General features: G+C 45.8%; 1 protein-coding gene across 1 annotated transcript; it reads right to left on the reverse strand.

The window, feature by feature from the left end:
- Nucleotides 1-206: 206 nt before the first annotated feature.
- LAPTM5 (lysosomal protein transmembrane 5) lies at nucleotides 207-26,373 on the reverse strand. Its single transcript, XM_009513836.2, has 8 exons — nucleotides 26,214-26,373; nucleotides 16,705-16,798; nucleotides 7,781-7,857; nucleotides 6,996-7,124; nucleotides 6,347-6,472; nucleotides 5,702-5,797; nucleotides 2,383-2,475; nucleotides 207-828 (listed from the first exon to the last, which is right to left on the reverse strand). The coding sequence occupies exons 1-8, from the start codon at nucleotides 26,298-26,300 to the stop codon at nucleotides 754-756; spliced, it is 777 nt and encodes a 258-aa protein (XP_009512131.1). The 5' UTR covers nucleotides 26,301-26,373; the 3' UTR covers nucleotides 207-753.
- Nucleotides 26,374-71,778: the final 45,405 nt, after the last annotated feature.

Genomic DNA, 71,778 nt, shown 5'->3' on the forward strand with positions numbered 1-71,778 from the left:
GAAGGAACAAGCCAGATTTTCAGATGAAACTGCCAGGTTGGCTGCCAGAAATACCATCTTTGCCTTTTGTGAGCAGCCTAAGGCCTAAGTATCATTTCTGTTAATCTTTTTAGAAAGCAAACTATTGCTTCCTTGCAGCATACTTCCGAAAGCAAGGACAGCATCGTTCAGAAATCAGACAGCAAAGTATTGAAGCAATTAACAGATTTATTTTTTAAAAATTTCTTTATTTTTCTGTCACTTTCAAGTGACACTAAAAGCAAAAATATGCAAACACTCGGGTATAAAATGGCAGAGCAGTACTGTGACAATCCCAGCCTGTTGTATGTTCTGGAGTACACACTATCAATCATCATCATAAACAGACAGGATGAGCGCTACATTATAGTTCATTTCAAATCTTCATTCTTTTGATGATCCCTTTCCCGCAAGGTCCTTATTAAAAGGTGCTGGTTAGCATAGCTTCAGGGTCAGACTATGTCAGCAAAAAGGTTCTGTCCAATTCCCCCCCACTCCACTTCCTAAGGGTCTCAGATGCTGAGTTAGCTGTGAGACAGACGAGAAACAGCATCTTGCTGGCATAAAGCAAGCCTGACAAGGGGTTCAGGCCAGTGCCTACACTTCAAAGTGAGCTGGATTGTAACAAACACGATGCTGCTATAAAGTAAGGACTTCTCAGTGAGGCTGACTATCTGGCAGAAGGGGTAAGAGGCACCAACAGCAATACAGATGTCTTCTCTCCATGAGCAGAGCTTAGATTGCTATGTAGGGCGGTGGGGATTCCTTGGAAGGCAACTCTAAGGCTTCCTCATATGATGGCAGCACAGCCTGAAAGAAAAGATCATCAGTTATGCTCTGGGGGTCACATGAAGGGTTTCAAGTGGATTTGATCTTGGTTGCATTTCTCTACCTAGTTCAAAACAGGGTAAAGTAACCACATGGCCTGTAAGACATAAAGGGCAGGAATCCAGAAGAGTTAGAGATCAGCAGCACTTTATAACCACTTTGCTGCCTGTCCCACCTCCTTCTCCCAAAGCATGGTTGCAATAAAAGGACCAAGGCTCTTCAATGTCCAGAATAAGCCTCATTGCCTAAGCAAAGAAACTAAGCTCAGATCATTGCAGAGGGCCATGATGCATGCACAGCAGGGCTGCACGCTGATGGCATGATGTGCTGGCTTGGGCTGGGACAGAGTTCATTTCCCCACAGTAGCTGGTACGGGGCTGTGTTTGGGATTTGTGCTGGAAACAGCGCTGATAACCCAGGGATGTTTCCGTTCCTGCCGAGCAGGGCTTGCACAGAGCCAAGGCCTTTTCTGCTCCTCACCCCACCCCAGCAGCAAGGGGCTGGGGGGCACAAGGGCTCGGGGGGGACACAGCTGGGACAGTGACCCCAGCCACCCCGGGGCTGTCCCACAGCACACGGCCTCATGCCCAGCACACGGAGCCGGGGAGGAGGAGGAAGGGGGGACGCTGGCAGGGATGGCGTTTCCCTGCCCCAGGCACCGTTAGGCGGGATGGAGCCCTGCTGCCCTGGGGATGGCTGAGCCCCGCCTGCCTGTGGGGAGGGGTGAAGGGACGCCTGGGCTTGCTTTGCTTGTGCACATGGCCTTTGTTTTACTATTAAACTGTCTTTATCTCAATGAGAAAATTGACAGGTTTCCTCACTTTTACCCTTCCAGTTCTGTCCCCCATCCCACTGAGGAGGGGTGAGCGAGCAGCCATGTGGGGCTGAGTTGCCAGCCAGGGTTAAATCATGACCAAGACAAGGCTTATCATATTTGCCACATTCCAACAAAACAAACGCCTACACTTCGCACTCCCTTTACCTCTCATCCATCTTTACAGTACCTCTTAGTTTTGGAAGGTTTTCAATATCTTTCCATTGTGTTAGAGCAGCTCGATGCTACTACTAAAGAAATCATGAGTAATCTAAGAAAGGACATTGATATTCATTATTTAGCAAACTGCTAGATGAAGGGCAATGCACCAAATGTCTCAGACATTGATCCAGCGAAAAGTGAAGACAAACTTAATTTTAAACAAGGGCAGCACTATTAGGCATAGAAACCAAAGTTTAACTGAAATGAAAGCCACATCTCTGGATCAGAGAAAACAAGTGATACATTCCCTTCATGCTTTGCCTGAAGCATGAGTTTCAGGTTCTTTGCAGATACCATTGACTTTGAAAGATTTTATACAAGAGTAAAGGTAAAGGAATATAATAGGATGGGAAACTCATTATTAGTACCGGTTAATACACATTTGAAGGGTTGAGCTCTCTCTCAGACCAACAAAAAAGACAAGAGTAAGGATCATCATGCATCTCATCAGTCTAAACCACACCTTTTCGTGGTGTGAGTCTGAAGCTCTCTTTACTCACATTTTCAACTGCTTGTGGGTCGACTTTCGCCTCCTCTCTCTTGCTGGCTTTAATGTACTTAAAGCAGCTCAGGACACATTTAAACATATAGGCCTGAAAAGGAAAAGGAGGTATGTCATCACATTGCAAGTCAAATCAGCCTGCTATTGTCCTACTCTCTTCTCTGGAGGCAGAAGCTGGGACCATGTGTCCCAGGGCCTTAAATCAGTGTCTCTTGATCCTTCACTAGAAAGGTGACAACTCCATCTGTTTGGAAGAGTACATGGTGTGGGAAGTCATTAGGACTAGTAATACCATTAACTATAAAGCACATGCTTAAAACCTCCAACAGCGCAATGCTACCAGGTAGGAAAGGAAAGCCTGTCTTTCATGTTATTTTTCTGAGCAGGCTACAAAGTTGGGATGTCTCAGAAAAGCGCCTTGGGCATAACATCCACCTCCCAGAGACCCAAGGCTCCCTGGTCAACAAGGACAGACCTGAAAGGCCAGCTCATTCCACAAAATCCTATACTTGCAATAGTCACACTTTTCTGACAAGACTGCCTTGCACCTCGCGGAGTTACAAGATGCAATAAATAGAGCTTTTCTGAGAAAAATGGATCGATTGATGGATTGTGGCACAAGAAAATAAGCAAGGCCTGTGAAACATACCATATTAAATAAATATTTTCCCTACTCTGTGCAGTGAGGCAAAGTCGTGTGCCTCTTATTTTTATTGGCCTAAGACCTACTTTAAAAACAGTTGGCATTTTCAAAGGAACATAGGGAGTTGTATGCCCCGAGAACAAGCCATGTAGCTTAGGATTTCCTAGAACAATGAGGACTGTTTGTCTTGAAACAAAGCCAAGACAAAGAATGAGAACAAGGAATGAAGTATCTGAGTTGAAGGAATCCATCTCTCAAACAAACTTCCAGATATTAGGAGATAAATCCAAACTTTGACCGCCTTTAGGGAATACTGCAAAAACCTTCCCCTCCTTCCAAAAGCCTCTTCGTACAGACAGCAAAAATGCAAGACACGAAAGCCATCATATGAACTGTACAAAAACCCCACTCATCTGCAAATAAAACACCAATAAATTTTAAAAAATGCTACAAAAAACACATTTCTTTGATTTTGATTCTGGAAGAGTTTGCTGCAGTGCCAACCCCGTATCTGCACAGAATTCAATGAAGTTGAGTTCAGACTGCTGCAAGCAATAGCAGGTTCAAGCAGAATACATCAGTACACACAGCTTATGCAAAGGCAGCCAGTGACCTTGGGATCATCCCATTACTGGTAAATCAAAACACTCAAGAGTCACTGTAAGATACCCTTCTCTGCACAGAACTGAAGAGGGAAAACTTCTCTGGCAGCTGTTAACGTAAGTGCATGGGAAAGGCTTGTCCTGGAGGTCAGGAAGCGAGCTATTCAGAAGTAATTATGTTAAACCCTTTATTTCATTTCCCATCAGAAATGTTTTATTCCCCTTGGTTTCTGCATTCTTATCACCATGGTGGCAGAGGGGGATGACTTTATGATGCTGAGGTGAGCTAAAGATTTCTTGTAGATACACAGATCAGCGAGGGAGACTGCCCTGATGGTGCTACATAAGCATCACCCCTTCTTGCACCCTTCCCTTTGAATACGTTGCATCTCCAAGGAACTGTTGCTCAAGGAACTTGAGCAACTGATGATATCGCCACTGGGGCTCTACAAGTAAACATATAACCAGCCACCACACTGGCAGGGAGCTGCGAAGTGCATGGAGCGTCTTCCACGTTGCAAGAGGACGTGCTCTCTGCAGAGGGTGGTGTTGTGTGAAAGAAAGGAGAGAAGCATTACCACCCCCCTAGCATTGCCAGAAATCTTCCCCGCTGAAAGGGTGAGCAAAGTCTTGCAGGTCTCATATGAGGTCACTGGCAGAGGGGCTCAGCAGCGCAGGTGCCCCATCTCTTCTCCATCTGATGGACCACCTTTTAGCTGAATTACGCCACGGTGTGGGATGCAGATAACTATTTGGGGACAGTAATTGCAAGCTGGCAGGCAAACGGCACCAGATACACAGGAAAAGCATTTTAGTGTAAAAGCAATAAATGCTTGCGATGGGTCATTAAGCAAGCCAATTTATGCAGAGATCCTGGGCTAGTCCAACATATTTAGATGCCACCTTGGTGTGGGCATTCAGTGAATTGAAACCAATAGGCCCTAAATTGGCCAAATGGCTTTTTTAGGTCTAAAGTGTTTTGTGCTGTTGCCATGTTCCTCATCAGATCTTTATCACTTGGAAGGAGCTCTCCCATTAAAATGGTTTTTCTACACATGCGAGAGGGAAGGGATTGTCACTGCCTTTAAAGGATGGGGTTCCTAATGACTTGTTTGGGGGACTTTAGTAGCCCAAGAAGTACTTGTGCCCATCTTTTATTGTTATTATTTTTTAAATTATTCTCCTGCAGACCTCAGCACAAGAAGTCATTGCAAGTTAAACAGTCTTGTAGCTAACCCTGTGGAAAATTCAAATCAATCGATTTGCCAGGTCAGTGAGATTTTAGCTGAAGACCCACCCTGCCAGGTGGGTTTCAGGGTTATCCCCAATCCTACTGCACAGTTTATGCAAATATTAAAAGATATGCTAAAGTCATGTCTGCAGTGCAATCATACAAGACACTCCACTCCACACCGGCTTGTCTGGCCACCTGAGAAGAGTGAATAAAAAAATAAGCTTTCCAACTAACAAGCAGCATTTTTCACTGTGACAGAATCTGTTCAAGTACCTGGAAAGATCTGTTTTTTCTGAGCTGGTCTGAAACTCCTCAGTGAAAAACCTGTTCTCTGATCCGTTGAAGCAAGAAGAATAGAAACCACCTCACAGTGGAGTTTTCTGAGATGTAAGCAGGATTTAGCAGCTCATGGGTTTTAATTAAATTTCAGGGTATCAGTGTGCATAGCTCTGTTTATATCAGTGCGGATACAGCAACTTACCCAAGTGGAAGATCTAACCTGCTGCTTAATGATCTAATTTATTTTGGCACACAATAGCAGAAGAGTTTTCTATATTTATTTTCAATCATCCTTCTGGAGATGAATGGGCAGTAATAGTTTCTGGATGTAAGAGAGATTTTGCTTTATAACTCACATCTGCAGAAGCATAAAACCAGTGGTTTGAATATTAGACCTGCCTCAGACACTACGCTGAGACATGGCTCCTATTATGCCCTAGGAGGGACCCACGAGGTTTTCCAATGCCCTAGCAGATTTGAGAGAGAAGTAAAACCAATTCCTCCTACCCCCAGGCAAGAGAGCTTCATTCCAGCCTCACCAGACCCTGCAGCCTTTTACCTTCAGGAGGAGGACAGCAGTGAACGCAATGGTGAAGGTGACCATCACTTTGGCATATTCCTCTGTTGATAACTTCTCCAGGGTTGGAAAAAAGCCCTGTGAAAGGAGGGAGAAGGTCTTGGTCATAAGTGTTTGTTCTCTCTACCAGGGTCACACGAAGTGGTGTGCAAACAGAGGTTCTCAGCCTGCCTCTCAGAGAGGTGGGACCGGCCACCTTCCTTTCATCATCAGAAGGAGCACAGGGCTAGTTTTTCCGCCTACTGTTAACACTCCTTTGGCAGAGATTTTCAGAAGACTATTTAAATGAGAACTGAAAGTATGACTGTTTAATAAAGATGAAAAGTTGATGAATTTTCAATGCATGCAGGCAGGCTCTATCCAAAACATTTTGCTCTGCAGTTTGCATCCGTAAGATTCTTACAAGAAAAAAAGGTGTACTTTTAAGAAACACATGCATAAGCAAGCTGTCAGTCAAGAACACCGTGTTGGTGAGAACATACTGAAAATCCTCTTTTGTCATCAAACAGAGAAGTTCTGGGTATACCGTAGAGATCAGAGAAAGTTTACTCTGTCTTAACAACCAGTGAAAGAAACTTCATAGAGGTTCACAGCACGACAAGTCAGCTGAGCTTGCTCATAACTTACCCCATTCTCTGAAGACACGAAGCTGAGATAGGTGGGGACCTCCATGTAAGAGCTGCAGAGAGTGAGAATGCTCAGGCAGAAATCCAGCAGCTGCAAAGCCAGGAAAGGGATCTTCGAGTGTCCCTGCTGCAAGAAGGGCAGGGAAGAGGAATCTGGTTATGAGTACAAGATTGCATCAATCCTATAGATTTTTCCATGTTTTACACAGGGCCTGTGCTTTGTTCGCATTGACAGCCTAAGCTATTTAATTCACTTATAGTAGCCAAAATGATGAGCAAACCATCCTGTTGGCCTGATTTATACAAGCTCCGCAGACGAGGCCTCTAACTGGAGCAGTGATATTCCTAGCTTCTCCAGCAAACCAACCCTGTCTTGGGCACACCCAGAACAACCTCCCCAAAGCCATGAGACAGAAAATAAAATCAATAGGAAGATTCCCAGAGATGGGAGACTAGGCAACGTCCGAGCTGTGACTGGTGTCCCTTGCACACCCTCCAGTCCCCAAGGGGTGCATCCTGTCTCCAGCCAGTATAGAAACTACCTCGCCGTTAAGAACCGTGCCCCAAGGTAATGATCCTTTATTCTTACATTGCACATTGGTCGGCATCTCAGAGGACAGAGATCACCCTGGAAGCAAGATGTTACCTACCGTGTGGCTAAGGGAGGACACAGAAATGATTGCTGGGACTTGGATGTAGGAACTGAACATCGTTAGGAGGCTGAGGAGAAAGTCCATGACTTGTAGAGCAAGGAATGGGATCAGGAAACGTTCCCTCTTCTGCGAAAGAAAAGCTATGCCAATTATTTCAGTTCTGAATGGGAGAATGAGACCAGCTATCGACACCTGAAAGGACATATATTAAGGTACTCCAAGAATACATACTTTCCTGGAATTTCTCCATCTAATTCCATGTATGATGGTCACAACTGGTTCAGAAACAATGAAGGGCATCACCATTAATTTTTTTCACCCCCTTAGAAAGTTTTTGTGACTTTTCACTATGTGACATTGGCACTAGATCCCTTCAGAGCTGTCATTCAGCTCTCCCCGAAGTTTACCACTACAGAGGAAGCTGGGTTTCCACACCAACGCACGGTCATTTCTTCTCCTGAAGTGGGAAATGAATCCCCAGGGTATTAGGAGAGTTACAGTCCAGGGTCTGACTTGCAAAAGAGCAAGGGAATGAGGCAATAAAACATTTCCAAATCATAACATTTCCTTAACATGAAAGATGGTCTTGATGGAAGCATCACCCAGATTGGGTAAATCTGGCAGTTAGCAGCCTTACAGATGAGACTGCAGACCAGCTGCCTTCCCCCTCTGTAACAGAGCAGAGATATTGATCTGCTTTTTTGATCAGCAGTTTCAGTGAGCATCCTCTAGTCTCTCATCTAATACACCCTAGCTCAGAGAGTTATCTGTGGGGAACGTACCTTCACCACACCAAGGAGGAGGTTGAAGCTGATGGCAAACAGCATGATGATCAACAGGAAACTGGTGATGACATCAGCTAAAAGTAATAAAAGTAATTACAACATTACTAAAAGCCACAGCCTAATGTCCCAATTCAATCCTACCTCTATGGAAGAGTTAAAATGCAATAACCTGTCAGAAAGATTTGTATATGTGGGGGAACAAACGCCACGCAGCTCCAAGGTAGCCCTCTTTTTTTCCCTTTCTACACCCACTTTTTCACCCGTCTTTGAAGCTTCTATTCCTTTAGCCCCTGGGTTGAGCAGGCTGTCAGCTCAGGCATGTCAGAGCCAAAAGCCTTTATTGCCTCGACTGAAACGTTAAATATCCTAAGCTACAATAAGGTAAAATGAAGTAGAAAAAAGGCAGAGTGTTTTTAGCTAATGATTTATAAGTCTGAGTGGGAAATTATTTTGAGACTCAAAGACAGATAAAGCAACCAATAGTGAAACCTGGTGAAATATCTGCAAGACTTGCAAGCAGACAAGAAGCACGAGTTTTAACCACCCACCGCTGGTATGGACCACAGTTTCAGGGTAAAATATCTCACCTCCACTCTCTGTAGCTGTAGATGCAACATACACATTAAAAATAAATGTGAGGAGAACAGCATGAGACAGTCCTACCTACAGGGCTGAAGAGAATCTTTGTCAGCTGTTTTGGGTGCAGGAAGGTGATCTCTTGCATACGCATAGCTTCCTACTGAACAGGTCCCAGGAAGCAATTTTCCCTCTTGGTGTTGCAGCCTGCCCTGATGAGGACTGCCAAAGCCTTGCTCGCACTGTACGCTACACACCTTTGGTTTTCCTAGTAGCCTAGACAGCACCAGGGTAAAGTTGGTAAACTTTACTTTGGTAAAGTTGGTTCGCTTCTTAAAAACAAACAAACAAACAAGGCAGCTCACTCCAAAGACAGAACACGGCTGCTTTCCTCATCTGCCTCTGCAGGATGTGGTCTTTCGCAGTGCCTCCAACTCCCTCTCTGATTTCTTCTTATTTCTTTACCTGAGTTCAAAATAGCAACAGTCTATTTGGGGTCTCCAACTCTCAAGTGCTTGAATAAGGGGTTGAGTTTTATTAGAAAGAGCCAAACTTCTAACTTCTCTGACTTTTTTTTAAAGCAGCTGATCCTTTCCAGAGGACCAGTTTCTCAAACATCAGAAATATTTGATTATTGCTTTGCTATCCCCCTGCCAACTGCCCAGTTTCTTCCATGGCTATTTAATAAATCTAGTGCTGAACTATTTTTCCTGTTACCCCTTTCACTTGTTTTCATAAAGAAATCTAGAAATTGCACTTTATCCAATGGCATCCCCGATACATTCCAGCTGCTCTGAAATCCTTCGCTGCTCCATATCACCTGGTCTTTCCCCATGAAAACGCCCCTCCACCTCCCCCAGTTTTGAGTGTTTGCCTGTAGCTGTGGTACCACATTATATTTATGGCAGGTGGGAGAGTATTTCAGTGCTTGGGCATACACCAAGCATCCTTAACTCCCTTCCTAGCTTTGCTGAGAATAGAATAAAACAATTCACAAAGACCTTGAGGCAGCAAAGCTCTTTTTCAGGCGGATAACACCAGCAGTGCTCTTTACAGCAATTAAATGTTTGCATCGGAGCGGTCATAGCTATATCGTAATTTGGCCAGTTACTGTGTTTGAGGGGGCAAAGGCAGCCAGCCAGCCCGAGTCAGAGGGAGAGCCGCGCTGGAAGAGGGCAGAGCTACCACCCACGTGCCCCCCCGACACATGCCAACTGTCAGGTACTGCACCCAGGCCCCGCTAAGCGATGCGGGTGTGGACAAATGACACTTGAAGAAAGGACCAAAGACAATACTGAGGAGCCTGGGAGCTTTTCCAGGGTGGTGGAGGACCTGCCTGACAGCTGGGTTGAGTGAGGAGCTTGGCAGCAAGGGCAGGTGGCACCGCCAGCAACACTCCTCACATCCTTACTCTGCTAACAGAGAGTGCACTTTCTTTCATTTAAATGCATCGATACAAAAGATATTTTGACTTCCCTTACTTTCTTCCCAGGAATTAACACCACACTTCAGTCTCCTCTAGAAACGATATTTGCTGCTGCCAAAGCTTTAGTCTAAGAAGCAGCTCTGACCAGTACTTCCTTCCCTGAGAAACCTCTTCTTTCTGGGTCTCAAAGGAAAAAACCCTTTAAGGAGGCTGCACCCCTTAAAGAGGCAAAAATAGCTTATCTCAAGAGAGGGAGCAGCACTGCATGAGTTGCTGCACATGGAGGTGTCAGAGCCTCCAGACCTAAGGGAGCGATCAAAAGTATCCAACAAACACCTAACCTACACCAGGAAAAATGAGTGTTGGTGGCACAAACCAAGAAATAGCTTTTACTTATAACCCAATAAAAACACCAAAGGCAGGATCTGTTTGCTACAACGCAATGAGAATTGAAACACAGAAGAGGAAGAAGCCTTAGGAAACAGCAGAGAAAGAAAACCCAAATCCAGCAAACCCCAAACGAGAACAGAGAGCGCGATGGAGAAAGGACGTTACTGCAGAAGAGGCTGCTCGCGGCTTGGCGGCTCGCAGGGGTCGTGGGAAGAGGCTAAGCTTCAAGGCAGAAAATCAAACCCACCTTTCAGAAGCAGGAGAGTAGAGACAAGGCTGTGATCTGGCACACAAAGAGCCAAAGATTAGCACAAGGACAGCATAAACTCGAAACAAAAAAAGAAGACTTCACAAAGAAGACAGGCTCAGCCTTTGTAGGAACAGCCATAAAAGGAGACCATCCCAGTCCCATTAAACCCCAAACTGCCTGGAGCCATTTCCCCTGGTTTTCCTCCCAGAACCAACCATTACAAGTTTGCCCCAGAGAGGATTTATCTCCTCAGCACAGTGTTTCCTCAGATTCAAGACAGCTGTGTTTTTCTGCCTCTTTCTACATGGTCTCATGCTCCAGCTCTCTCGGCAGGTTTGCTAATTAATTGGACAACTGGCCGTTGCTTCTGCAGGCTAATTGCAGGCAGAACCCAGCTGAATTTTCCAAGCAGAACCTAGATCAAAAAAACCCTAAACAAAATAGCAAAGAAACAAAAAGCCCGCAATGCTACAGGCACAAAGGGATGGAAAGAAAAGGAAAACCAAGAGAAAACAACTTTCCACGCACTGTCTGCTTCCTATGTGTTCACAGCAAATAGAGTGTTCCTTTCTGCTGGCAGCAGATCTCTCCGTTCCAGGGGTGTTTTAGAACCAATGGGTTTGATCTCAGTAATCAAAGAATTTACTTAAACAAAATGACTTCTCCCTTTGTGGGAGCACATTTAGCAGATGGGCTAAAGGAGTGACCCCCTTAGATAGTGGTGGCTGCTGGCTCTTAGCCCTGTCTGTGCAAACCCTCCGTGAGATGGGAATGTGCTACATGTTACAGAGAGGCCAAATGCCACCTGCAATACTCTGCAAGGGCTGGCAGAGTGGCGAGTTACCTTCCAGAACCAGCAGTGGATCCCTGGGCATCCCTGGGGTTTGAGGCACTTGCAGCCACAGCAGACCCTAGAGACCAGATTAGTGACTAACAGGCTGTTTCCATGCCCAGCATCTCTTGTCTGAAAATATAAGATGTTAATTTTTAAGTCTCCAGTATTTCCCTTCATGCTTAGTTGGCCTTTGTAGGGTGAATGTTTGTCTCTTTGTACTTAAAAACCCTCCAAAAAGGGCAAAATTTATGAACTGTGAACGAAGCTTGAGCACTTGTGTACTCTCAATCACAGGCATCACTGCACGGTTTTGCGCTGTGTTCCTTCCGCATGTTCATCTGGGTGCGTATCTCAGGAGTAACCTGAGCACAGCACCTTAAATCTACAGCACCTTAAACAGTACCCGAGTGTTCAGAGAATAACAGGGTTTGTCCCTGCAGAAGGTGCATTGGCTCTTTGAGGGCGGTTATTGCAGGGCAAGAGGCAATTGTTATGATGAAGGAAATTCCAGATAAAAGGAAGAAAAACCTTACAATAAGTGATGAAGTCTTGAAGAGGGGTGCAGAGAGGTTGTGGAGTTCTCATTTTGGGGAACCTGCAAACCTCAGTTGGACAAAGCTCTGGGCAAGCTGCCCCAACTTCAGAGTCAACCCTGTTTCAAGAGGAGGTTGTACTGGAAAACTCCAGGGATCCACCTTGCTTTTGCTCTGATTCAATGATTACAAAATCAGGCAGAGAACAAATGTTGCTCCTCGCAAAGCCTGCTTCCTATAGCCCTGGAATATCCTGCCCACAGGAATATTTCAGTTCCACAGCCACCTCCATGCTGGCACTGGCACTTTAATGCTGGCAGAGAGCGTGGTGAGAGCTTGCCCCCTTTCACGGATGCATTTTTCCAAAAGCATACAGGAATAAACAGTAGCAACAAATAAACAAACATGCTCTTTTTTGTGCCTTTTTTTCTACTCAAATTCTCTGAGACTACCTGAGTCTCCCAGAGATCCTGGGGAATTTAGTGAGAAGGAATGTATACGTGCTGTGAAGTAAATGCCATTTTCCTTGGGGAGGTGGTGTAACCAGAACGGGGGCATATGACAGAGCCTCCACAGAGCTGCACTAGATATTTGCAATGCTAACGAGTAGTACTAAAAACCCCACCCACCCAACAGGAAGAGAGAGCATTTATTTGCCAAATGCCTATTTTTTTTTAACGTCACATCAGGGTTTTTGCCCTGAATGTAGCCAGGAGGGATGTTGAATGAGTCCTAATATTTCCCATGAATGCAGAGAAACCCCTTTCTATTTTATGGCCCAATAAACTGGCATGGGAAAAGCAAACAGCACTTATAAAGCTGTGGTTTAACAGTTGCATTCACAGATTGTCAAGGAGGGCAGTGTCTGGTTCGGTGTTGCTGATAAGCTGCAGGGACTTGTTTCTGGACAGCCACATTCAAAGGATGGGCAGGACCAGCAAAGGAAAGACGCCTCCTGGTCCCTTTAGCCAGGTTTGCTTTTCATCAGAGAAGGCGGGAATATTTTCCGCATAGGAAACGGTGTGCATAGGGTATGGCAGACACTGTGCACACAGGTCTCCAGGCATAACTGAGGTATTTTGCTTGGCTCACTGGACAGAAATTGAAACAACTTTTCCAGTGGTACTTTGTCCGAAGCCTCAATTTTTATAGTCATTAATGAAAAATAAGTGTGATTAACACACAGACGGTACACAGGCATGAATTGAAGACATCCTAAAGATCTGACCTATGGCAAGCAGTGGGGTGTAACCTTTTCAAGGTAGAAAACCGTTTATGCTAGCAGCTTAGAACTGGTAAGGAGGTTTTAATTGAAATGTCTTTTGGAGGATTGCTTTTTGGTTTTATTTTTCCAGCAGGAAAAGCCAGTCTGCCAAAGCTCATGTGCTTTCAGGAAGGAAGCGCTGCCAAGAAGACTTTTGCTAGGAAGGCTCCTCAGCTCCAGCATGAGGTTTCTAATAGACTGGAAATGGGGGAGGCTGCATGGGAAATGCACATCCAAATTTCTGCTGTATGTGAGGTAGAGCATAGTGATGTGAACCTAATTCTTCCAAATGGCAACTGAATGGCCCAAATCACCACACAACAAAGTCTGTATCCTGTTCCCTCTGCCTGGCCAAATCAGTCTTGTGTTAATTCTTAATTATTAGTTAAATAGTAAATTTAGACCTACTTTAGGTTAGCCAGCATCCTGGTGTTGACCTCACTAGGGGGTGGGAAAATAATCTTCAAGGCTCCCAAAGACAAAGAAGAAACCGGGTCTTCTTCCCATTTTAATCCAACATTTTCAGCAGGCCTTATATCAATTTCTTGTTCAACTTCCATTGAAAAACAAATTTCAGAGGAGCGCTCTCGGTCCTGTGCTGCCTGTGGCATCATGTAAGCCAAGACTGCAAGGAGTAGCAGGCTGCAAGGGACGGAGCATCCCTCTTCTAAGGGCAGCTGACCCAGTCACCCTTCCCATCACCCTTCCCATCGCCCTGGCAACCACGAACACCTACAACAGTCCCAATTGTCCTTCCCCCTTCTCCTGCCTTCTCCGTCCCTGACCGTACCTGTGGAAGTTGAGTCCCAGCCCTTTTTTAAGGCAGCAAAACATATTGCTGAGAAATCTTGAGGGAGCTCTGGTTCCTTATAAAGAACTCCTATATGTATTTTTCCCTACTGTATCATGTGAAAAGCATTTTCCCATAAAACTTGCGTTGTTTATATTCTTGGGCTATAACTACAACGTTAGCATTAAATATTCTGAGATGTGCTTTAATCTGGCAGGAGCTACAAATAGAGCAGCAGATGCTGAGGGCATCGACAGAACCTCTCCCCAAATTGTTCTCCAACTCCTCCATCTGGGTTTTGAAGTCAAATTGAACTTTTTGCACTGCTTTGCTGCATTGCTTCCCTGCTAGTTTCTGGAAATAGAAGGGTTGCACTGTGCCTGTTCCAGCTATAATCACAAAACACTCACAATCTCCCAAGCAGAGCCCTTTGAAATGCTTGGGAAGAGAAGCCAAGTGGAAGTGCTGGGGTTTTAATTATAAAAATGTTCCTTTTTGTGTAGGAGGCACTGGAAGAGGGGGAGGGGGAAGGCATGTCACTTTGATTGTGTGGGACGAGGGGGAGGTGTTAAAAACGGGCCCAGTTTCGCTCAGAATGGTTCTATTCTTAAAGAAAACCCTCCAGATTTGCAGCAATGCACGTCTTGCTTAGAAAGCGTATAATGGTTTCATATGGAAATTATCTGAAAAATCTGTCTCAATGATTTGTTTCTTTTTCTTTAAAGAATATTTTACTTAGATACTTGTAGATAAGTAAAAATTACTAGCCTTGGATGTTCTTTTTGAAAAAAATAATTAAAAACATTTGTTATTTTTACATAACTGTATCTGTGGGAAAGTATTCTGATCTGCAAATATCATGTTCACTTTTCAGCAGTTCAGATCACTGTATTAGTCAGAACGCATGTGCATACTCTACCATCAGGAAAAAAGAATTCTAACTGTGTCCATGCCCAAGCCAGGTGCATCAAAATAAAACCAACTAAATAAAAAACCAACAAAAAAAAAGACCCCAAACCCCAAAAAGGGAGGAAGAACTTAAGGTCACACTTGCATTATGTTCTTCAGTTTGTATGTGTAAAATTAAAACTAGAAACATATATTACAGAAATGGAAAAGTGGATTCTCCTACCTCTGTCGTGCTGATCCCAGCCGCCTGGGAACAGCCTGGTTTTAGAGCCTGTTCAGCGTGTTGCCTGTTGCCCTAAGGGGAAAGCTCTGCAGAAAGCAGTTTCCAAAGCAGCCATCGTGCAGGTCTACACTGGGTGTGGAGTTGAGCCACAGCTCCAGAGGGACCGTGTGGACCACAGCTAAGCAAAATAGCCTCCAAACCACCCAGAAGGGGCTACTTCGGAAATAAAGCCCAGTGTAAAAGATGGGAAGCAGCAGAGCCTTGCTCAGTGTCCTATTAGCAGGGCTCACCCGCATTTCCATCTTCTGCTCACTCTTGATGCCTTTCCAAACAGCCTTGGTGGATCCCAGTGGTGCCTCCTAAAACCCCTCTTGAAAAATGTGAGCCCATCTGTTTGGAGTAACTTCACCTGGACAGTGACTGTGCCCGTTTTCGGTACCTTCCACTGTGTTTGACTCCTGCCCCCCGGACAAGTGAGTTTGGGATGTGCCGGAATCTTCTGTACTTGACTTATTTTTCCTCCACGTACAGGGGGCCTCTCTGTGCGTGCTTGCAGCGTAGGGAAGGACACAGTGGAAAAGCAGGGAACAGGCAAGTCCTTGCTGCTGTGGGTTGCATTTTTTCCCTGACTATGAACCTTCCCTACAGGGAGAGACAATGCAAGGTGTGGGAGTCTGGTTTCCGTCTTTCTGCACAGAGCAGAGAAGGGTTATCTCAGCTTGTGGTTTTACACCGAAAAGTGACTAAGAAAAGGAAAAAGCACCCTGCGTTTGTTGCTCCTAAAGAGCTTCTTGCAAAATTGACCTGGTTAGGTAATATTTGAGGTTTGGGGAGTTATTTTCTTTTAAATCACACCCCACGTGAGAAATCTGTTAGACCTCTGAAAGCCAAGCTAGATCCTTCCTAGTTCAAGCCAAATGAATTCAATCAACTGTGGTGAATGCGAGGCTTGTAACTCTTTGTGGGATACAAACTAGCCTGGCTGCTTCTTCCAGACAACCAATGTTCTGCAAAAACCACCAGGGGCTGGGAACCTCTGGGGATGGGGGCAAAGGGACGGGGGAAGGGAGGTGGGCTGATGTGGGGCTCTGAAGTGCCTTCAGCTGTGAGGTGGGAGACCCCTGCACCATGACGGATGATTAGAAGAGGGTGGCTCCATGGCATAGAGGGTGGATTATTGGTGGCAACATCAGGTAGCCCACACACCCATGGGGTTTAGTGTGGGGCTGCGATTTCTCCCCACTCTGGGACCCCCAGGTCACTGGCCAGACTAGGTCCTGCTGGTCAGGCACTTCAGTATTTACCTGGAAAATGCCCAGCATGTGAAGGGAGTCAACAGTGTGTCTAAGGTTTAACTGCTCTACAGTTGGTGAAAAGAAAGAGAAGGGGAAACCAGGATTATCAGATTAATGTGAAGTGTATTGCAAAGGGAGTGGGAAGGCAGGAGGAGTTTGGGGGTACCGGAGAGTTTGGGCTGAGGGCCACGTCCACTGAAATAACACCTTTCTACATTGGCCTCCAAAAAGCCAACACAGCCACGGCCTAAACCAAAATCCAAATCTTTAGACCTTAAATTTTGTCTCTGGGTCTGAGCTTTTGGCCCACCTGCTCTAATACCAGTGTCCAATTTTCTTTGATGAAGAAGGAAGAGGCACCAATGCAGGACCTTGGGCTCCCTCTCAACCCCACAGACCTCTGCTGCTTTTCAGCATCCCGGTGACCTACCGATTTTGTAGTAATCCTTGTCCAGGTCTTTGCAAAAGCCTCTCCCGCTCGCCACCTCCAGGGAGTATTCGATCAGCAGCAAAACGCTCATAACCTAGGAGAAAAACAGCAAAAGACACAGTTCAGTGGGATCTGGGCCAAATTCCTATCAACAAATCTATTTCCAGGGAGCATGCAATGGCCACAGTCCTTAATGCAGGATGGGTCTCCAAGTGAGAGTCATGAGGGGTTTAAAATCCTGTAGAAGGAAATATTGAGGCAAAAGTTATCAGCTTATTAATGGTTTTGATTTAAGTGTCTTTTTCTGCCAGCTTCTGAAGAGGATGGAGGAATTATACAGTGAATGAGTTTTGTTTCAACATTTTTTAAATCAGAAAGTCCTGGCCTTACATTTTGAAATTTCATTTTGCTTCAGAATTGAGCTATATGTATGCAACATATATGTAACTATATGTAGTAACAGTATTTTAAAGTCTAAAAAGAAATGCAAAAAGAATAAAGATCTCTCTGTAAGCCTAGATATACTCCTTCATTAACGAATATATAATTTTTCTTCTTTTATTTATTTGAGAAAAATCTCTAAATGTGCTTTTTTCACACTGATTCAAAATTATTTCTTCTCCAGTCCCCACCAAGTTTCTGAGTTGGACTATCAAACCCTGGACTCCATGGTTCATCCCATTCTGAGTTTCGCAAGCTGTGAGACGGAGTGAGGTCTATAGCTGTGGTCTCAGTCCTAGCACTGAACTTCTGTATCCAAACAGTGATCACCTGTAGCAAAGAATCAGTTTCTAACCCCCAGGCTAGGGAGAGCTCCCGCTGCATGTGGGGCACTGGGCAGTCAGGGGCTGCAGAAGGCCTCCATAAGGCTGGAAACCTCACCATGGAGCACCTCAGGCTGCACGTCCAGGGTATTTCAGTCCAAGTGAAACTAGGAAACACGTACCAGACACACCACCACATCCCCTCCTGGGGACAATCCCACCCTGCCAATGTGTACGCCCCAGACAGCACCTGCCAAGGAGACCAAACCTGTTGCAGATCTGAGAACAAGAAGTCCAAGTCCACAACGGAGCATCAGTCACTGCCCACAGTGTTGTCAGAGCAAATAACTCCTCCTGGGGTAAAGGACTACTCCGATGCCATCTATTGCTCCTTCATCACCTTACTGACAGTTTCAGCACCGTATAGTGACATGGCACATTTCTGACTCCACCATGCATCCCATCTTGTTCATCGCTTTCTTCCTTGTCCTCTGATCTCTGCTGTCCTCCCCATGCTTGGTATGTGTTTCATTTCTTCTGCATCTTTAGGCTGTAGCAAGCTGGAGCACAGCATGGTCTGCCGGTCCCGTACCTACAGCTGCACTTTCCAAAAGCAGCATACTGTCTGTTCTGTCATTTTAAAATAGGCTTAACAGCGAGGGTGGCTGTGGAGGAAGCCTGCTGCTACGTTCCCTGAGGAGGCAGGAAACACCCAGCTGCGTCTCACTGTCCGGACAAGCCCTCTGACCTCTCTGCTGCTGTGCAAAGAGCTGCCACTTCTTCACTGCCTGAGCTTTAGCCCTGTCCAGGAGGACCTCTTGCCACAGCCACAGGGGCAACCTGAGAGCAGAGAGCAGGAGTCAGAGCAGGAGGAATGCAGGGACCATCAGGCACTGCGCACTTTTCCCTCGGAGGCGTGGGAACGGAGTCTGCAGGAGAGGAAACCCTGAGGCATGCAAAAAATGTAGAAACCTGTGCAAATGTGACTCTCCGTCTTCACCCCACCGGCACTGGGAGCACCCGTTCTGAAGGCTACCAGGGACAAAAGTACCATCAACAAAAAAGAGGTTGTCACGAAGAGGTGAATGACAGAAGCCATTTTATCTGGACTGCACAACCTCTGTCCGTGAGTCGTCTGAACCCCATGCTGACGCAGGAAGCAAGTGTGTTTCTGCCACCAAGATCAACACACGCTCGGGCACCGTAGAGCTGAAACAGCTTTTCCCCAACAGCTAGAGCAGCCCTTCATTTCAACAACCGCTTGAAGAAGTGATGCGGGCAAGGAGGAACCGGAACTGTTGTGGTCTGCACTCGTGCTTGCAAGCCTCGTGTATGAGAAACAGCACAAAATCAGCAGCTGCAGGGAGATGAGGCAAACCTAACCGTAAGCGAGCAGAAGAAATCATGTTTTTTATCTTTTGCAGAGCAGCGGCTGGAGGTGCCGTAAAAGATCCAAGCAGAGTTCAGGCTGGAGTAACGTCTAGTCAGATGTGCTAGGGCTGACACTGCAAGCCAGCAACACAAAGAGGCATGGAAAGCAAGACTTCGCGTTGCCCTGGAAAGGGGAAGCAAGGCTGGGTGGGACGGCCTGCAGCAGAGACAGGAACGGAATGCAGACTCTCCCACCGGCTCTGCGTTTGCTGCAGGAGACCTAGAAACTACCTTCAAAACTAAATTCATCAGCTTTCTGTGCCACAAGCTGCAAGTGCAGTTTCCAGAAGGGCACATGCCCCAGAGCCCTTTGCTTCTCGAGTGAACGTCTACCAAGCCACACTTGTGCTGCAGTGGGGCCTGGGACCCTGTGTCTCACCACAAGCCTTCCCTCTGAATTTAAAATACTATCTAGAGGCTGAGTGGGAAGAAAGGATGTGTCATGTTTTCTCCTGGCCTGTCTGATATCTGATTGTTCAACAGCTACATGAGACACACTACTTTTTTTCATTTCTTTTTGCCATGCAGTGAATGAACTTTGCAATTTGTTCATGAGGCTGATAGGAAAAGGAGAATTATATAATCTCATTACATGGGGACACAATAAAATTAACATAAATTCAGTTTAATGTCCCATGGAAGCGTTAAACATTGTCAAGGCTGAAATTGCACCGATCTGAAGTTTCTCTACACTCGACAGTCTCCCCTGGTATGTGAAGGATCTCTTAACTAACCACACACGGAGATCACACGCTGACTTCAAGTGGCCTAACTTGTCTGAGAGGTTTCACGTACACGCTCCCGAAGAAACTTTGCTTCCCTTATTGCTCCTGTGGGTCAAAACCCTCAAATGTCAACATGGGAAATACAGGAAGAAATTGCTTTTTCAGGTTTCTGTTAAATGGAGGCCTGAGCAAAAGAGATGACCTGAGCCCGAAACATCAGTTTCATTCCTGAAAGACAAGTGAGTGAATGCAGGACATGAAAACCCAAATGCTCCCATTCCAGGTGGATTTACAGCCAGAGCAGAGCCAGAGCCTAAAGTTCAGTACAAAGAACCACCTCTAACATCAGTCAAAGAGGGGAACAGTAGAGCAAAAGAGTTCCTGGTTTCCCTGCAAGTGTTGAAATGAGCTGCACAACCACACCAACTGCAGTTATATAAAATAAATACACGTCAGATAGAAAACCCAAGTCCTACCTGAAAGATTAAGGAGAAGACTTTTAAAGTGAAATTCAGTTTAAATTTACCATTTATAAGGGCTTTTGCATAGAAAGAACGACCACTGAACTACAACAAGATAAAACAGACAATGATTTGCCTGCCCTTCCCTCGGCTCCCCTTCACACGTGCCGTGTGAGGACCAGGATATCTCTCCATCACCTGACTTTGGGTTTGACATGCTGCTGCCTGGCATGTGACAATCTCATTTATTCCTCCAGAGAATACACATACAAGGTGATGAAGCCTCTACAGTGGCTGCTCACCTCAATTTGAGAAGAAGGTAGGGAAAGATTGACGTGGTGTCTGCCTGGCACCCCTTGCTCTGCCAGGCTGTATGTGTTCTCACTGGATTCACTCTTCGGCTCCAGAAGAAACCAAAAGGTTCCCATTTCAGACAGAGAGGACTGCTCAGACAAACATCCAGTTCCCTTTCTTATTGTTACGTCATGACAGGAGAGAGGCAGGCTTAAAATCAGAAATTTCACCTCCTGGCGCTCAAGTCACAGCTCACTTGGTGTGCCGCAGTCTCCCAGCCCCCTCCGCCGGCCAGCCCTGCTTATTTTATCCCCTACAGCTGCGACTTTTGGAGGACCCCTCATCTAACTGCCGCCTCCGTTTAATAGGAGGGCTTCACCTTTCTCGGTACATGATTTATAACACCAGGAAATGAAGTGGCTGGGCCAAATAGCATAGGACTGAGGTAGAGCCAGTCGTTAAACCAAGGCAGCTAAACTGGGGGTGTCTTGCAAGGCAGAATCTTAACAGCTTGACGTTCCCTGGTGAGTAACGTTGCTGTGGCTGCAGTAGGGTTAAACTGTTGTTAGAGGTTGTGTCATGTGCCTTTTTTTTTTTCTGAAATATGCACAGCTTGACTACTTGCCAAATAATTTATCGTTATGCACATGGCCTTGGTGTGACGGCCGCTCCTTTTGTTTTTGTTTTTTTTTCCACAGCCGGTGTTTCTGCAAGAAGAGCTTTAAGCCATAATGGAGAGGGGTCAGTGGGGACAGTGACATGCGGCTCCAACAGTGCATCGGGGTGCTGCGAAGGTTTCTGACAGCGGTGCGCGCAAGCACCCAGCACTTCGAAGGCAAATAGCACCACATCTAAATGCCGTCCTTTCAGTGTTTCGCCTTTTCTTCCTTTAATTTAAAAACGGTTGTTGTGGCAGGGTAGGATGAAGCGAGGAGTAGTTTTAGCTCCCATTTGCTTTCCTTTCAAAACATTTCAACTCTTTGCTTCCTATTGCCTCCTTCTCCCACTCTTGTTCGTGCAACAGAGATGCTCCAGGAGGATGAGGGAGCAGCACAGGGCCTGCTGTGTTCTCAGGTCAGCCACAGCCCAGCGAAGGTGCAATGAATCGGAGCTCGGTACCAACAAGAGTCGTATCCACCAGAGAGGACTGGACCTGGGGAAGGTCCCAGAGATGAGACTCTGCTCCTTGACTTAAAGAGGTGACAAAGAGAAGAGCTGGGCTGCATCAGAGGCCAGACCAAGCTACAGACATGCTGCTTTCTAAGACCTTCTTTGACTCTAATCAAGGACTAGTAGCAAGTGGATTGCAGGTTTTTGGCCCATGCTGTATGCACAGAAGCCCCTTTCCAGCCTGGTTCTTGTGGCTGATGTCAAATAACTTGAGCTTCTTCATGCCTGGGAGGGGCCGATGAGCAGAAGGACGATCTCCTCCATGCTTTCTTTGAAAGTCACCTACAAGCCACCCCACAACATCACATGAAGCTTTGCTAATCACACAACTCTGTCCCCTCCTTGTTCCCCTTCTTCTTCTTTCCTGTTTGTTTGAGAATGCCCACAATTTATTTCAACTGTCCATGGAGAGATCAGCAGTGAGACAAATCTAATTTATAGGAGACATTGCCACAAAGCCTAAGAGCTTGTGTTTGATGGCATTACTATCACCCAGCATGACTATGATTCATCTCTAGGACCCACGGCAATAATTTGTAGTGATACAAACCAACAGTATTGATGTAGCAAATCATCCAAGTCACTGCTGAGTTATAAATCCCCTTTTCTTTTTCCCTGCCTCTGCCCAGCTGCAGCTACATGATCAAAAAGGTGGAGAAGAGGTAGGGAAAAGGTATTTGCTGTTCTGTGTTATCTCTTAAAGCAGTAAGGCAAGACAACCTTCTCCAAAAATCAAACTGTTTCTCAAGGGGTTCTGTATAAAAGAAACCCACCGTGATGCTACAGTAGGTACAGGCACACTGGGACCCTCAGAGACTCGGGGAGTTACAGACTCTGGTATTGCTCCGACAGTCGCTCTGTCAGGAGCCAAAAGCAGCAGTGTTGAAGAGCTGAGGGCTCAGGCTGCCCCTTCCATCCCCCATGTGCTTTACTGGGTCAAACCTCGCCTTCAAGAGCATCTCTGGCTCCTTAGTCTAAACCCAAGTTGAATGAGGCTAATGCTCCCTGGCACCACATGCCCTGCGTTGATCTTGTACATCATGCTTGTGGGAATCTCACGGTAGTCACTGCCCCTTTCTTGCCATGATGTGTCACAGAGTTTCAGAGGGTGATGCCCAACCCTCCTGACCACCAGCCCCATCCAGCTGGTCACTGTGACAGTGGGTGAGCTGCACAAGAGCTACCATTTAGAGACACAGGGATGCTTCCTACCCAGGCAGGCTTGGCAGCGGGGACTACCAGCGTGGGCAGAAGGAGAGCAGAGCAAGGACCTAGCTGTGGCTCTGCAGGATCCCCTCCAAAACCATGATGAGATCCCATGGTGAGTTCATTTTGCATATGATCTGTCAGGCATGGGATGGAGACAAGTCAGACAAATCAAGAGCTGAAAGGGGACACATGCAGGCGGCTTTGACTGCAGCATGAGAGTTTGGCCCTTATTAAAATATCAGATGGGGTTATTACTGCTAAGTCCTTCCCTGTGAATGTGCTTAAGACATGCTGTGGGTGATGGGCAAGCCTGTTTTAAAAATGGTCTCAGAGTCACATTTATACTCAATGCAGACTTGTCCCACATGAAAGAGGGTCAATGGTAGCTCCAGCACTAGACCCCCGATTGCCCATATGGCCATTCTTAGCTTGCTCCCTGGCTTTGGTTTGAACCACTCCAACCACTTTTCTTCAAGACCAGTCTGCCCCAGAAGGGGCTGACACCAAGCTGGGCAGCATCCCTTGGCTTCAGGACCCAGGATCAGACCTTTACACTCTTTTAATTAGCAATGCAGAAAATCTAAGGTGTTGTGGTTTTTTTTTGTAGCAGATACCTATCCTTTTATTTATACAGGATAAATTATAAGCTACAACTAAGTATACCACACACAATTTCTGATTTGAACCATGTCTCCACTGCTAACAGTCAGGAGATGGATAACATTCACAGCAATAAAAAAGACTGTATGAAACAGCCTCTGCTCATAGAAAGCCCTGTTACACTAGAATTGTCAAACATGGAAAAGAAATGATTGAAAAGGAAACGAGAACAGAACAGAGCTGGAGATTATTAGACACCACAGCTAATGATAATGAAAAATGATAGTTTTCATGTAACCTCAAGCTCAAGAAGCCTCTGACATACTGACTGCAGAGGATGCACAGGGCAGGGATTACTTAGTACCTGTCCTGCTTCCAATCCCTTCTGTAAGCAGCCGCTGCTGGCTGCTGTAGGAGACAGGCTGGGGGGCTGCTGGACTTGGGGCTGGCTCTGGACATCTGTCTTATGAGTTCTGCCTTCACCATTTTGCAAAGAAAAGCAGCCTCTGTCGCCTGCCCTCAGTAGACCTCTGAACCTCTTCTGCAGGCTCCTTCCTGTGAGCACCGCGAAGGTTCACTCCAAGGCCCTCTGCCTTTTGCTGTTCAAAACTCACCTGGTGTCTTCAACAGACCCACAAAACATTTTTGAAACAACGCAGCTTTTATATGGTGTCTCTGGTAATTAAGATTTCCCTGCCAGCCACTAGCACTGAGAGGCGGCGTCTCATTCTCTTCCATCACACTCTGATGTAAATCAGGAATCTCTATTGTTGGTAGTGGCATCGTAGTGAAACGCTTATGAGAAAAATGTGCCTCAGTTCAAAGCGTTTGCTGACTTCCGAGAAACACAAAGGAGGCTTCTTTTTTTTATGATTCACCCTCCCAGCTACGAAAACATAATTCATTTTCCGTACCTGTGTTTCACCACTGCTAACCGATAGCTCATGTCGCACAGCGCGCTTGTAGCTCTCTGGAGAAAATGTGTCGTAGTTCTCTGTCTTGTGTTTCCCACCTTTGCACAGACCTTTCATTTTGCCAGCTCCTCTTCAGATCTTGGCTGCGCTTCCTGCGAGGGTCCTGTTTCTAGGCAGTTCATGACTAGCTCTCTGTGATGGCTTTATGTTTAATTGGTTGTCAGAAATTGCTTGTGCTCTGCTGCAAACTCTCAGCTGTTTCAAACTCTCCTGTATTTCAATTTTTGTGTCTTGGGGTCATGCAAATGCACAAGAAATGCAGCAATCTATTTTTCTTTAAAGCAGTGAGATTATAAGCTTTGAGCTTGTGGCAAAAAGACAAGTAGCCTGACCAGGCTGTAATTTAGATACTCAAAAAGCAGAAGGCAAAAAAGGTTATAAAATTGCACGATCCTTTTAACAAATCTCATAATGTTTTTGAAGTCCCCAAATGATTAATAATGCCACTACAGCACCTGGCTTTCAAGTAATGCCAGGGGAAAGACGTCGGCAGTTACATTGCATGAGGATGCGGTGTAGACCCAAGTTCCTCTGCTCTCCTGCTCTGGGCTGGCACAGGACCATCTGCTGCCCCAAACCAGGGAGGCGCGGAGATGCTGCGCTGTGCCCAAGCGCAGCCACCCGCCTTGCTCACTGCCTCCAGCAGCCGACGGCGCTGCTGCTCCTGGCATGTTTATAAAATCCTTTCATTCACTGGATGCTTTGCCTTTATCTTACTATCCAAAAAAGCAACTAAACCCATCTACAGATTTTTTTTTGCCTTTCACGTCATGAGTCAAATCCTCCACTGATGTATGCAGGAATGGCATCGTGGAAGTCAAAACTGTGAAACCAGCACGTCGGACCCCTGCCCTGGCTTTGTGTGAGTGAAGAGGGGGCTATGGCGCAGCCAGGATTTGTTCAGGCAGCTTGGATAGCTCCTGCTGCCCCAGGAGAGCAGACTGGTGCTGCAGGGGGACCATGGCATGGTCCCACGCACTCCCATGCGTGGAATGGTCGCCCCAGCTGCCATGCCTAGCACATATTCGCAGGCTACAGCTCTCCTCACTCCACTTTTCCTCTGCAAGGAGCGGGTTAAGAGCCCCCGTTAACCGTTATCACCCTGCAGGCTCCGGACCTGTGACCGCGCACACCGAGTGAAACAGATGGGATTATTTTAAGTGCCTCTGCCATGCGAGAAACCACATTCTCAGTGTGACTTAAAGCCACCTGAAAGCACCTCTGAGCAACCAGGCGGCGGGGAAGAAAAGTCCCTCCAGGCTCTGCTGCCTCTGCTCGCTGCCATCTGTGACCACCCCCAGGGAAGTTACGCCAGCTGCCTGGCAGCTAAACACAGCCGCAGATCAAAACGGAAACCAAAACAGTGCATATAGTGTCCAACTGGCCGTAGAAAGAGAAATGAGGCAGAGTTACTCACCCGCCCTTTGCTTCCCTAGGACCTAAATCCCTCCTCCCTCCAGTGACCCATAATTTCAGCACTCCCACAGTTTCCATTGCCACTGTGCTGCCCAGCTTCTAAGCAACAGGTCCAAGTAGCCATGCTGAGCCCTGGCCAAGCCACACACCCCTGCACGGGCAAGAGCTCCTGCATTAAGCTGCAAGGGAAAAACAGGAAGCAGAGTGAGTTTCTATGAGCTCCAACTGGTAAAGGCAGGGAAAAAAATAGTTAAAAAAACCCTCCCAGTAATAAATCTCTTCCTGCAACCTGCGCCCCAAACACCTTCTCCTCTTTTGTCCATCCCTCTTCAATAACTGGGGACACAAAAAAGTCAACAGTCAGGAAACCTTGTGATCTGCAATGATTACACCTTCTGCAAAGCTACACCTCTGCCTCTCTTTTCTTGTCTGCCTCTCCCTGCCCGCCCTTTCCATGTAACTTACCATGTGGAAGATCCCTAGAGCGATTGTTGCTGTCTTGATGTTGAGGAAGCAACATTTGGGGGGCTCAGTGGTCGTTTGGGCGGTCATTTTCTGATCCCTCTGCACAGCTCGGAGTTAGTGATGCACCACCCCACTGAAAAGCGAAGTGAGCAGTGCAGCTCAACTTCCTTCCTGGTCTATAAATGTGTTAAGTCATCTACAAAGTCACATGAGGTCGTTGGTTTCTCAATAATAAAGAAAGCAAAATTGTGTTGCTTTTCTAACAGATCTTTAACTGCTTGCACATCCCAGATGGCAAATGTAAGCACAAACGCTGCTTCGGGCAGGTGGTGTCCAGTGGGTGAGGACACGGGGACAGGAGGGCTCCGAAGCAGGGTGCAGCTCTGTCCTACAAAAATCATCAGAAACAAAAGCGGGGGGCCAGGAATTTCACCTTAGACTTGACCTGCTGTTTTTGCAGTGAGGCATCCAAATTCTTTCATCTGAAACAGCTCGTTCCTTGCCAGCAAAGTCACTATTCCTTGGAAGTGCTCCTGGGAGCCGATACTTGAGCAGCCCTGGCCTCTGGGACCAGAAGGGTGGTGGGAGTCCAAGGGTCAGCGTTGTTGGCTGACAGTTCTGCAGATTTGCTCCTAGTTCCTGGCACAGTTGATGTGATTTATGTTAGTCAGCTCCTGGAAAAGAAAAGCAAGAGACGTGAACCTGGTGACTTAGCCACCATGTAGGATGTCAGACCGTCTACCCATGCTTGAACTCTACTAAAATGTGCTTTTTGCTATATATTTATTACCATTCTCATCAAAACCTTTTTTTTCTTTCCTTCTCTTTTTCCCTTTCCCCCCTCTATGGGGCAAAAAACTCATCCTTTAGTCCTTCTGTGGAGCAGATTGACCTGAGTTTCTGGCTTCCTGGGGAAGGTCTGGAATGCCACAGCAGGGTGGCAGCTCCCCAGCAGGTAAATGCACTGAGTCGGGCACACTCAAACAAGCTCTCAGGGGACTCGCGTACCAGCATGCCTCGTTTCAGCATCCCAGATGTACTCACTGAGTTAATTGTTTCATCCTTCCAGGAGCATTCTTAGCCAGCATAGGTAGCGCAGAGCCCTACGAGTGCTTACACAGAGGGTTTTCTTGATTGTTCTTCTGAAACTAAATGCACAAATTCCACCTCAATGCCAGGAAAGATCTGCTCTGTAGCATTCCAAATCTGTACTGAGTGCTACATGTCCAGCTATGTTTTGGGGGGTGTGCTGGAAAGCTTCAGTCTGGCTAAGTGGATGTTCCCAAATGCCATTGAAGTTCCACAGTGATGTGTTTTTAGAGAAAGCCAGGAGTTTTGGGCAGTGATGGTATGAAATATAAGTAGCTGAATGCCCCTGGAGACAGTGCATCTGAGACAGGGTCAACTTACAACTTAAAACAGATGGTCCATAAAAGATTGGCCATGCTTTTTGTCCAGGGCCTCCCTCCAGAGCCAGGGCTCCGTGCAGCACAAAGACATTTCAGGGCAGGGCAGTGTGAGTGCAGTTGGGTCCCGTCACATATTCCCATGGTTTTTTTTTGGAATGTCACCAAATCTGACAGTTTATTACTTAAGTCCCGAGTTTTGAAGTCACATGGTTCTCTCTTTCTTTTTTTTTTCCCCCTTCTGTGTTTTTCCTTCTTGCATTTGTGGGAAACTGCTTGCAAATAAGAGCTAAGCGCAGCTGAATAGAAGAATAAAAGGGAAAGGATTCCCTTTTTTTTTTTGGCACTGTTTGGTGATTTAGCCAATCTCATAACAAGCTGGGGAAGAAGATGGATTCATATCCTTCACAAACCCGATGACAGCAGTTCAGCTGCTGCCCTGTGGTTGGCAGGAAGCTGAAAGCAGCTTTGGAGTACCCCTGGGGACCAGCCCCGAGCCCGAGCTCACGCTGCCGTGGACAACTTGTGCTCTCCACCATCCACCGGCTTGAGAGAAATGCTCAAACACAAAATGCAAAAAAAAAAAAAGATACTAGAAGGCTGAACGTCCTGGGAGAGGATGGAAGTTAGGTTGGTTTTAAGTGAGCTCTGAGTTACTCCAGCCCAGGGCTGTATGGTCAGTTTGGTGTGTTTTATTTTGGTCCAAGTCCACGGCTTCAACTCCAGTTGAAAATTTCCGTGAAAACCCAGCTAAGCTAAGCTGAGCCCATAGTAATTAGTGCTCACCAAGACTAGTGAGATCTGCTCTCCTTCTACACAGCTTGTCATCCGGGGGCCTCAGCAGGCTCCGCAGAGGCGGGCAGGCATCGTTATCCCTTTTCTAAAGATGGGAAATGGAGAAATGTGTGCAGAAATGCCGCTGTTCATGGCCACATCGCTGGCCAGAAGAGAGCTGGGACGGTAACCAGTGCTTGTGGATTCACAGGCTGCTCAGTTTACGAGGAGAGACTTCACTGCAAGGAAAACATGAAATTTATAGACACTGAAATTACAGTGTTGGCAAAAGATGGCATCACTGTAAGTGATATTTCTGCAACCCACTTAAAACCTGCCTGGCTTCTGAACGGCTCCAGATTTCAAGGATACATTTTTATGCAGAGTAAATTTGAAGTATGTTTGGTCTCACTCCTCCCTGCTATGAGTTTTTACAGATTCTGGCTCTTTTTAGGATAGGAAATAAAGTAATTTCTACAGAGACTAGTTATGGGGCTGCTGTTACAAGAGACCTACTGCAGCTTCCTACCTTCACATGCAAAGGCAAATCCATGGCAGCAGCCGGGAAATGCTCCTTCCAGAGAGTTTCTGTTTATTTACAGAGGTAAAGATTTTGTCATGCATTATCACAGTGCTGAAAGGATTGGGCTGAAGGCCCCAAAATGGGATCTGTTTGTTTTAAAGCCATATCTTTCTATCAAACTTTAAGTATGATGGGAAATATTTTCAAAGCTCTTTAAGCACTGAGGGCGTTTGTCTCCCTTTGCTTCAAGTGTCATTGCAGTAGGGTTGTGTTTTTGGGTTTGGGTTTTTGGGAATTTTTTTTAAACAGAACAGAGGAATAGCCACATCTCCTGGAAACGCTTTGTGGTCTCAGCTCTGCTGATGGGTGTTTATTAACTTTGAGAAACCCAGTGCGCCATCGGCCTTGCCCGCTGTTTTAATTTCCCCAATTCTAGGCGAGATTAGGGCTCGTCCAGGGCTCAGGAGCTTGCTGTCTAGTCTGAACTGTGCACTGACCTCCCCATTACCTGGGACTGGAGACATTTCTGCCACTTTTCTCCTTACCTGTCCTGGGTTATGAGCAGAGCCGAGCCAGATGATGCCCTGCCATCTGCCTCTGCCTTGGAGCCCTCGTCCTGACTACAGCCTCTGCGATATTCATAGCTCTGTGAAAACTTTGCCTTCCTGCAGTCATGACTCCAAAATGCCTAATATTAGTCCCCAAGCCTAAAAATCGTCTTCCCCCAAGAGACACAGCTCTGTCCCACGTGTGTGGCTCCGCAGTGACAGCCTGCACTGAGCAGCACACCGGAGAGCCACCGTCCCTCCAGGGCTCCAGAGGCAGCAGTGCTGAGGCATCAGACGCCCACGGTACCATTTAAATTTGGTCCATAAGGCTACAGCAAAAAAACCCCACCTACTAGAGATACAGTTTATACTGGCAAAATGAGCTCTGTCAACAACGCAACTGCCTCCCCAGTCACCATCACCTGGAAGAGCAAAGCAACTCTTGTGGGGCAGAAACTGCAGCTCTGGAGACGGGGAGAGGCAGGTCTGCTTGAATATTATCTCTGACAGGAGTGGTTTTTCCCCCTCCAGACACAGTGGAGCAATGTTATGAATACACACTTACAGGCAGGTGGGTTTTTTTTTTTATTCCAAGCAGTATTATGAATATAGACTTTACTCCAGTGTTTCAGAGCTCCTGCTTCGTAGCCTCCAACAGGTGGAGAGAGGAAGGAATGGGGGATAAATGATGAACAGTTGCTATAAGTTTTAATGGACCTCAGACTAGGTTTGGACTAGATCCTACCACTTTGGGGTCACTTTTGAACCAAATCAGGTCACTTTTGAACTAAATCACTTGTGACTAATAACTGGTAAAATTCTGACGTCATTGTTGGTTGTCACCATTACGGTTTGTGCTTTCCAGGCTAAAAATTAGGTTGTGTTAGCACATTTTTCAGCATAGCCTCTAAGTACTATTAGAAAACATAATGCAGTTGCAAAGATTCACTGGTGGATCCATAGTACGACATGAACCTGAAATCTCTCCATGAGCCAGGAAAGCACAAAGCCATAGACGTGGACTGAAGGCAGCACAAGCGCCAAGCCCTGTATCTATCAGCACCCCTGGGGCAGCCAGGGCTACCTCAAACCACAATAATGTCTGGAGCATCTTTGGGGAAATAGGGTTAAAAATAATATTTGGTTTCAGAAATTGATCTGTTTAAACATCTTTCATTTACAAATCAGTTGCAAATACAGGCCTTGCTTTACCTTCTCTGCATGAAATACATTTTCTTTGGGGGTTGCCTCCCCTCAGAGCCGTGTTGTGGGCCCAGCCAAACGAAGGTGCAGGAGGATCAAGTATTTCCTGCTAATATGAAAAGCTGGTTCATAATCTGAACCTGACTTTGCTTGAAAAGTGTACTTTCCGTTTGCAACCCCCCCGTCCTTTTAGAGGCAGACAGAGGCTTCCTTGTGTGTTTGAGCATACCATACCCAAACTTAGCTCACAACGTGTAAAAACAAATAGAAAGTGTGGCCCAGGCTGGGCCATTGGCTTCAAATAGCCCTGCGCTGCCTGAATGCCACTGCATATTTGGCTGACAGCGTTATCCTGAGTGGCCCCTTTCAGCGGTCTGCATACCAGCCTCTTCAGACACCCAGACCGTTGCTCAAAGATCAGCGTTGTAGGAAGTCAGTCTGCTCTAAGGAACACAGCCATGCTTTTTTCTTGGCTTTATGGATGTATATTTTATATGCTTTGCAGAGCCTTACCCCTGACTCCTTCCTGGAAGCAGCCCCAGGTGGGACCTCTCATCTGAGGGCTGTTGGTCCTTCAGCTCGATTCACAGCCCGCTGCTGTCAGAAAGCGTCTCCCATCAAGGCACCTCCTTCAGAGAGAGAGCACGAGGCGAGGACGAAATGAGCCACGTGCTGCTCTCCTTTGCACCCACGGCAGCACTGCACTTCCCAGGTTTGGGTGTGCTGCTCTTCGATGAGAGCAGAGTCAAACCGGAGCGTAGGACAGGCACTGTGAATAAATCAGAGCTGCCAAAGTGCCTGCATTGCTCAGAAGGGTATTAACACGGCCGTACGCTCCCTGTCTAAATCTTTATGCCCAATTCAGACATCGTTTCAGGCATGCACTGTTCTGTACAGGACAATTATGGAAGAAGTGAGAGTCCTGAAAGCAAGAGGTTGGGTTAGAAAGACAAAGCTTTTAGCCTAAAAAGCCTGTGCTGACTTCACAGATGAGGAAACAAAGTGCAAGAAAATTAAGAAGCATTTTTGTTCTGTTTTGAGAAACAACCAGCCTACAACAGAGCTGTCTTGTACTTAAGCTTCTTGCACACAAACCTCTAACACCCTCCCTGTAACAGGCTCCCAATTTCCATGCAGCCCTAATCCTGCTTAGTCCTGGGCCCGGCCCGAGCCAGTGGGAAATGTTTCTCCTGTCCTTCCTAATTGGCTTCCCCAAAGCACTGCTTCATGTATTTGCACTTTAGAAGAAGCCAAACAACAATGTGAGAACCTTAATGAGAGAAGTGCTGCAAGCCAGCAGAGCAATAAATCTCCGGCAGGGGCTGGCATTGGGTCTGCTACCGCAGGCTGCTGTTGCAAACCGGTTGGGCTCAGGCATCTGCTGGTGCCAGGAAAAAGGGAGAGTTTGGTTAAGTGGTTGACAAACGGCTTCTGCTTGTAGAGTCTCCTAATTAAATTAAATGCACTTTCCTTTCAAATTTATTTACAAAAGGAGGTTTGTAAAAATGCAGCTAGCAAAGGATGCAACAGGAGCGAGGAGATGTGCCATCACTGAATAGTTGCTGCCTCTTGCCAGATGAAAGCGCTGGGAGCGGCAGGGGAGCACGTCGGGCTTTCTCCAGAACTCAGAGGGTCAGGAAAATTTGCACCTGCTTGTGAGCTGTGACCAGGGCTCTGTGTCACCTGTCGGATCGAGGTGATGGGTGCTTGAAGGCATAAATACTCCACCATCAATGAGTCGTACAAGCCACTGCTTTATGAACATCTCTGCCTGGGTCAGTTCAGCTGAACGCCGCTGCAGCTCTGGTCTTGCAGGGGGGTGTTCCCTGCTCTCCAGGGGCAATTACTTGGGTTCCTCTATTCCCTCTGTAAAGCCTCTTGTCTCTAAACAGCAGTGAAAAGGTGAAACCTTGCATTCGGAAAGAGTCACAGTGTAACATCTGAATTACATCGCCATGATCTAAAAAAATACCTTCAAATATGTTTTTAACAAAGGTGAAAAACAATACCCCGGAGGAGGTTAGCCCATCTATGCTTTTCTACCTACGTCTTATCGAGCAGACTGTGTTTCATCGGGGGTACTTGGCGAGGACGTAGTTGTGCAGGTGAGTCCCGTGGAGATGCGGCTGTGGACGGGGCCACCGCAACAGCAGCGCAGCTGGATGTCGCAGCGCTCCCAGCCTCGCTCCCCCGGTCGGCGAGCCGTGCTGACCCGTCCTCCCCCCAGGTGTCCGGCCTCGCCTGCTTTGTGCAAAGGGTTCAGCTCAGCACCGAAGGTTTTCAACCTGACAGCTTTTTAGATCAGGTGATAGCATTCAGCGAAAGGTATTTGCAAGTGTCGGATATTTTTCGTTTCTGAGTAAGAAAACTAGACCCCCTCTCCATAGTCCTGTGGAGCCAGAAGCTCTCTAAGGGCTCAGAAGAGAAAATGATCATTTTGCTTATTCTGAGTGACAAGAGTAACCCGTTCATTAATGTGACTTTCTTCCATCAGTTCATTATGCTTTATGTCTATGCTGATGTGTGTTTTGCCATTTGTTACTTTTTTTATCGCCATTATGTGACATGCTTTATTCATTGCACCAGGATTTATATCTGCCCTGTTACCTGCTTTATTCTTTCATTACATTTTATATCAGGTTTGTTATGCTTGATGTCCATACAGCCTCCCTCTATATACGCCTTACTATATTTTATACATTACTTTACATGCCTTCTGCTTTACTCAGACATAAAAATAATAATCTTGAGTATATTTAAGTGCTCACAGAGGTAAAAGACTATTGTTTTCATTCAGCTGGATAGAGGAAGCTGCTGTGTTAGCTTTTACTTACAAAGCTATGCAAGAACAAGACCGTCCTTTGGTTTTAAATAAGGCAGCAGTTTCATCTAAATAATCATCCAGCAAGGATAAATTAATAAAACACTACTTCTGCGTAATTGTTATTCATATAAATGATTAATGGAGAGATCCCTCCCACCTTGACCTAGCCTTATAAAATTAAATATGGGATTCAACTCCCCATTAGGATGCTTAAATTTAGGTGTCTACTTGTGTGCCAAGTATCTAAATTGCCAACACATTTTGTGGAGATCTGGCCCAATGGTGGAAGCTGGAAGCTGTTTAGGTCACCTTGGAGCAGATACTCATGAGGGACCAGCTCCATCCCCTTCCTGGCTGTAAGGGCCACATATCCATTGCTCCTCCTAACAGCTTCCACCATCAGCACACAGAGATATCCCCATCTAACACCAAAATGCTGATCCTTAACCTGGAGCTAAGTCAAGGAACCTTGAATGTATTGAGCTCAAGGATCAGGGATCATCAAGTCCAGCTCCTGTCCCTGCACAGGACAGCCCCAAATTCACACCGTGTCTCTGAGGGCCGTGTCCAAGTGCTTCTGGAACATCGCCAGGCTGGTGCCGTGATGCCGTGATACCCTGGGGAGCCTGTTCCAGGGCTCCACCACCCTCTGGGGGAAGAGCCTTTCCCTAATACCCAACCTAACCCTCCCCTGGCACATCTTATCCACCCTAATCCCACCTTAGGTGTCCAGTCTGAGACACATGGGATGATTTCCTCTCCTGAATGTAGAAGCCTGGATGAACAACTTGGACTAGGTACCTTGCTCATAAGAGCCCTTTTGCAACGGCAGCTGGAGGTGTCTCCACATCATTGAGGAAATCATGACTCAGATCGCCTCCAAAACAGAAAGGACAATTGGGGTACACAAGGACTTTGAGGTGTGTCCTACAACGTCTCTGCCTCAGCTCCTGCAGCTTCGGGAGCCTCTGCTTGAGAGGTGGCTGAGACATGGGGAATCCACCTACGTGCAAGAACAAGAACCAGCTATGTGCTGCTGGAACAACGTGTCTCCAGACTCCTGCATCATCGGCACACGTATTTGTGAATGTCAGTTGGACTCCAAAGGACTGAGGGTGCTGATAAGTGCTGGTCCTCTTCCAGCAGGGAGGCCAACGCAGATCAGGTCAGGCCAGGAGAGAGAGGCATACTCCACAAGGGCAGTTCACATCCAGAGCCAAATTCACCTTATTTGAGGGTAAAGTAGAGCCCTGTTCCACAGTTCAGACCTGGACCCTGCCCATTGCAAACCGTGGCCAGTGGGTTGCTGCTTGCCACAACACGAAAACAACGTATTTCTGGAACTTAGTCTCCATATAAAAATCTTATCCCTTTTGCGTTTTCCATCCCCAGGTTTGTTCATAACCTGCCCCTGTGATCACTGTAAGCATCTGCAATTACCTCCCGTTAATGATATTTTTGTTCCTAGGCCTGATTTGCTCAGGAAACAAACAAACAAGCAAACAATGGATTATTTAGCTGCAAAAGGGAACAAGACTGCCTGCTGCTACATTTGAAAACCCCAAAAGATTTATTAGGAGACACCAAAAAAGGTGAGTGTTTTCTGCACAAAGCTTGGCAGAACATACTGTATGAATAACTGAATGACCTTTCAAATATTTACACGTACATCGGAGCCTGTAGGGAGGCTGCTTCTGCTCCTTCACCCACTCTCAAGCTTTCCACCCAAACTGACTTGCAGCAGATAGTGAAATGCTGAATATGTTTTTTTAACACACCAGCCATGGCCAACAACAATAGCCAAGAAATGTAGGAAAACATGGACGATTTGCACAGCAGAGTGAAGCCTCTTCAGCACCGTGAAAGTCAACTGAAGCCTAAACTGGGCTCAGGAGAGCAGAGAGCTTCCAGGAGTCCGCAGAAGGGGTTGTAGGGAAGAAGGGCAAACGTGGACCATAAGGCTCCCGCTGTCTTAATTGGAAAGGAACATTTGCTGTGTTAAACATGAGCATCTTAGTAAAACTGAACTGCTCATACTTCCAGATTGAGGGACCGTTGCCTATAGCAGAATATGCACCTTTGAAAGCCAACAGAAGGGTTAAGGGAAATCCTTGAGACACCGTGAGAAAAGGGGTGAGCCTCGGTCAGGAGCGGGGTGCTGCTGGGACTTGGATGCTGTGCTAGCGCTCCCCTCGAGATAGGTGGCCTGGCCCCAAAACTACCTTGCAGAAAGCAGGATGGGGAGGAGGTGCACACAGCCGTCGCTGAGGCACTGCAAATCCCCGCTCTGTTTGGGAGCGTCACCACTTCAAGGGATTTCCCAATTTTGAGTCCAAATCCAATTTCCTTGGATAAACGCTATGACTAAAATTAAATTACCTCTCAAATGAGCAACCTCACAGGGAATAATTGTGGCATTTTTGGCATTTGGTATTGTTTCTACTATTTAGCCATAAGACCAAGCCTTTGCTTGGCAGGAAAGATGTGCGAGCCATTCCTTCCCCACAGGCATACGTGGAGGTGAGAGGCACCAGGCTATGTCTCAGACCTACGTATTGACCACTCAACCCAAGCTGGTCCTCCCGAAGCACGTTCCTGTGAGTGGGAGAAAGTTGTCATGTCAAAATGCCCCATAGCAGAGGAGGATCTTGGCTGGTGCCAGGCAGGGATCAGCGGGACTGAGAGCCAGACCCTCTCCCGTGTCCCAAGGCATGAAGGAGGGCAGAGGCCACCGTGCTTCGGCACAAGAGATTTAGCAGTACTACAGCTAAAGAGCATGTTTGCACGGTGTAGCTGGTGTCCTCTGTGCAAAGAGCCTTGGGAGATGGAGAGATGGCAGAGAGGGTCAGTGGGGTGGAGGGATTTTATTATGCAGGGAGCGGGGCAGACGAGGAGGAGACCTTGACAATCGGTCCTTGCGCTATTACGACTCTCATCTCCCAGGAAAGAGAAAGAACAGCGTGGTGGCTGTTGTGCAGTTCGCAGAAGCAACACCTGCCTGTTTTTCTCGGAAATCTCTGTGTGAAGGCATCTCTCCAAGGTTGTGAGACCCCTGCTCTGCCTCGCCGGCTCTGGGCATGCCTGACACCGGATCCTGCTAATCCCAGCCTTGCAGGCTGCTCTCAGGTGGATACCCTACAGCAGGTCATGAACCATCTTCTGGGGTACCCAGTGAATCGCAGCTTCTGGGTGATTTTTTCAGCAAAACCCATCTCAGCCCTGCAGCTTGTTCTGTAGCCTCAAAAATGTGCCTCAGATACAGGCAAAGCAGCGTGTGCTGGGCAGTTCAGGGTTGGGGTCGGGCATGTCTGGGTCATGTCTCAGCTGTGCCCTGACCACAGAGATGTCCTTGAGCAAGTTACTGCTCGCCTCAATCTCCCGCCTGCTCCCGGGAGACCGTAAGCTTCACAGAGCAGTTGTGGCTCCAGCACAGCAGTGGCCTCTTGATGTCACCGTAATACAACCGATCAGTTCGTTGGCTCGGATGGCTTTGGATCAGGCTGGGAGCATTTTTAAGAGAGCAGAGAGAAATCTTTCCAGTGTTTTTCACCCATTCCTGAAAGGAAGCATCAATCTTACAGGGTTGCAAATGGTCTTTTCTTGTGACTGTCCTCAGTACCATTGATCTTAAAATATTGCTGCAGTTTGTGTGCATAGATCACACAAACATTCATCTTTTCTGCCAAAATGAGGACAATCCATTTTCTCCATATATGTCCACTGTAACTATAGAGACAGACCCTCTTGTGCAGGTGCTTCGTCTGTAGATTTAGATCAGGAGAAGGACTCTGTGTCCTGGGTACAGAAAGCTGAAGTCTGAGCCAAACTTTTGAACCCCAACACACAGAGGAGGATCAGCTGGAACCCTACACAAACGTATTGAAACTCTGCAGAGTTTTTGAAAAAATCCTCCACCCAGAAATTATAATATAAAAATAGGAACATTTTGGTTTGCCATTTTCAAAATGAAACATTTCACCTTCTCAGGCTGAGAAAACATTTGACCTCGAAATATGTTTCAGTGTTATTTGTGGTAAAAAAACCTGTAGCAACCAAATCAAAATGTTTCACTTGACCAGATTTTGACAGTCTTATTTTTCAAGACACCGCATTTTTGAATACTTTCCTTTCAGGCTGATTTTTTTTCTCCTTCCGAATTTTAGAACTGCCTAAGGACCAAAAATGCAGTTATTCACAGATGTACTGTAATTAGCTAGAGCTTCTCTGTATCTCTTAAGAATCCAATCAATGATTACTCAAGTGAACTACAGAGGCCTTGCAGGAATTTAAGTAGGGTAGAGTCCTTAAGCTGATTTTCTGCATAGAGATTAATTTCATCCTGGTTAGAAACAAATGGAATATATCCTGCTGTCTCTGTCCCCTTGTGACTGTCCTTATTAAGGGTCTAAGCTTAAAATTCTTGGTCAGACCAGGCTCCCACTGAGTTAATGAGGTCTTTGAATGGGATTTTGAATTGCTTTCGAATAGAGTGGTTGGAGCTCTGTGGTTTGCACAAAAAGCCCTTCTTCGTTCTCCTTGCAGAAGACCCTCACCTTGAATTGCACCCATCTGTCATCCTGTAACTCTGACATCAATGTCCCACTGCAAAATCCTGCAAGGAACCTCAGTTTTAGTGAAATGGCTGAAAGTGGCACCTCGCTGGGCTGGAGAGCACTGACTCTGCTGACGAGGTTACACATCAATTAGAAAGATAAAGGCCACCCTGACGCTCATTGCAAGAGGCAAGATGCTTTGCTGCCCACAAAACATTAATTTAAGTGAAATTATCTGACCCGGCAGTTAAGCAATTTTACTCCAATAGGAAGTTTTCCAGTGGAGTCAATAATTCTGTGGGCCTGCTCTTGAGCATTCAGTCGTCATGTCGGTAGCTTCATCCATGACGTTTTAGTGCACTCACCTAAAATAGGAATGTGGATATAGAAGAAAATACAATTTGGTGGCGAATCCTGGGACAGGTCCCGTTCAGACTAACTCCAGCTGGAGCCAGGCAAAGTGGGCATGTCAGCGTGGATACGTATCTCAGCTGAAGAAGAGATGCAGGAACAGAAATAGAAGCAAAACTTCATTGAAACAAACCTTGGGTTAAAAACCCCAACCATAATTATCACAGGGAGTTTCATCACTGTAAGCGGAATGTATAATAATTTTAAAATTTTGATCAAAAGTTCTTTAAAATGTATGAAAGGAGTTTCTGTGATGTCTTCTTAATGTAGTTGTTGAACTATAGGGTTGATTGGATATTTTTTAAGATTTCTGTGAAAGAAAAGAGGAAAAAATAGCTGAAAACATTTAGCAATTACTGAATGATTCTTCTCAAGCAACACAGGCTAAGAACAGAACGAAATACAAAGCAACCACTTCCTCTCCTTTCTATACTCCAAGAAAAATGATCTAAGCAGAGTTTTATATAGCCCAGTAGGAGAAAAGAGCAGAGATCCCATTAAATTCACTGACGACTTCATCTATTTTATATGGATACAGTTTGGATGGCCCAGTGATAGGTCTCAATGGGAAATTTCTACAACACACAAAAAGATACGTTCTTTACATATTCATTTGCTGTTCCCACGGATTTTAAAAGTACTATGTGGGTAGCAGCTACATATGTTTGATAGTAGCTATAGAGGAACCCTATCAGCTGGGAGTTTCTTTTGATCCTGGTAGCTGTCCAAAATGTTACATTTATTTCCAAGCTTTCTTTTATGCCTTTGAAATGTAGCCCAGGAGTCTCAGAAGAATTACGTTCTGGCAGTACGTCCTCTTTCAGGTCCCCTTTGGACCTGAGGAGGGGCCTGGATTTAACTAACACTTGGCATCCCAATCCAGCCTTTATGTCTGTTCCCTGCTGGATACACTCAATGATGTGAAAAGTTTGGCAAACTTCTCTTTAAATTTGGGATAACAGTTATTGTGGGGAAAAAGCTTTTTTCCTCTAAACCAGCTGTGTCATGTATAAATGTGAACTTTTTTTTTTTCATGGTTTGGACTATTAGACATCAGAGAAAACTCTGATGATTCTCCTGCTGCCATCTATGTGTCTGACTGCCTCTATTTTGGGATAGTGCCTCAGGATCCCTGGGCAAGGGCTTTTCTTGTCTGCTTGGATGAACCCTTCGAGATCTGAGCCCATCAGACCATTTGCCTGCTGGCACTGGTTATGCAGTGCAATACCCTGGATGCATATTCATCATAGCGGCATGGGGAACACCTGCTGAAAGCATGTATCATCCTTGCAGATGTGCTACTGTGAATGAATTATGGAGACGGGAAGGGAGTGGACTGTGTGGTCCAGTGGTTGGGGTCATGGAGCCAAATTTTCCCAGCATGAATCAGCAGCGACTCCACCAGCTCTGGCAAGGCGGGTAGGTGTAACCTGCAGCTTTCCTTGGAGAAAAATCCTTATTTACACCTGTATGAGTCAGAGGAGCATCTGCTCTGTGAGCTGCCCCTCTGACAAGTCAAAGAGTCGGTGTGTGAGCATGGGGAATCCTCGACCTCTTTGTACTCAAGGGGCCACCCAGTTAGAATCTGCTCTCCAAAACCCCAAAAAAGGACACTCCTGGAAAGCCCCACTGACACCTCAGAGGGAGGGTTAGAAAACCACATTATATGTATTCAGAGAGAAGCCTTGGCCTCACCCAGGGCAGTGGTTTCCCACCATCACAAGCGCATGAGCAACAGCTCCCATCAAGGAAGACACTACCACCTTTGCTCTCCTTGCTGGCCTTATTACCTTGTGTGCTGGTTTCAGCTGGGGTAGAGTTAATTTTCTTCCTAGTAGCTGGTAGAGTGCTGTGGTTTTAGGATGAGACTGATGCTGACAACACACTGATGTTTCAGTGGTTGCTGAGCAGTCAAGGAGTTTCCAGCTTCTCAGACTGGCCTGTCAGTGAGAAGGCTGGGGGTGCACAAGAAGCTGGGAGGGGGCGCAGCCAGGACAGCTCACCCCAACGGGCCAAGGGGAGGTCCCAGAGCATAGGCCGTCATGCTCAGCCTATAGGCTGGAGGGAACTGGCTGGGTTGTGGCTGCTGCTCAGGGACAGGCTGAGCATCAGTCGGCTGGTGGTGAACCATTGTTTTTCATTTGCATCACTTGTTTTTCTTGGGTTTTATTTCACTCTCTTTTTCGTTATTTTCCTTTTCGTTACACTTCTGTAATTATGATTATTATTTTATTTCAATTATTAAACTGTTCTTGTCTCAACCTACAAGTGTTCTTACTTTTACTCTTCCGATTCTCTCCCCCGTCCCACCAGGGCTGGGGAGGGTGAGCGAGTGGCCGCCTGGGGCCAGATTGTGACACCTTGCTTGCTGCGCATAGCCACGACTTAGGGCTCCGACTCATCTGAAATGTGCTTCTGAGGGGCCAGATTCTGCTTGTTCTTTATTGGTGTCCTTATGGTGCTTTTATTGGTGTTATTCTACCCCTATCGAATCCAGGATTGTGAACGCAAAGCAACTTCACTGAAGTCAATGGTGTAAATCCTCTACTAAGAGAAGTTTTACTCCAGTTTTATGCCAAAATAACTACAAACTCAGTACAAATGAAAGGAAAAATCATTTATATTCCTGGCCAGCTTTTCTTTCCCAGCTTCTGCCCAGAACAATTTCGTATCTATAATGTTTTTTTGCAGCTGTGGGGAATAACAGAGAAACCTACTCCAAGGTAACAATGAAATTAGCTACTCAGCGTTTGATTTTAAAATGAAGAAATTAAAGACTAGCACTCTTTTTTAGAGTAATATAAAGAAATAAGCTGAACTTCCTCCAAAACTAAATTAGCCTGTTAAAAAGTTGGGAAATAAATATAGCCCAGTTGACCATGTAAAGGAAAATGAAACGGGATTTGTTTCCAGCCAGGCTTCCTGGTTGCAGGTAGAATTTTAAAAAGGAAATCCCGAACTAAAGCAGTAAATTTTACTATACCAAATCCTTGACATTTTGCAGAATTGCTGTTTTTTCCCTTTCCTCACTTAGCAGACGTGTTGGGGGAAAAAGAAAAGTTAAAGCAGGTAAGATCACCATGTAGAGAAGTTTTGATGTTTTAGAAGATCTGAAACAGCTTCATTAGGGTTGGAATTAATTATACCTGCAGTGAATGGGATTCACCTGTCCTAACTAGCTCTTAAAATGATCATGACTTTAGTCCTAGCAGTCAGGTAAGCTCTGGGGAAAGGCATGGAAGTGATGGAGGTGTTTCCAGGAGGTGATCTCTCCCAGCAGTATGGAGCCCATTTTTTACCTGTGATGGGGGAAGTGCCATAGGTTAGACCTTGCATCAGATGAAAAAGGTCTGATTCTTACTTTAAAAACCCAACTTTCCTTAGTTTCCTTAGTCATTCATTTTCAACTTTATCTTGCCTCTTTATTAGTGCCACGTTCTAACTGTAGCTCGACTCAGAAATGATCAAAGGCAAGATTAAATGCTTTAGGGAGCGATCCTAAATAGGTTCCCTGCCCTGGGAGTATTGGCTCAAGTTGCTCTATATAGGCAGGTTTTTGGGGTTCCTTTTTCACAAGAAAGTAGTGCCTTTTTTAGTTTGCCCACCTCCGCTTGTTAGCAGTTTTGTGTAGCCTTGAAAAGATACGGCCTTTGTAACTGACAGCCTGCAAATGAGATTTGTGCCTCTTGACTGCGCAAAGCTGGAAACCTCATCACTGCGGCTAGTTTGGACCTCGGTTTGCAGAGAGCACGTCGTGCCGGAGAGCCGAACAAAGGAGACGCAATAAGCCAGGTTCTGTGTGCAGGAAGAAGGGTGGGGTTTTTTATTGTTGTTCTTATAGCATGTTTTTGACTGAAGAAATGGGACTTCATGAAAATCCCTAAATACGAGTGCATGGTTCAGTTCTGGAGCGTAACATATTCCGTTGTTGGCTGGCAGAAAACACAGGCCAGATAAATACCACTTTTTCTCAATGGTCACATGAAAATTATTAGGTCTGTTGGAATAAAAGCAATAAAGAAAGGGCAGGCAGACAAAAGTTCAGTACCTGCTGTATCCTGGAGCACATAAGTATTCTAACAGAGCAAAATCTTTGGTAACTTCTGTTACAGGCTGATTTGACAGCAAGAGGCCCACGGTGGTTGTCGGTGACCTTATCTTGTGAGAACAGCTCTCAGCGTACACCCCTCGAATATGCCCTTTTATCTCCTAAAACTACCCCAATTTACATACTAATTTATTACCTATGCAGTCTTGCATCCCATACGATACACTTAGCGAGACCTCATTCTACCGGTTAAGATTACATTCATATCGCTTCGACCTTGACAGCAGCATTAAGACCAGCTAACGCATCACTTTCAGAATTCACAAATATATAACAAAATGCTTCGTTCATCAAAGCCTCACTTCACTCATGTCTCATAAGGACACTTGATGCTAAAATAGCGTATTATCTCCCCTCCGCACACTCTAAATTTACTAGCTAATATAATACAAGATTAATTGCTTTCATTACTCCACTATATTAATTTTCTTCCATTACAGTAAACATAATATACTTATTTCTATTCTATATACACTGCTATATCTGCTAAGGAATTTAGCAAATGGTTTGGTTAGGTCAATTAAGATTTTCCTTGTTTAATGAGTATTCCTTTGTCACCATTATTTTTAAAAGACTTAATCTAAACTAATACCCTCCTGCAGCCAATGCCGTGATTGCATGGGATGCAATGCTGGGATTTAGGGAGCTTCTTTATAGCGAGTCTGAGAGGTGGGAGATGGAGGAGGCAGTCTGAAGCAAGCAAAGCACAGGCTCTTTTCTGTGTTTTACAGCGTAGCAGAAACCTGGCTGCTTTCAAGGCACCGGATTTTTGTGCGAGGTGTCAGAAGATAATTTGGCTCACCAACTCCAGCTGTGCCAGACACACTTCATTTTCATAACCAGTTGCATCAGGGCACTGAGACGTTTAGAAAGACTGGAGATAGGGTTTGTATGTCTGCGATCGAAAGCGTCTGGGACCAAACTGTGGTTGTATTTACACGATAACCGTACGGATCCAGCCCAGCCTTACGTTGCCGCATATATGAGGCCATCCTGCTGTTTTTGATGGGGTTACATCCCACTTGCACCACTGTGACTCCAGGCAGAGTCTGTCTCCCAAAATCGAGGCCATGGAGGAGGTGTGCAGAGTCTTAACTCAAAAGTTTCTTTAGCTGTGAAGGTAATGAGCCAGCCAGTGGCACGGCGGCTCCTTCCTCACCTTCTGTTCCCTGTCATCTCTCAATCTGTCTTCATCCCTCCTGCTCTTTTACTCATTTTCACATCTCCAACAAGCAAACAGTGAGAATTGCTGTCGTTCCTGTGTGCCGGTGCCAATTTTCAGCTCAGAACTTGGATCCGCGGCACAAGCGGCCACGGCGCCGCTTACAACAAATGCGCCGGACACCATGAACCCGGCAGCCGGAGCCAAAACAAGCCCTCCTCCGGTCTGTGCTTTGCCCCGTTCAGTAAATGTTGCCGAGCTAATTGCACTAGCCTGAAACCACGGGGGGATTCAGGACATGGGAGCTGCGGCAGCAGGAACAGCGCGCCCGGTCACGGGGCAGCAGCGTGCAATGGTAAGTGCTGCAAAGAAACTGCCTGCACCAAACCGCTTGCTGTGCCAGCGCTCGACCCAAAGCCTCCAGCAGTCGATGAAGGAGGGGCACTGAGCAGCGGGTCTGGCGTCTGACTTTGCACATATATTCCCCTGGAGGGACGCTGGGGGTTTGTAGGGCGTCGCAAACAAGCTTTGCAGTGTAAATGAAAATCAAGAGTATCTGGAGTGCTATTTCCATTAACTCTACACACCCCTCCTGCCCGGAGGCACTGCCAAGATGCTGTCCGTGTTACGTGTACCTCAGCCAGGCCCTGGAGACCAGACGCTGTGTGGGTGAGCAAGCTGCCATGTGAGAGTGAGAAGAGATGCTCTTCTTTCGAGATCGAGGAAAGCAAAGATTTACCTAAAAAAAATCAGCCCATGGTCTTGCTTTCTCATTTTGTCTACGTTTAGCTCGAGTTTAGTTCTGTAAGGCTTTGAGCCATCCCGCTGGAGCTTGTCCTGGTAACCCCCTGTACTGGTCTGCAGAGCCTCCCTCCACCCCCCGTGGGCTTGGAAAGGGTGGGCGAGATCTCCAGGAGTCACTGGGGAAGGAAGCAGAGGACGGCTCAGGGTCGGTCTCCTCCCGGCACAGGAGGCCACTGGGAATGAAAAACCAAGAAGAAAGCAGAAGGCATTCGCCTCAGTGTCTCCGGTGTAAATAAGTAATGGGGTTTTTATGTGAGTGAAGTGGGGGATTGAAGGGGTGTGCATGTTCCTGTCTAAGCCACAGTTATAAATAAATGAGCAAGAACTTTGTCAGCTGTCGCACAGAATGGTTGGAAGCTTGGCCTGGGTGTCCCCAGACATCTGATCAGGATTTGTTTATTTATTTAATTGTCCCTAATGGAATACTTAGAAGAAAACAGGAAAATCCGTGAAAATATTAATATACTTGGGGTTGGTTTTTTTTGAGGGGTGGGGGCGGCACAAGATTTATATATCGAGCTTTGAAAATGCCAGCACTATGCGACTGCACACCTCATACTTTCATTCTCTTTACTAGGCATTTTCTTGGACTAAAATTCCTGCAATGCCTCACAATTCTTTTTCCTAAAAGACAGAAGGCCATATATCTTGGGATTTGCATATAGGTGAGTCAAGGAATGTATAAATTCAGCTGCAGAATCCAAGTACTTTCTGTTTGGATGAAAAAACATCAAGCCTTTCCCAGGAAAGCAGAGGATCTGCGAGAAAAAAAATATATATTTAGTTGAAAACCTGCTTTCCTTTCAAAACCGGTTGTGATGGAGCATTTGCAACAAGCTGTAGCCAAGTGTCAGGGTAATGCAAAGGGTAATGTTTCTTTAATTTTTCTTGGCATTTTACATCCTTTCTCTCCCAGAATACTCCTCCTCTTCCTCCTTCTCCTTTTCAATAGACTTATTCCCACTGTTGCTTTTAATCCTATTAAACGTGCACATTTATTGTGGCATAACTGACTGAATTTTACGTGGTATCGTGACACCGGAGCGTTCAGCCGTCGGGCTGAAGCAGGGTCCTTGGCAGCGCTGCCTGCGCTTGTGCAGCCCCGTAACGACTAACCAGCCTTTGTTACCCCATTGTTAAATTCAGCGATCGGTTCGTGCTTTTTTTTCTAGAAATGGAAATATCTTGCAACAGTCTTCGTGCAGGCAGAGCGTCTGTCACTGTCAGCCTACAGCCCTCCTCTTTGGAACTGTAAAAAATCCAAGGTCTGTTTCATACCAGACTAAATGCTGGAATGCCGTAAATCCCCCCGCACGCCTTTTTAAAAGCAGTCTTTTCTTTTTCTTTTGGGCCGCTCCCCGGGGTTGGGAAACATAGACCCCGGCGTTGTGCTGGGGGCCGTTGTGAGACTTCTTCCTCCAAAAGTTGATTCCAACCCCATCCGCTTAAATAAAGACACCCTTATAAGGCATGTTTGTGTGCTGGCTTTCAAGGCTTTTCATTCATTTTTTTTTCCTTCTTTTTTTTTTTTTCTGCCCTGCTAAAGCAATGACTGGATGTTTCTTCTCTAGCAGTGGAAGGGGAGGAAAATGTTTGAGGATGGGAGTGATTCAGAAAACCCTACAGATTATCATTTACTCTGATTCTGCCCCTGTAGCAGAGACCACCCTTATTCAGAAGAACAACGGGGACTTTTGCCCTGGGCCAGGCTGTGATGGTCTCCCTCAAAACCTGATTGATTTCTCAGGTCTCTGGGTGGGTGAGGAGCATCTAGTTCCCTCTAACACCTCTGTTTCCCAACTTCAGGCTTCTGTGCAGAGGTCTTTGCCAGGCATGAGACTTTTATGAGGAGATGAAGGGATCTGGGCAATGGGTGCTGAGGACAGTCTTTTCTCCCCCCCATATTTCTGTGCAAAATCATCCCAGACTCTATTACCGCCAGTGCCCATGGTCAGGGAAACAGCATTTTTCCACCATCAGCCATGCCCTGCCCGATGCGGGCAGTGGATACTATGAGGGGGAGGGGGTGGGACTAGATAGGCCAAACTATGGCAAAAATTACCTCCTCTCCACACCACTTCAAGGCCAGAAAGAGCTGCCAAAGGGAATATCCCAGTAAACCTGTCCCTGTGACCTCTTTTCCCTGGGAGGTGCCTGTTTCCCAGCACCCCTCACCATTCCTGGCCAGGGTGCAGGGGGATGCTACTGGTCCAAGGGGCTCCCAGGACACTCATAAATTACTCCTGCTCCATTTCTACTAAAAGAGAGGGGGAGTCCATGCCTAGAATCAAGCAAGAGCTATTTTCTATTTTTTCTTTTTTTATTCTTTGTGTTGGAATACGTCAAGGCATTGGAATCTTCTAATCCTGGACAAGGGCAGATATTTAAAAAACCCAGTAAAACTTGTCTAAACCACAATTTTGAGAAATACGTGGGCAAAGTCAGGCAGAGCTTTATATATATACATATAAATATACATAAATACACAAGAAAACCTGTGATTCAGAATACTCCATTTAACTAATTTTCATTTTCAGAAACGTCTTCCAAACACAGGGTGAAGCTGGACATCTTTATAATTTTTAAGTGTCCAAGCTAGCTCTTTTTTTTTTTTATTTTTACACATGAAATAAAGGTGAAAACACTGATTAAAACAGACCAATTCTGCCAAAAACTTCAAATCACACTTAACAGGCATTTTCCCAAGGAAACCTTCCCTGGGAAATCCCAGCTCCGCTTTCCTCCCACCCTGATTTCCCCACCTAGAACAGGTAATCTCTACGTGTTTTGTGCCACACACCCGCACATCCTTGGGTATATGTCCGGAGATCAGAGCATTTGTGTGTGTTTCTTCCCTTTACTGTGTCCCCTTTCTCAAGCCCCTATCATAGTCCTATTCAAGATGTTCTTTAAAGATGTTAAATATGTATAAATATAAAAATATATATGTGTGTGTGTTTGTGTGTATGTATATAGATTCCTGCCACAGCCCACAGCAACCACGGCAATTTCCCTACTGGAAAAAATAATACCCATTAAACATTTTCCAAATAACTGTGGCAAGAAGGAGGATTGGTCCATGCTCCCATTTCCCTCCTCAGGGACCAGATTTCATACCCCGCTGAAGCTCCCGCTAGAAAATGTGTTAGGTGGTTTCAGCAGGATCCCAGGCAGATGTTTGTGCATCCCGCAATGCCGTCACATAGAGGTATCTGTGCACGGGGTGACGGCAGGTCAGGAAGGAGATTTGCCACGCGGGGCCATGTCACACCCACTCTGCCCCTGCCTCTGGGTCACCCCCTTGCAGGAGAATGTGGCTTTGGTGCCACTTCCACCCACGGACTGCAACAAAATGGGGCTTTTCCACAAGACACCATGACTTGCACCATCAGAGCCAGTGAGTAAGCTAATTCCCAAAGGAGGATGGATCTAGAGCTCTCATTTATGAAATAACCAAAGGCATAATTTTTTCCTCAAGTTAGATGACAAGAGATTTTTTAAAAAAAAAAATTCACTTAACTGTAAGGTGAAAACAAGTCATGCGTTTCAGGTTGAGATCACCTCCACAATGACTCATCTCACTCAGGTGTTATCAGAATGAAGCGCACTATTCATCTTGAAACAAAAGATTTTACATCGGTTTCCAGCTATTTTATAATAACCTTTGCTTGGAAATTGGTACAGAATTTTTTAAGGGACACAAACAAGTTTTCATTTTAAAATGTTGCTCAGCTCCTCCTGGAAACGGAGCACTCTGTTCGCATTGTTTTCGCTGAGCAGTTTTAACAATCTGGTTCTTGAATTATGGGGTCCTGACTCTTTTTTTTCCCCAAAGAAACCCTTTTATTCTCATGCTTCCTTTTGTGCTTTCCAGCAGAATCCAGGTGAGTCACAACCCGAGGGTCTGACGCTGACTTTTTTTCTGAATTATCTTGATTTATGGCAGCATAAAAAAGAATAGATTTTCACCTTAAAACTCCTCTTTTATTTCTGCGTGAAATGATCTGAAAGAAGCAGCATTAAAGGCTAGTGTTTTTCAGTAAGTCACTTCATATATATTCATGCAATTTGCACTCTGAGGAGCTGCTGTGTCTGGATATAGCTTTCATGACTATTCAGTAGATTCTAATCACTTAAACCTTCACATCGCTCCATGTGGATATGTGTTTGTCTAAATGAACCAGTATTAAAAATATCCAAGGAAGCTATCACTTTCCAGATTAGGGACTCTGTACCACCGACGGGGGCAGTGCCGGGCACAAAAGGGCTTTCGTCTGCTCCGAAACCCAAACTGCATCTGCTCCATAAATAGCAACTCCATAATGCTGCCTGTGTCCAGGCCTCCGTGCTGTGTTTATTGCTGTGATGGATGACTAGAGAGTGCAAAAAACCCACTCTTGAACAAAGGCTTTGTGGGTTGGATTCAAAAATATCCCCACCTCCAAATCCGGCACTCCCAAATCTGCCCATTGCTAGAAGGAAAAACGAGGCTAAATGTCCTTGTAAGCTGTGAAATGGATCCCGAAGAGCTGAAAGCCTAAGGTCTTGATTTTCAGGTAGCTGAAGTGAGTGTATTTCTGGCAGCCCAAGGTGTCCTGTGCTGAAAGCAGCTGGAAACAGAGCATGTGCTCCATCGCCTCTGCGTCGTACACAGAAGTGTCACGCTGCCGGCCACAGATCTCTCTGCGGATCCTGCGTTCACGAGAGAGGACAGCCTAGTGATGTGAGGGCCAGCTGGCCACGTGGAAACCGGCCCCCCAGAAGCAGCACAGGCTCATCCATGGCGGTGCCGATTTGAGATCCTTGGCGGTAGCCATGAGCAGTCCCTGCAGCGTTTGGGCTCATGAATCAAACCAGCCACATTTGGTCCTCCAGGCTCCAAGGGCTGTCTCTGTGCTGGGGTAGATGGAGTTGCTCACATCTAGCGCTCCAGTGGCATAACCTCCATGTCATGCCCGAGGGAATCGCTTTTGTTTTCCAACTGCTGCTCCAGAAAGGCTGTGTCTCCCATAGGTCCTGAATCATACCTGTTAGCCCCATGGAGACACTTTGGATGCTCTAAGGCATCTGCGTTTGTAGTAAATAACTATTTGTCAGCTACTGCATGAAGTCTTGGATCTTCACCAGCTATAAAAAGGCCGTAGATTCCTGGGTTATGTGCAGACACCTGTATTTAGGTGTTTTAATCTGGAGCCAAATCTTGAGATGGCTGTGAGCTAAATGTAAAAGTCTGAGCTGATCACTGTTGTCTCTCTTCATCACCAATGGAGAGGAACAGACACCTCCTGGCAGTCCCACCTATGACAATGACTCATTTAGGAAGAGTCAAGTTTTGAGGGCTGTCTGTCTGTCAGCATCGAGAGGATGGATTCTGTCCTCGTTCCCTTTGGTGATTAGTTATCATTCGCTACCTCTGAATCAGGTATGCATGGAGACGAGAGCTCTCTCTCATCCTACCTCTGCAAAACACCTGGCAAAATGTCCTCTTTTGAATACCGAATCCTGCTTGGAAACAGGACTTTTCTCCAGATAGATGCTTTTTATTGGTACATGCCTTCTGGAGTACAGATTATTAAATGAAGTAGAGACCATTAAAATTTGAAGCAGGTGGATGCTCTGATAATGCCAGCATGGCCTTCAGGTGCCTGTGAAGGCTTTCTGTGCCTGGGCTGTACCTTCAAAGCTCCTTTGTCAGCACTTGTGTTGAAAGAGTAGGATTCAGATCTGTATCTTAAGGTCACGAAAGTTTTGGCCTGGTAAGAATAAGGTTTCAGAGTAAGAAAACATCTCTCTCATTATGTGTCCCAGTTCTATATTCCCTAAACATCTTTCTGTATGCGTCAATATTTATTTAGCGATGTTTTTCTGTGGTTGAGGAGGGTGGAGGAAAGAGAGTAGAAATGCATCAAACCCAACAAGTACTGTTTGAGCTAGCCTGGGACTAGCCAGATCTCGGCTGTATGATACAAGCTTGGGATTCGTTTACATATTTACGGGTTCAGAAGCTGAAATAGTTGAGGCGAGGACAAAAAACCAGATGCTTAATACTGCCCAGCTCCCTCCTCTAAGAAAGCCACCGACGATGACTTTGGCAAGCATTTCATAGAAGAAAAACAAAAACAAAAACTATAAAGGCAGATTGTCTACTTGTAACTGTGGTTAAGTTGTGCTCTGCTGCTTTACTTCATCAGAGATATGTTCTGCAGAGCCTTCAAACTGTACAGGATTAAATATATTCTGAAAGTCAAGAACAAACCCGTTACAACTTGCGGACATGAGGCACTTATAGATTTGTAGCGCTGGCCAGGCTGGGCCTGGGAATATTCCTGTTTTTGTGTAAGATATAAGGATGTTGGACAAAACGTGGCACAGTCAGCGACAGTACTCTTGAGAAGGTTGGGAAACAGAAGAATAAAGAATGATATGAAGGAATAGGAAGATGTAGAGGTTAATTCTCTGAAGACAGGATACCAAATCTTTTGTGAGATGTTATAATTGGAAAGGGCCCAGAATGAAATTAATATCTCAAAAGCAAGTGAATCTAGAGAGTAAAGACAGGGAGATTGCTTCAGAGGTGCCAAGAAATTGCTCACGTGCAAATCCATGAAAGCTTTTCTGGAGAAATTTATGGTTTTTCTCAAAACAAAACCTGAGATAAGAGTGATTAGAAACAGCTCTGAGCCCCACAGGCCCTTTGCTTAGCCTGGAGCTGCATTTGGAGCAGGAGGAAGGTGGGCTTTGACCAGAAATCATGGCTCTGGCTGAAGTTTGGTTTACTTTCCAGACCTGTTAGAAACCCATGCTCACAGCAAAATTTGGTGGGTTGCCCTAAACAAGGTCGTGTGGAAAATAGGAGGGGACTGAAAGCTCACTCACAAGCCACTGACAGACCTCTTTCTGAGAGATCTCTGATGGGATCTCAGATTCCTCCTACACCCATGTAAACTCAGGGAACCAAAGTCACTTCTGATTTGCAGTGTCAGAGGGAGGAGTTGTGAGCTGAGGGTCATCTCTCACAAGACCGGACACGCAACCTTTAGTTCCTTAAACCTGAGCTCACTGCTGAAGGCTTCTTCTGGAAACAGAAATCAGCAAGAACCTTCAGGGGTCAGTTCATCCGACAGGTCTTAAGTGCCTGTTTCAGGGTAAAAGAAAACAGCTTGAAGTGGTATTAATATCTAACTATTGATTATAGAGAATATAACCAGGGCAGACTTAGACATCTGACTTCTAGATACAAAAAATAAAGTGATCTTTCACCCTTTTCCCACTAATACCTCTGGGAACTAAGGAGGGCAGCTTCCACCCATGTCTCTAGTCGTTTTCCCTTTGTCATGTGATAGTAGTTACGTTTCATCCATAACTTGTATAAGGGTGCTATCAAGGTGAGTCAAGCATTAAAGATTTTTTTCAAGTCTATCAGTATAATCAGCATCATTTTATCCTTAGGGATAGCTTAGCTCAGGACTGGTTAGGTCTAATGGGTCAAGAGAAACCTGAGCTGTGCCTGACCCACAGTGCATCTGTTCTCAAATCTCTCACACCACGGTATTGTAGTCCTTAAGTAACAGAAATTTCCCACGAACAGAAGAAAAGGGCCCTGCAAAAGGAAAACTGTGATAATTTTCTAAAAGCAGAAATCTGTGAAAGGGATCTTGCCAAATAGCTGGCCAAGAGAGGTGACTGTTCAGAATTTAGGATTAAAAAAGACCAGATGGTCAAATCTCCAAACTCCAAGCAAAATGTCAAAAGAGCTAAGGGAGCTGCAAGAAATAGAAAGACGGTGTATCAGAAGCTTCCTTGCAAAATGGAAAATTATCAGTGGACAGAAGTGATGTGTACACAATACCTGTCAAAGGAAAAGGCTGTAGGGAACAGCAGAGCAAAACTACAGACCTGGAAAGACTGACATTGCCAAAGGGGAAGAGTCTAGGGAACGAGGATGAGGGACAGATGAGGGAAAAAAAAGGTAAGTTTTGATTTAATTAAAGAGAACAGGCCTGAATTCACAAATGGGAGATCATGTATAGCAAGCCAGGTGAAGCGTTTTTGGCAGACAGAGACATGGAGATAGTTTAATGAAATTTTAGGAGTGCAATGCAGTGAAAACAAACTTCCAAGGTCACCACGTTACTGGTGGCATGAGAAACAGGCCTGAAGATAACAGTTGTCTGGTAGGTTGATTTGGAGGAAGATGGGAACCTGAAGGAAACATTTAGGGGCCCCGTATTTGGATTTTTTTTTTGATGCGTATGTAGCACTGCTTGACACTTCTTATAAAACAGTCCAAGATGCTGGACCTTCCTCTCAAGTGGGAAACATGCCAAGTAAGGATTTATCTTGATAAAGCGCAGGAATAAACAAAGTAGGAATAATACGATCTTTGTACCCGTTTTGCCCTGGCCTAGGTGGTGTTGCCTGGGTTGCCTCAGGTTTTTAGTCTTGGAAATAATACAGAAAAGGTAGATGTCCCTTTGCAGTGTTGTTCCAACCGGTGGACAGAAGCAAAGGTGTTATGGAAGCAGTTTTGGTAAGGTCTCAGGTTTTCCATGTCATCTATCCCTGGCTATCAATCAATGATCCCAGCATCTGTGTCATCTCCATTCCTCTCCCAGCACCTTGTACTGTTGTCAACAACTATGGCCACCTTTCCTTTGTTCCATTTTCTGATGCTAGCTAAAGCTTTCCCAATTTACTCATGCAGAGACGTAAGACCTATACACACTGTACCCAAGGGTACAGTAAGATCCTCTCCTTCCATTTGCAGGAATCTTAAATCTATATACCGTCTTTTAGAGGGCTGCTAGGCTTGTCTCCTCCTTGTGCTTGCCAGCACTTGTTTGCTTCATCTGTGTCTCACTGGAGTCTGAAACTGAGCCACAGCAATCTGGGTGCTGGCTCCCAGCAAGGGAAACGCTTTGTCCCCTCTCTCCATAGCCTATGTCCAAACGCAGCTCCAGTTCCACATCTAGACACGGCAGGCACTAGTTTTCGGGTTACCAACCAGCTGCATTTGACATGTGAGGTCCCAGGGTGGGGGAGAAGCTGTGGCCACGTTCAAAGCGAGCTGCACAGGAAACCTCCCCATTGCTGTGGGTCTCCACCATCGCATTTCCTTCTACCACCCCCCATGCTCATGTGACTTGGTGTCCCATGGGCATGCAACCCTCCCATGCTGGGAAAAACTTATAAGTGCATTAGAGAGAGAGCAGCAGAACACTTAATTTACAGTACAGTATGCAGGTTTACAGACACAGACATTTCACCAAAATCATCTAATTTTCATGCTTAAATTATGTTTTGCAAGTAGGTGAGGTGAGAAGCCTGGCTGCAGACCCTCCTGATGTGTTTCGAACGACTGATGGGAGTTGAAGTAATGAGGTTTTGAAGTCAGCTCTTGGCCTTTCCGTGAATTCTCACAGCTTTTATTGCTTCTGCCTCTCTAGCTGAAAATTCATCTTGCATTCCCAGAATGCAACAAAGGCATGAAAACATGAGAGTTAACTCTGTGTGCACGTATATATCACTGGCTGAACGACAACAATCTTACAGGAGTCTGACTGTGGGCTAAACATGATCAGAAACAAGGCAGATTGTCCTGAACTGACTCAAATGTTTGGTTTTGCCTTGCTTTTTACTTCTAATCTCACTCACTTTGGATTATATCATGATTCATTCCACAGGCATCAACACCACTGATCAAAACAGGACTCTGTGCACACAAAAAGTTAGTCTGACACAGCAATATTCAGATTTTATTTGTGCTGGAGCTATCCCACTGACTTTAACAGCCAAATTTACGACAACCATTACAGGAGGCTCATGTACTTTCTGGCAAGCCACGGTCTGTTATTATTGCATGCTCTGCCGTCTCCTGTGATGCAAAGCACAGATTTTCTGAGTCAGTAATTCATGCACGAGGGACTCAGATATGTTTGAAATATGATGTATTCTAGATGTATTTTGAGTCAATGTTTCTCCTATACTTTTCATGAGCCCATGAAGGGCTGTGGTCACAAAGGGATCGCTCTCTGTTTCAGAAAGACTTCAGGGTTTGTTTGGTCCTCTGGAATAAACTAGAATTGGCTTATAACACCTCATAATTTTGTTTTCAATCCCAATAAGATAAAAATAGAAAATCTGTGAATTGTGTTCTCTCACAGGATATAGTCTTACTATATAATTGGGATGGAAATAGTGTGAAAAAACCTGTCCATTTTGAATTATATTCTTTTATTCTTTTCTCTCCTGAGCATTAAATATAGAAAAGGCTAATATATGGACATACTAGATAGCTAGATAGTAAGATAAACAAGTAGAATGGAATAGAGAGAGAGACAAAAATGTACAGAGTTGTTAGAGAAAAAGCTTTAAGTATCAGGCAAGGACTCAGGCATCATCCTCAAAGGAAAGATGTGGTCAAGCTGTAAATTAGATATAGCTTTAACATATCAGTTTTTTGATTAAGCATGCCAGATTGATTGATTTTGGTGCCAGACAGAATGACATCCTATTACTGGAGGGGAGACTATCAGGTATTATAATGAGACGGAGAAAGCAATCATATCATCCTTACTGGCTCCGGGCTGGTGTGTGGCCTGAATGGGAAGTCCAGGCCTGGTGTTCCAGTATCTGGCTGTGGTCCACAGCCCACCGCCCCCCTCACTGCATGCTGTTATTCCCCACTTTCAGAAGGGAGGACAAGCACGGACTAGAGCTGGCTCTATCTGAACAGGAACAGGACAGGAAGAGTTCTTAGGTCTCTATCTGTACCATCTCCAAAGCTTAAGGCCCCTAAGGTGGGCTCCTGATGTGTCTCCCTGGGACACGTCACCCACGTCACCTCTGAGCACGTGGTTTCTTGTAGTTTGCACGTTCCTACATCACCTTGAATACCCATCCATGAAATACCTCTGCACCTAGTCTCAACCTAAAGGCTAGCAAACAACCGCAACTCTCCACCAGGCTGAACTGACCACTTCCCATGGGCATTGCACTGCACCGCACAGCAAGAGCCGCACCGGGGCGTTTCACCAAACACCTTAGTCAGGAGACACATTTACTGGTGAGGTGTTAGGTCAGTGGTTTAAGATTCCTTAAAATAAATCAGCATGGATTAGCTGCTGTAAAGCGAAAGGGACTTGAGTTTGTTTTCCACCACTGTGGCTCTTAAGAAGTGCCGTTGCCCGCCTTTGTTTCCCTGCGGACTGTGCCTTCCTGCCGGCTATTTAATTATTTATTTATTTTGTGCCAGTTCAAAGAGATGGAGGCCTGTTCATGCGTTTCAGTGAATTCCCAAAGAGACTAAAGGCTTGAACACAGATGCTTCTGGCGATGCACAAAGCTTGGTCTGCTGGGTCCACGGACAGCACATTTCTGAAGATCATTCAATACCTACCTGAAAGATGAATTATGTGACACAGTCTGAGCTCTACTACTTGTCCTGCAGAGAGGAAAGTTTGCCGGATTTTATTTGTCCTGGGAAAGCTGCATGGCTGCATTCACTAGAAGTGATAAGCAGTTTTTCAAGTGCTGTTTAACCTGCTTTGAAACCAGAAACACCTTAGAGACTTCTTCTTCCCTTCACTATGCCATCTCCCTGTAAGGTAAGACATGGCTCTCAATTATTTCACCTATCGTGGATATTGATAATAAAGAATTTTGCCCCAGTAATAAGTATTTTTGCTCCAGTATTTTTCTGTATAATTTTTTAGGTTTAGAATCAGTATTTTTGTTGGTTTTATAATCTAAGTTTCTAGGTTTAGAATCTTTCTTCCAGCTATGTATACACTCCAGTGAACAAATAAATTATATCCTCCTGCTTTAGAGCAGGAATTTAGTGAGCTCTGAATGTAGAGATTTTGTTATGAGCACTATAATGCATTTTTCTCTTCCTTTTAAAGTGTCTGGCCATTCAGTATGACAAGTAAGAAATCAACAATTGCAACAAAACTTATATAAATTATTCTCGAGATTATGAGATAGTTGTACTAAAAGCAACATCTAGGTCAATGTAATAATGAACATATTTTCTCAGCTGTGTCTTTTTGCATTAGTGTTTAACTTTATGGCTTAGAAATATCTGTATTTTAACATACAGTAGACACGAAGTGGCACTAAGTCTTATGTCTAGACTCCTTTCATTAAGGAGAAAGGCTCTGCATAAACTGCAAATATATGGAAGTGATGGCAGTTGCACATCACCTACAGTCAAGAAAATGGAGATGAGAACACTGTGAGACAAAGTTCCCACGATTATTCGTTCTTCAAGGACTTTCTGGGTTATGCACTAAAAGTAACTCAAATTAGGATTTCTGAATATAGATTTGGTAGATTTGAATAAATATTAAGATGTATCTGCCCAGAAGCCTCTCCATTGACAATAAATAAGTGACTGAGATTAGAAGCCCAGTGAAAAAATCTAACGTGAGGGAAAATCATTTGCTACCCAGGATATCCAAACCAGGGTTGAAGGTTTCTACTCCTTTGCTCTGGGACATGCTTCCTCCTGTCTTACAGGACCTTTTTACCACTGACATTGAGGCGATTTGACCAGGCCAGATCTAAAAGGCTCTGTGTGCCCAACCCCACACCATGGTGTCCTGGGTACTGAAGCTTTTTGTGATCGAGGTGAAATCAACCCCACTGAGTTCACTGGAAGGATCTTATGGAAGCCCCTTGACTGCCTCAAGGCAAAGCCTGCCCATGTGGCTTAAGGCATCCTCAAAAGCTGACATAGATGACTTTGCATCAAAGTGGTTGAAGAGCAATGACACGGCCACTTCACCAGTTCATCTATGGAAGTGGTGGCTTCCAGGAGAAGAGGTGTCACCCATACCTATCAGGGTAGGAACATCTTAAACTGCTCTAGCATCTCTATAGATTTTGTGTGACCACACATGTAGTCTTCCAGTAACTCTGTACTCCTATGAGGTCATTAAGCACGTCGTGTTTGTTCCTGTCTAGCCCTTGCATTAAAATACATTATGAGATGCAAACCCAAAGCAACAAGAAACTGAACCCTAATATCTCCCAGGCATTTAAGTGTTGCGTTGGCCTGGGATTTCTGCCCTTTTTCATCACCGTGAGCACAGTTTGGAAGCCACCCTGGCTTTTCAAGCACCTGAGAAATGTCACAGTGCTTTCCTGCAAGCCTTTACCTTCAAATCCCAAAGGGCTGGTGCGTCATGACCATAGGTACAAACTGTTTGCTGGCTCAGACCTGGGGAGCAGCTGCCAATGTTTATCAACAGCCTCTCTGGGCGCACTCAAAGGAAAACAACAGCCCTTCCCTCAAATCTGCTTGCACATTCACAGGCGTTTGGAGCAGGATGAATGAAACCTCAGAGAGGGGCCGTTTGTTTTTAACTTCATAGGAATGGTGCCTCTAACACTCTAGGCAGTGTGGATCCCAACAGATCACATCTGTGCTCCCTGAGGGATTTGTGGGAACAGAAGAACGTCCTAGAAATGCAAACTCTGGTCCAAGAACATACATCTCCTGGGGATATGGTCTCCTTACGTGCATGAGGAAGATGTTTTTGAAAACCAACCCACAGTCACACAAAGGGGAATTTGTATCAGTCGCTGTGTATGTTTGGAAGGGGATTTTGGACATTTTGCTATCATAATAAACCTGTTTACAGAAAGAATTAACACCTCCTCACACCTGCCTGCATGTGAGAGAAACACATTCTTGCCGGTCTGTCTGCAACTGCATGCACTATATGAAGTCTCAGGGACTTTTCCAACTCTGATTCTTCCTGAATCTATAATCCCTAAACCCTCATAGAATTGTCTTGCATTGCCCAGGGACAGGCCATGGTCACATTGTTGGCACACATCAGGGCCCCCTTTACATCAGGGATAGCTCAAGAACAGCTGTTGTGCTGCCCACGAAGGATTCAGGAGGTGCATGGAGAAGGTACGCAAGAATTGGTCATTCAGTGCCTAATCCAAAGTGAAACCAGAGGTCATCAAATCAGTGTAGCGGAAGGCACAGACAAAGCAAAGAAAAGGAGATGTTTCTTCACAGAGATGAACATCCTTACAACAGAATTAGGCTGTGAAACCCCTGACATAGATGGCATGAGTTTGTAGGGGAAGCATGGGAAGTTCAGGGAAAAGAAATCCATAGGAGGTTAGTAAACATGTAAAAAACTACATTAGGTGAACAAAGTCCCTCAGCTGAAAATGGGTGGATATTGGAAAATTCCATGTTCGGTTCTTGTGCTCTTTCCTAGGAAGCTAGTTTCTGTCAGACACGTGGCTCGACAGACACGCTTGTTCTTACAACCCCGTGGACTGACGTGTGGCTGCAGTGAGGGCGACAAACCTCCTTACGAGGCCATGAGCACAGAGCTGTGTATCAGCCCAGACACAGTGGCACTGTGCGCTGTCATCCACAGAGGTGCATGTGAGGATGGATCCTTTCACACCCAGCAGACCATGGCATATCACCTCCCACACAGCTTTCCCACAGCAAAGGTCACACTACCAAAACAGTGGCTCACTGAACCAAGCAACATAAAGTCTTATACTTGGGGCCAATTGCGAGGTTTTCAGCTTTTTCTTTGGCAGAAAAAGGACTGCCACACAAGACCTGCTCGGCTTCCAGCGCTAAGAAGCCACTACCTGCTCTCCTACAGCTGATTCTCTATTTTGCCCCACACACATCCACTGGATGGCTACTAAAGGGGTCAGATAGTGGTGGTGGGGCAGGAAACACCATGGATGAACCCTGCAGGTAGCCAGCATGGCATACTGAGCAACAACTTCATTGCATGGCAACATACCCTTAGGTATGGGGAGGTCACACCCTTCACTCTTTCTCATGTGGAGCTACTCAGTGCCCCTGGAGATGCCCGTTTCTTGGCCAGATGAAGTCCTTCCCCTGTTAAAATGTCCTTGGAGATGTAATGAACTGTAAGGATGAACTTCTGTAGTGCAAAGACTGGGTCCAAGACGGAACTTGCCATTCTGATGATGATGACTATTCACAAGGCCTTACCCACATGAAATTTGCCTTGATTACCACGGAAAAGAGAATTTCAATGTGTTGGTGAAGCCCTTCCCTTGAACTATCGTCAGAGAGAGGCTTTTCTTGCCGCATTTCCCTTCAACGCACTTAACTGGAAAGAAGGAACACAACACAGCAGGCAAGATATTTTAAACCCTCTGCTGTCTTTTAGTTCTGTCCTCAGAAGAAGTAGTAATCAAGAGCATGAGTAACTTGATGGTTTCTTTTCCCATGAGCTTACATGAATATTTTGGTACCTGTTTTGAACTGCTTCAGCTCTAGCCCTCCTCCTCACACCACACAGTTTTGAACCGAAAGCAGAAAAAAACCAAGCACCCTATGTGCAATTGACCACCAGGGCAAAGACATGAAGTTTGGGTCTAGACCGAGTTCTCCTCCACGCAGAGGAGTGCAGACAGCTACTCTGGTGGCAGAGCACGTTTTGAAGGTCCCACCCACACTGAAATGTGGGAAGGCTGCTGAAGATCCATTTTGAAGATGTCAGGCAGCATTTGAAGTAGCATGGGTTTTTTCTTCCTTTTTTTTTTTTTCCCCCAAAAATATCCTGGCTTACATCAGCACCATATTAGAGTCACTTGAAATTCCTGAATTTTAGCGTTTTAAGGTTTCAGGCTGCCTCTTCTGTCTGTGCAACAGTCTCAGCAGTGGTTAAATATAGATGATTATACTGAATATTGCAACATAGCTCAGGTTTGGAAACCTCAGGCTTTTCATTGCAGTTTCAGACACAGTCCAATCCCTTCCTAATTAGCCCTGACAGCAGAAAGGGCCCTACAGCATTCAGCTATCTCAGAGTCATTATGAAATTAGCAGGGTGCCTGATTTTGCTTTGAAGTCAGTGAAGTGTATCTGATGTAAAGGTTGAGACATGGCGTGAGGCCACACACTCTTAATATCTGTAAAATGATCCAATAATGAAAAGATTTTTATACGCACAAAATGTTGGCAGAAGTCAAAGATACCAAAATGATACTGGAAAGGGAGCAAGTCATAATGAGATCATAAAGACTCATAACTTGATCCCAAAGGATCCCATTAAGAAATATTGTTATAGGACTCATCTCACCTTATTTAATCTGTCTGAAAGTTGATGCTTGCTCCAAGGCAGGTATCACATCCTGAACACTCATAACATAAATGTTTCTTTAAAAGATGTTGGCCTAACTCACTAAAAACTACTGTTCCCTTTAACATCACTATAAGCCCAGTGTTAATGCGCTGATTTCAGACTTCCACACCAACACCACAAAGGAGAACATAGCCTGTGAATTTTACAAGCTACTTAGCAGCTTTTCGGCATGTATCGAAGTCTGGCAAAAAGACCTGGAAGAGAAATGGCACTGCCTGTCCTCCTTCCAGCAGAAAGAATAATATTATTAAACATTCTGGTTTTCAGGCTCTAAGAGCAGGCGTTACACACAACAGCACAAGAAGAAAACCTGTTTTCAGAGAAGCCTGTATGCTGAGCCTGTTGCAAAGCTCCTGGCTCCTCTCCCAGCACTTTTTCTTCCCACTATTGGACTGAGCTTTATTTCTTTGGGTCGGTCAAATCATTCACGCCAGGGTCAGCTCAGATCAAGCTTTCTTCACCTCAGCTCACCCTGTGAGCAGCTGAAGTCTTTGGCAACCTGTGTCCTTGGAGCGGAGGGGTAAGAACCGCTCTGGCGGCACGACGCATTGTGGAGGAGTTGCAAAGCAAGGCAGTGCTCAGTGGCGAAAGCTGCCCGTGCTTTCAGAAAGCACGCAACTGTCTTGCGCCTGTGTGGTTTCCTGTTCATCTATCTCTGAAGAGGTCCTGGTAGAGATAGATCAGCTGATCTCACTTTTCCTTCTTCTTCCTGCAAGTTTTCTGAGGTAGCGTCTTAGCAACCTGAATCGCAACAGCCTGTGACCCAGCCCCACCACTGAGCTGAATGTCTTGCTTCTGTGTGCGTGGGCTCTAAGCATAAATAAGGGAGGTGATGAAGGAAAAGAGCAAGGTCTAAAGCCCTGGTCCAGTTACTGGAGATGTTTGAAATGAGAGTCATGGAAGTCAGTGGCAGATGACATGGCTCTGGCAGGCTGTGATTACAGAGGATGGCTTCCAGTCTCAGAGTCAGCCTGGTTGGGTGTGTCAGGAAAACACTGTGACATCCCAAAACACAAATGCATTTCCTGGCTCCTAGAGCAATCCTTTGCATCCTGAGGGGGCAAAATTTGTTTCCAAAGGATCATAAATGCGTGTGCCCACAGGTCAGTGTTTCAGTTTCCATTAGAGTCATTAAAGATCAATACCTCTGCTTAACCAGAGGTGTCTGGGGCCATTTCAGACGCTCAGGTGTCTGCGTGGGGTTGGAAAATGTGACACAGAGCACTATGTGCCATAAGAACAGGATGGCCCTAAGCTGTCTCTAATGGCAGTGGGCACCTTGTGGGTGACTGAACTGGCCCTGGCATCCACAACCCATCAATGTCAGTGAGTGCTCAGCTGAACTGCCTCAGGAAAGGCACCAAGTACCACTGGAGAAGCTCTGGGATAGCTGAGATATCTGAGCAGAGATGACGGATGTGAAGGACACCTTCCGCGACTGAAGGTGTGGATGCGAAGGGAGGGTACAAGGGAACGGTCCTCTGATACGAGCCAGGCTCTTCTGTTGTCCCTGGACGGGAACGTCCTGCCGCTGCCATCACAGAGTGCCACAGAGGGCTGTTGGTCTGCCCTGTAGGGCTTTTCTTATCATCTTAGAAGTTATCCAAAATCCATTGTTTTATACCTGGCTGATATTTCTACTCTGTCTCCCACTACCTTCCGAAATGCAGGAAATGGCTTTGGGATAGTTTCTTCTCTCTGGTAACCCAGGGAAATTCACTGGCATCACGAGGATTTCCTGGGTGAGAGGGGAGAGAAGCCTTCACTTGGCAGAATGCAAGCAGGGTCATGTTTATCACCTAAAGATAAAGTCAAGCATCAAATCGTTAATAATTTAAATGAGGAAGACCACATCCCCATCACAAAATTCCAGTCCTGGGCAGATCTGATGGGGACATCACTGAGCCTCTGGCCACACCAAGATGTTTATTTCTCATCTACCAAGTGAATTAACGTTTTAGTTGTTTTTTTTTCAGTGACTTATTTAAAGGTTCATCCTTTTGGCCAGCCCCACTCCCTTATGCCCCGGCACCTCGGTGAACCTGCAGGACTGAGTGAGCCAGGGCTCTGGGTTTGCCAACTTCTTCCACAGCAACTTAATTTATAAGAATAATCCTGCACTCCCGGGACTTCTCATTTGCCACCGGGTATTAATGATGAGGGTTGCCTGGTGAGTGACACTCAGGAATTCAGGTCCTCACTGGCACAGATTGAAATCATGAAGTCCCTGGCGGGATTCATATTTTCTTTTTCCTTTCTAGCCGTGTTCCAAGAAAAATGAAATGCATTGGTTTCACCTTAAGGTGTGGTGATATTAAAATCCTGCTACCTTTTCACTGAAAGTCAGGGCACATTCACATGGCTGCTGTTAACTGTCCGGGCAGAAGCAACAAGCAAGTCAGGATTCCCAAACAGGCTTGGCAAATTAGCTCAACATGATGAATTTATTTGCCGATGAAAATGAGCAGTAGCTGACAGAAAACATTTGCCAACTTGAGCTGTATTCATCAAATAGGTTGGTTCAGAGAAACAAATGGGAGAAGAATTCAGATGTGTTGAAACCTTTGCCTGCCCTCTCCAAAGTGAAATAAGTGTGTTTTTCAAAACCTTAGGCACCAAAGATGGCAAAACGTTTTGTTCAAAATGAAAAGCAAAGAGACAGAAAGTTGTGTTGGACCAAACCAGAACTTCAGGTGAGTTGAGGTTGGGTGAGAAAATGGAAAAGAGTTGATTTCATTTTTAACAAACAGAACATACTCTTGTTTTTAATTTTGTGAGCCGTAATTTGGACAGCCTTGCTCTGGGGATCCCAAGGCTCTGTTTTTGCCATGAAAACATTTGGACTAGCATTTGCAAACTTGGATAACTAAAACCCTGGACCTTCCAAGGCTATCTATGCCCTGACGTACTCAGGTGTCACAGCCAGGGACAGGGAGACCCCTCACACATGTTTCTCCACATAAATGCCTTGGCATTTTCATATTGACCAGGCTCTGGCAGTCTGCACACCTGAGTTGAGTCAAACCATCTTTGACCCTTTTAGTGTCTTTTCTTGGACCACACGTGGTGAGACACCGCTGCCAACAAACCCACGTGCCTTTGTGTCGCTGCAGCTGCTTGCATCGTGCTGGTCGTCGCTCCTCCCATCACATCCTGACTCCAGGGACCCTCGCTGGTCCTCTCCCAGGCACCTGGATTCCCACGAGGAGGACACCCCGTCACGGGCACCCAAACGAGCACGAGGTGCTCGAGCTCAGCACGGCCACTGGGCAGCCACAGGCACGGGGACCCAGGGGAACAACCCCAGAGAGCCCCTCTCTGCCTGGGTTGACCAGAGCTAAGCACCGATGCCACCATGCCAAGACTGTTGAATCCTGTTTTGCAGCCCTGTGAATGCCAGAGGAAATCCGGGAGCCAAACCCACTGCATTTTCACCAGTTTCCTCTGATGCCATCTCCAGTCAGCAGGACGTTATTTGCTGCCACGTTTCCCTGTCATTGCAAGGTAGGACATGTTTGTTTCTCTGGCAAATGCGCCAGGTATTCCCAAGTACAAGGAACTTCATGAGCCCTGAAATGTCCCCAAAGCAGCCAGGTACAAGGCACCTGTTCCCACTAATGATCCAGTTACACCGAAGAACATGGGACTTTGGTTGCCAAAGATTACAGGTGCGTTGGGTTAAAAAGCATCTACTGAGCGAAGCACATCCAGGCAGAACCAACCTGCTGTGCTTCTAGAGGTTTTAGGTGAATGAAGGTAAAAAAAACGGTCCTTCTTTAAAGAGGCAGAGGGCAGGAGAGCCACCAGCAGCGATGCTTCCTAACCTGATGGCTGGGAGCAGGTCGTTGCCCTTTCCTGTACCTCAGCTCCCACAAAATGGGAAAATGGCTGATTATTTCCTTTCCAAAGCACTCGGAGCTGCTGCTGCTGAATATATACGTGAATATTACGGAACACTACATCCAAGTGAAAAGAAAACATGCTCTGTTGTGCCTCCAAATACCCCAGGTGAGCTTCAGTGGAAAGAGCCGAGTGGGTGCAACTGATGACTCTCTTACAGGGCTTAGCATAAAGTGCTAATGAGCAGATTCTGCCTTTTTTTGTCGTGCTGTGTAACACATTGCTGACACTGGATTGCTTCTGTCCTGGGCACTTTTTTTTAAATGAGAAGATAACTAGGAAAAATAAAAATGAGAGTAAGCACCTGCTTTTAATAGCCGAATTAGTAGCTTCAGTCAATGTCAGTTTTCAATATTTATTAAAAAGGAGAAGAAAGAACATTTCTACCGCTCACTAACCTGTGAGTTTAATGATTTGGATTGTTTACAAACAGCTGCTCTCTAAAACACAAGCGATTGCCTGCATTATTTAATTAAGGAAAAAATATAAATATATATATCTACTTTCCCCAATAAACCAGGGCTACTCCTTTCCCGGCTATTTGCATTTGAAAGATCTGACTGAATTAATTTCAGACAAAATGTAAATATGGCACCTGGATTCTGATCAGGAGAACAAACTGTCTCTGGGATTTTTTTTCATGACTGAAGCACAATCTTCAGGAGGAAGAGTACTGGCGGGCACCCATCTCCTTCCCCAAGCGTGTGCTTTCATAATGCCCCTTCATTAAGCACGGGAGGAAAATGCGAAGCTGTGTGACAGGTATGGGGCAGGCCTTGTCTTGCCATCACAGGGAAAAAAAGTCCTACATGAACCATCTCTCCGAGGTAATGAATGCAAAGATCATCCAGCCGTTCGGCTTGAAAGAAAGCATCCCTTGTTCAGCATGCACAGCACCCGAACTGGGGGGGTTTGGGCTCCAGCTGCATCTGGATTATGCCTCTGAAGAGCCAGGCTCCTCTCAGGTTTGTAGCTGAGGCACAGCGCAGCGGTCGGAGGAGATGCAGAACGGGTGGCCTTTGGGTTTGTCACTTCAGAGGGACTTGTGTCTGAACGCAATCCCCACAGTTTTCTGGGAAAAGGTTCCTTATCTGACACTGGATAAATGACTCCTTGCTCCTCCCCAGCTGGTCACAAGTGTCTGCCAGGCTTCCTGTCTTGGATAAGGTATTCATCCTGCTGTGTTTTTGCACTGAGAAGAGCTCAACATCTTTATAAATCCCAAGCAGTTCCCTGACACAGCTGATGTACATTCATTTTTCCCATGGAAGATGTTTCTAACATAGAGCCTCAGGTGAGGATGAGCAAAATGGTAAAAAAGAAATTCTCATTGAAACCAGTAGCTGTAGACGCTCCTAAGGCTTTCCAGAAATGCTAGAAGGATGGATGCCATGCTGCTTAAAATCAGAAAGAGCCCTCAAAAGCAAGCATTGATTTAAGACAGCTGCATCCTCTGTAAAGACACAGTTTGTTTTCCACAGCGTTCAAGCTCCAGCTTTGTACACCTTATTAACCAGGATCTGGCCATGGGCTGGAGCAAGCTGTAGCCCACAGCAACATCTACAGGCAGAGCAACACGCTGCAAGGGATGCTGCTCCGGAACGCTGCTCATCATTTTGCCACTTCTGATGTTGCATCATTAAATTGGTTCAGCCCAGCGGGTGTAACTCCAGAGGTGGGAGGACGAGTCCGTGGCCAGTGTGAATTCCCGGGGGCTCTGAGTTAGAAGCGTTTTTCTCCGTATGGTGAGAACCAGAAGGCAGGCAGCAGGCTGAGAGAGGCAAGGAAAAGGAGGGATTCCCCTAAGGGGGAACATGTCTTGTGGCAGAGAGGGAGAGATGGTCTTAAATACCCTCCCGTGCTACGTTTTCAGGAGCCATGCTGTAATCATGGTTTCATTTTGTGGAAAATGTGATAGAGGGTTAAGAAAGCGTAACTCATAAGAAGTTGAAGTAAAAATTGCACTGGCACATTCACCAGGGCACTGCATGCTACAGTTGATCCTACCAGGCAAGCCCTGTGAGATGCAGCAAAGGGGTTGTGTGCTCTGTGCAAAGACCAGGAGGTCTTTGCACATTAGGACTGGTCTGTGGTGGTGGCAAATCCACAAACCCTTCTACTGCTGCCGCTGCCCTGCACGATGCCCCTGGGAGGCATGACTGATCCAGTTTGTCTCCAAGTCCATCTCCAAGCTCATCTCCACTCTCAGCCCCAGTGTCTTGCTCACAAGGACACGTCCAGGACACAGGTGAAGCAAAGTCTCAGGGTCCACTTTGGTGAGCAGAAAGGTCTCAGGATCTCCACTGGCTACTGGTCAGAAGCTCAGTGTGGTTGCTCATGTATAGACATCTAGCGCAACTTAATTGCCCTGAAGTATCTCACATGGCCTCCTCATGTCCCCCCAGAAGAGAACTGGTCTCCTGAGATCCTGTGTCAGACTTTCCAGGCCACTGTACATGTCTTCGGTGCCCTCAGGGTTTTCCAAATGAAACAAATGCTTAAGTAATTGAATTGCCCCCTAGCTCTCTGCTGACGCTGACGGGAGGATAGGCACTCAGCACATATGGAGCCGTGTACACTAAATCACCTTAATCTGCAGATGAATCTTATCCAAGCAAATGAGTCCCATGTGCTTAAGCTGCTTCTCTTCATCTCTCGCTATAGATGGACCTTTTTTTTGTCTCCTTCAAATCTCTGACACCATGGTGACGTCTTTCTAGTGGAGGAGCTGGTTGCCGACCTCCCCCTTCCTAAAGCCTTTGGGAAGGGAGTGCCTCCAGGCATCACTCTGCAGTCATTTCTACAGGCTTGCAGCATTTTTGTGGGCTTAGCTCCCCCCTGCAATACTAAGGCCATGACGGCTCTGTGCATTTCCAATTATAAATTTTGCAGCATCTGGTCTCATGAGAATTCACTCCATGAGCATCACGCTGAATCTTAGAGCTGAAGATACAGAAACCTTGAAAATATTTCTTGAGGTGTAATTTGCACAGTGAGAAGAGCATGGGCTGCATCTGTTGAGTTAGATCAAGGCTAAACAGCTCATGGCTGCACATGTGTCCTAAGAGAAGTAGTGCATATGTTTCCCTGAAATGCTAGGGCAAAAATGATTAATGAGTAAGTGTGTTAACTGAGCAGAGAACGAGTGTCTTTTCTACTTGTGGGGGAAATGATGATTTTTGTTGCATAATCTCTTTTGGACTCCAGATAAAACCATCCAAAGTCTTACGTAGAAGACGGTTCCAGGGCTACCGCTCCAGGTTCCTAATTCTGTTGTCAAATATTCAATGCAAAGCTGAACAGTTAAAAAGGTTTTCTCTGTGTGTTTGCATTTGTTGACAAAAATGGAAACACTCTAGTGTTGTGACCGTGGAACGAAAGTTTCAAAATCCCTGTTTTCTGCAGGAAAACAGTTTTGATGTATCCAGTCTTTGCCCTATTATTCCAGGCTGTTTTGCACCCCTGCAAAGACTGCTGCTGGCCAGGCAATGGTTAACACCTTTCAATCAATGCAAAAACCTCAGAGTTTGCAGTTTTTTCCTTTAGTCAATTCCTTTCCCCTTCCCTTGCCAGTGGTCTGCCTTTGAAGCTGGATCTTGCAAAACTTGCATGCATTAAATGGGACTGACTTTGGAAAAGCCAAGAGAAATAGAAAAAAATTAAATAAAATCCCCCAAATCTTTGCGTCTGTTTCCTTGAGACCGCAGGCCAGCTCTGCCAGACGGGCTTAGCCACAGGGGTGAGCATCCTTCGCTTTGCGTATGCAGGAGGGAGGAGAGATCTCCATGGATGATTTCTAGACCCGTTTATGAGCAGAAAATCCATTAAATGCCATGCCAGCATTGTTCCCAGCCTTTGGACCTGCCTCCTTCAGTCTCCAGCACACCCAGCCGCACGGTCCATGGTGCAGCAGGGGAGCAGGGGAAAGCTCTAGAGCTGCAAGAGCGGGGGTAACTCAGGCCTGCCACCACTCCCTCCCTGTCCATGAGCCATCACCCCCTCTCTGACTGGCCTCTCTGCTTTATTACTGCTGAGTAAAGTATTCCCTCTGCTGACTGTCTCAAGTAACTCTTTACTGGCCTGCCAGAGAATAATTTTTTTTTGGTATGGTAAAGACTAATTTGCTAAGTCTGCAGTAAAATCACTGAAGCCAATATATCTAGGGATGAATGAGCTAAATAAAGTTTGGGGCAAGTTTTTTGGCACTGAAAGGTCCTAGGGGTTTGCACTCAGCTATCAGTCGAGTTATGTTTAGAAAGATTAAGAGCTTGGTCTTTCTCTGGGCTATGTCTGATGAATGCAGAAAGCCTAGATATTCATTTTTAAGCTAATAAACTGGCACATGTGCTCTGCCTTCCCTGGCTACGTAGCACTGTTAGCATTCAGAAGTATTCTAGCTAAGCAGTAAATTTTACTCATAACTCGTGTTTGCCTGCAGAAGACCCAATCGTTCATTCCCAAGTTGTTATCTCTATATATTTATTTTGACCAAATTTCAAAAATAGTAATGGGACGTTATAAACCAACTGAATTCTGGCATAAGGGACTCTCTGCAAATTGCTTCAGATTTTTGAAGGAGGAGGGTATTCTTGGGTGCTGTTTTTAGGAAGATTTACAAGATTTATTTCTCCATCACCCAAATGTTAAGGAGAAAAGCAATGCTTGCCCCCACGTATGAGTAACTGCAAGCGAGGAGGTGGGGCCCTGCCTGTATTGGTGATAAGGATTCAGCCAGCCTTGTTTAAAATTCATTATGCCTGGGCTGTACCATTGTCACTCCACTCACGTGAGTGTCTCACAGCAGGATGAAACTCAGAAAGTCCTAAACCTCCGGGCAGAGCATACAGTTCTGCTCACCCTGGGGTGGCTTGAAAATGGGACAGGGAAGGGTGGCGATGGGCCCAGGGAGCTCCTCAGGGTGGAGGAGCACGGGCTTTGTTTGGCTTGGCAAAATGAAGCTTGATGGAGGCTGGACTCCAGGGAGGGCGACAGGCTGCTCAGATGAAAGGACAGCACAGGCACAAGACATGGGGACAAAGCAGCCGCAAAACAATTCAGACTGGAAAGCAAAAAAAGCCCTCAAAGCAATGAGATTTGAGAGCAGCTTTCCTGCAGCTGAGGGAATGAGATAATTTAACGGCAGAGCCTTACGATGTGAGTCTTCCCATCACATGTATGTCACGACGTGCCTGTATCCACCTTTCCTGTGGCACTGGGCATGGGCCATGTAAAATGGGGTCGTGGTCTCCCGTGCTGGGCGAGCAAGCGGCAGGAAAGCAGTGTTGTGGCTGGATTATATTATTCAGCTCATTGGCAGAAACAGCTATGCCTGTTTAAGATTAATCTGAACTCAAAATTGGGTTGATAATGTCATGTTTTGTTCCCTCTGTGGAAAAGACCAACCGTTCTTATAGGAACAGCTCTATTCTCGGTTCCACTAGGAGCAAAGCTATGTAATTTTACATGGCAGTTATGCTTTGTGATGCGTCATATTGAGAGAAGAAGTTTGGCTAAATCTTTGGAGCGCTGTGTAGAACACCCCCACCTTTTTTATGGGGTTCTGAAACAGGAGTCCAGAGTGAGACATTACACAGGGCCAGCTCTCAAATTCAAATTCAGATCCAGAATCAAGAGCCCCCGAGTGCCAGGGGCTCCAGAGCCTTGGCGCAGGCCAGCTTCTCTCCAAGAGCAGGGCAGGCACCACAAATTTACACTTAATTGCTGAAGGCAGCTCATCACTTCTTAACGTACCCTTGTAAATCCACACCTTCCTGACTCTGGATGTCTGTGCGTTGGAGAGTTAATTCTGCAAAGCCAGGACGCACTGAAGTAGGTCCATCTCTCTTGTTTGTGTTTTAAATTAGGTACAATCTATTTTTTTTTCTCCCCCTTCCCAAGTCCTTAAATGCTGCATGTATAATTCCATTCTGCTAGAAAATGCTACCCAAAAAAAAAGTTAAATTAAATTTGACTTCTATATGCAAATCACAGCACGGCTGCATACATCAGTGGGAACATAACCTTAACCATTGTCCTCCAAACAGCACTAGGGGATGAAATATATGCAATTCAGAGTTAACCTTAAACCTTCAGGCCTCGGTCAGTCATGCGTTAAGAAGGGTAATTCCTAATGAAGGTATTTTTTAAACCATCTGACATTAATTGTTATAAAATGGAAATCTGATTTTAATGACTTTAAGGTCTCCTTTTCTATTAGGAACTCTGAAGGTATTTTGACCTGTGGACCAGCAACGCAGCCCCTCCGCGTTGCACAGAAGGGGTTGGGGTATGCGCGCCTCTGCGGCCTGTGGAAGGGGGGAGAACGGCCGCTGCCCAGCGGTGGTTTGATGGAGACTCCCCTTTGGGACAAACCTTCGAGGTTCTGGTGGGGCCACAGCACGACCTTCTCTCTGTCCTACCTGTCACCGTGACGTTCAATGTGACTACAGCATACAGCCCCGTGACAGGTGTGACGGCGCCACGGGTATAAATTTATCACAAACCTGATTTTGCCATTTTCTGGTGTAAACTTGAGCAGAGACAACTCTGATACGCGTTTTAGAGCTATCTCAGGAGGAAAATGCCCCTTTGAGGACTGCTTTTTAAATGCTAAGGAGTTTGCTCTACTCATAAAACCAAACCAAAAGTCATTACACAATAAAATTGCCACCCCCAGTGCTGCAGTGCCATCAAGCCCTGGCATGGCTAGTGTTCAATTAAAATGTAATCGTATCAAAGGCATTTCGGAGTTGTATGACAATGACTGTACACAGCACTAATGCTGTAATGACATAGTAATCAAGTCTCAGTTGCATCCCATTCAAGTCCCAGCTGTTCTGAGTGAGGTATAACTTTCATCAGAGCTAATTATTTCATATTAATCTCAATACTTTAGCCCATACAGCTTTATAATGTGCAGATAATGAGGGTTCTCTTGTTGATGCCACAAACAAATGAGTTGAACCTCCTCTGCAGCAGGGCCATAGGAGAGAGATGGAGTGACTGACTGAGGCAGGGCTCCCGTGGAGGGATGGGAACAATTTAATTGTGATTGGTTTTTATAATTGGATTTTATATTAATGGTTCATGCTGCTCCCAAAAGGCTCTTGGTGTGGGAAGTGCTTTATAAATAACATTTATTAATTGTTGTAACCTCTTTTTCTTTCATAAAAGCAGCTCT

This window comes from Phalacrocorax carbo, chromosome 22, assembly GCF_963921805.1.
Source record: "Phalacrocorax carbo chromosome 22, bPhaCar2.1, whole genome shotgun sequence".
Lineage (NCBI taxonomy): Eukaryota > Metazoa > Chordata > Aves > Suliformes > Phalacrocoracidae > Phalacrocorax > Phalacrocorax carbo.

Excerpts from the sequence above, each read along its gene's own strand:
- LAPTM5 (XM_009513836.2), bottom strand. The coding sequence starts at position 26,300 with ATGACCGCCCAAACGACCACTGAGCCCCCCAAATGTTGCTTCCTCAAC. Across the intron at positions 16,799-26,213 it reads CTCTAGGGATCTTCCACATG|GTTATGAGCGTTTTGCTGCT; the intron begins GTAAGTTACATG and ends TTTTTCTCCTAG. Across the intron at positions 7,858-16,704 it reads CAAGGATTACTACAAAATCG|CTGATGTCATCACCAGTTTC; the intron begins GTAGGTCACCGG and ends TATTACTTTTAG.